The sequence below is a fragment of the Triturus cristatus genome, chromosome 3_2, assembly GCF_964204655.1.
Source record: "Triturus cristatus chromosome 3_2, aTriCri1.1, whole genome shotgun sequence".
Classification (NCBI taxonomy): Eukaryota; Metazoa; Chordata; class Amphibia; order Caudata; family Salamandridae; genus Triturus; species Triturus cristatus.
The window spans coordinates 1,164,018,351-1,164,090,439 of NC_140584.1; the positions used below are offsets into that span (position 1 = coordinate 1,164,018,351).

General features: G+C 43.2%; 1 long non-coding RNA gene across 1 annotated transcript; it reads left to right on the plus strand.

Moving 5' to 3' along the window:
* The first annotated feature begins 31,442 nt into the window (after positions 1-31,442).
* Positions 31,443-44,894, plus strand: LOC146859343 (uncharacterized). Its single transcript, XR_014979763.1, has 3 exons — positions 31,443-31,569; positions 44,461-44,560; positions 44,781-44,894. It is a non-coding gene; the product is annotated as an uncharacterized LOC146859343 (long non-coding RNA).
* Positions 44,895-72,089: the final 27,195 nt, after the last annotated feature.

Here is a 72,089-nt window from a genome sequence, read left to right on the forward strand (position 1 = left end):
GACGATGGAGTGGATGCCCATGCGCACTGTTGTCCAGGGGAGGAGTCACCAACCTCGTGACCAAAGGCTTCTTCCGAAGACAACAACAACCTGCAATCATCCGAGCCCAACACCAGATGGCGATCTTATCCTCAGTGTGTGATCTGCAGCTCATATGCCTCGAACTGACCTTGCCAAAGTGACCCCACCAAGGGCATTGTAGAACCAGGAGGTGGCGCCCCAGCCGCTTGATATCAACAGTTTAGGCCCCAACTGGAGCAGCGCTGCACCTTGTTGCTAATGATGCAGCACAACAAACCTTTAATTGGCAATGACCCTGGGCCAACTCCGTGGATGGATGCAGACTGGAGCCCATCACACTCACACCTTCAGGGTAATTTGGGGGAACTCCCTCGCAGGCCGCTCCAGCACATCTCGCTGACCGCAAGCTGGCTCACCTCACAACATATCAGCGCAGCCTCCCCAGACCTCAGGGAGCTCTCCACTAGTAGTCCCCGGCAGACTCGGCCCTCCTGGGATGGCAGCACAGGGTTGCTGTCAGGCGCCGCCCCTCAGCCCAGCGCAGCGGATCTCTATTTCAGTGATCCCGGGTTGTGCGATCCTGAACCGGGCGCCGTTGAAGCTCGACTCCACCCCACGCCGAGCGTAAAGCAGGCCTCTTCTCCGCAGCACTAAAACTGCTGCCTCTTCAGGGGGAAAAAGTCACCTCTCTCGCTTCAGGGCACCGTCGCGGGACCAATGCAGGTATCTGCCGACCTCCAGCCATCAGATTATTTACGGATAATGAAGGCTTTGTTCTGGGCCCGGGCGGAGCTCACAGACTATGTCGTCATCTTGGCCGGTGCCAAGCCACGCCGTAGGAGCTTTTTTAGACAGCCCTCTTCATCCATTGGTCTGTTTAACTGTCCTTCATATTTTGCTTGCAACCCACGACAGCATACACGAGGCGCAAGGGAGAAGCCCTCTAGACCCATTGCTTCCTTTCTCTGTAATTGACAATATTCTGCAGCAGCACCATCTCGTCCCCATAGACAAAGTAGTCGCTTTCACAGCCATTGCATGTTTCTTTTTAACTTTGAAAGGGCCAGGCAGCTCCACAGACAGAGACTGCTAGCAGGCAATTGGCATGCATACACTGTTTACTGCAACCATGCATTGAAACAGGCTTTCAACCAATTCCAAAATGACTGCTCCTGCGTGTGAATGCATGAGTGGCCATTTTTAGGTCTCACGTGGATAGTTCATGCGCTGTCTCTTTGAGATGTTTTTTAAAGTTAGTGGGCTACAGCCTGCCCACAGTCTTACCATTGATCAGCTTTAGTGTGGCTCACACTTTCTTCTTTTCTATTGGGCATGGCATGCGTGTGTCCTATCATTGTCCCTCCCCTGGAGCATGGACTAAGTACACAGATCCCTGCGTACCAGTCGGCAGCTCTCACCGCTGTGCGATATCCTTTGCTTAGCCATGTTGCAGCGTGCAGTACCATATGTGGCCAAAAGATGTCCCAAAGGATACCTAGTTAGAGTCTGTGGAACTGCACCCTCACAACACTTCTTGTTTCAGTAGTTCTGAGAAACATTCGTTTGAGAGCGATTCATCTGTTTTGTCTTTCTTTTCACAAGGGCTCCTTTAATGAGCGTTATCTAGCTTGTGCTGGATAGCCGAGAGTACCACATATTTGCAGGCTATGGTAAGACTTCCTCGGATGGATCAATGTGTAGATGTAGACTTGTCACGGCTTTCTCCTGCCAGTTCTTGCTCACACATCTCCCGCTCCTCTCCTCTCTTGCACAGTCTTCTGTTCTCCTCTCTCGTATCCTATTGATGTAGCTCAGATTTCATCTGGATTCAGGCATTGCTTTATTTTTGTGTTTCAGAGAGACTGCATTTTAAAATGGCACTTTTGGTGCATGCAAAGTGAAAAACATGATAGAGGCCTGAAAATAAAATCATGTAAAACCATGCTTAATTAATTAATCATGGATGTTTAATGTGTTTAGTTTAGATTTAACCTCACTATAGAATGTTAATTTAATTTAGAGAATGTTTTATTTTAGCTTTTAAAGTAGCACATAATTGTGCTAAATCAACATGTGTTTTTGCAGTGTAGAAAACTCATGATTTCAGTTTCCTTTAGAAGGCTCACTGTGGCCTCTTTAGCTTTGAAGATAAGAATCAAATGCGTGTTCTCTCCTCCCAGCTCCTTTTTCTTGTAATCTACACTCCCTGTTCCCGTCTCAAGAGACTCTGGCTTTGTTGCATATTTAGACAATTCATATTCAGTTCATAACACATCCTTCTTATAATGTGTATTAATTAATCAACTATGCGCCAACACTACATGTGGGGCAAACGCATTTTCCATGAAAAGCTATTTAAAACATTAGAGCATGTTGCTATGAGCATGTATTAACTGTTTGCGCTTTGAAAATTTGCACTAGTGCATGTTTATGCTATGTTGTACATTGTACATTTTGCATGTTGTGCATAAATAATAGAAAAGCTGCTTTAACTTAATAGCTTTTGCTAGGTAATAATTAATACAGGGTATTAGAATGGTGGGAGGTTATCAGAATGGGGTTACTTCATAAATTAATATTCTTTTGTGTTTGTTTTACTATAGTATACATTTTGGGCCCACAATAAAATGGCTGCCTAAGAATCCAGCATGGCTGAGAATTATTAGCAGTGTGCTGAATGAGAGATGCATGCGCAGAAAAATGTGCCAGCTGCATGAACTGCCACATCCCTCAAGTGAAGACACATGGGTCAAGGCCACAATGATCTGTACATCGTGCCAATGTACCAGTGTTTGTGAGAGAGTGTCATCCCAGCGTGCGATGTGAAAGCAAGGCGGAAATAGACTGATACATTTTTGTCGCTTAGATGTTGCAATATTGTATAATTATTTATGGTGGTACATATGACTGTATTACGCCTTAACGATTCCTTTATTAGAACCGGTATGGGTTGGACTTGCACTGAGAACAGGATGATGAGACCCCTATGTCACCTGTGCTAACCAATCACAGTGCGAGTTTCTACTGAAACTGCAACTTTTTTAGTGTAGTCAGCCAAGAATTAGGGTATAAATAATGAACTCTTAGGAGGCGTGTCGGGAGAGGAGAAGAAGATCTAACCAGACATCAGTAGTATGGGTTGTAATCTACTCATCACCATGTATTTTTTGACAGGTGGCCATGCCCCTTTGGCCACACCCCTTTGGTCCATGTGTCTATATTGGAATCGGTCCAAATCTGACTTTAATCGGTCCTTATAATGTATTGATAAGATTATAGCATTTCGCTGTTTTATAGGACGTTATTTTGTAAATGAAGGCTTATAAAATGATACGGCGATGAAATCAAAAGGCGTATAAAACGATAAATTAGAATTTGTGAATCAAGGCTTATAAAATAATGATACGGCGATGAAATAAAAAAGAGTATAAAACGATAAGTTAGGATTTGTGAATCATGGCTTATAAAATGGTACGGCGATGAAATCAAAAGCGTATAAAATGACCAAACATGCCCGGGCATGTCTTGTTTAAGGGTTGTTTATGGGGCTCCGTAATCCGGATATATGGAATGTAGCTACGAATTACAATATTTCATAAATTTCATATCATCACATCATTGAAAAGAATGATAACGTGTTTTAGATAAAATTGCTTTTATTAAATGTGAAATCAAAGCTCAGAAAAGTTTTATTTTGGGGCAACATTTGCAAATTAATTGAAATCACATTTTATGTAATTACAGTTTATGGAATTACATATACTTGACAACATTTTAGTGACAATAGAAAAAAAGAAATTCTAGCTTATGATTATTGAGGTAGCGGTAGTTATCAAATACAATATGCTCCATGGCATATAAATCACAGTATCAACAGCAAACATAAAACCAGAGGCAGTTACATAAAAAAGGAATCACATCTTTTTTTTGGGTACCCATAATAATCATGATAGCTATTTTATAAAATATACACAAAAAAAAGAAATTCCAGCTTATGATTAATGAGATAGCGGTAGTTATCAAATACATTATGCTCTGTGGCATATAAATCACTGTATCAACAGCAAACATAAAATGAGGTGCATAAAAAAATCAAAAAACCATAGCATATTATCAGCAACCAGTAATACGCTGTATGGTCACCAGACATAAAATCATACAAAACTATATGGTGAGATAAAAATGAGGTAGTTACATAAAACAGTATATAGTTACCCACTGAAAATCACAGGTCTCTATTATAAATCACGGGTGTGAAGTAGACAACCTAGGCAACCTCTTGAACGTTTTTCTTTTTTTTGGAGGGAGTGTTTGGCCGGTGGTGGTTATGGGTTCAGGAGGGTTGGCAGCGATAACTCGGCGGTCATGTAAGGATGCTCTTTGAGTGGCATATGAAAATGGTGATGCGGGGGGGAAGGAATAACAAAAGGTGCAACTGCTTTGTTTTTTAATTCTTCTAAGTAGATACGATGACCACCGTGTCCCAGCAGCGATGCCGGAATGTTTAGTTCTGCTAGGCGCTGCATGAAGGCACCCCAACCGATAGGCAGTTTATTATGAGCGAAGGCGTGTGTTTGTGCAGCGCCTCTGACCAAGTCGTGAAGGTTTGAACCGCGTATAACAATACTTTTATAAAGAAGTGCCCCCTTATCATTCCAGAAAGCTATGTCTTTATTCTGATGAATTTTATTAAGAAGTAATTTGGCTTTCTTTTTGGTCCGGGGTTAAGATTGTCAAGGATTTAATTAACTAGATTTACGGCTGGTGATTCTGGTTCTCTGATGGGTGAAACAGGTGGCTCTTGAGTTCCAGGCATGAATAAAGTCAGGCCCTCTTTTTCCATTTTACCATGATGGACAAAGTTCAGGTACCTTTGAAGACTAGAGGTATAAAGCTTAGCTTTTTCGTGCACCAGTAAATCACTACGCTGAAGAATTTCTCGCATCTCAGCGTCCAACGGATCCGGGGCTGATTTTCTAATGTCAGTATCTGCGCTTGGGGGACTTCGCATTCTGTCTAGCTGATGTTTAGGAACGAGATACATTTTTTCAATGTATGCCATCACCGGCGGCGCAGCTGGCCTGAGAGAAGTGGAATAGCAATGCCTAGCGGTGACCCTAAGAAGCCCCCAGACTGCTTGACAAGACTTTTTTTTGTTTTAATAGAGATCCTTTTATTGCTCAGTTTTTTAACATGATTAGTTTTCTTTTTAAGCACTGGGATCTGCTGAGGACTCAAAGGGACATTGCCCTTCAAGGGATTTAGGGCTGTCAGACGCTGAGCATAAAAGAGTTTTCCTTTGTTGTGGGGATGATGAGACCAACAGTCTTAAAAGAGCTAGATTGCGCGCTATCCGGCTGGACATGGTCATGAGAGGGTGATGCCCTAAACTGGGGCGATGCTTTCTATTTATCTTCTTTTTATAGCCGGGTAGGACTTTTTTAAAGTATAAGCAGCAGGAAGATCCGGTGGGAAAAGCCCGGTCCTTAATCTGTAATCCTCCGGCGTGCCGGCGTTTAAATCTACAAAAAGATACCCATAGGAGCTTTGAGTGGCATCCTCAAAGGCTTCTAGAAAGAAACTAGAGCGACCCGGGTACATCTGTCCGGCTAGAGTCGTTATTTGAAGCTTGTCTCTGGGGCTTTTGAAAAGCACTATGTTCTTGGTGTTCAGAGCGATGGTTCGTGAGCTCTTACCTTGGCAGAACACGTTTTGCACAATGTATAAAATGCTAAGATTCCGATGGTGAACATTTTATCTCCGGCAGGAGCAGAGGCCATTAGATCATCTACAATTAACATATTAACACTAGAGGGGGAAAATAAAAAGTCATCATTTAAGGCGGCGGGGAGCCCCTCGACAAATATGAGGTGTGGAAGCTTTTGCGAGAGTTCTTGATAGAGCCGCTGCCAACAGGAATAGGCCCACACTATGCTGGTGGGTGGCTGGGTCATCACATGATGCGCATTTTCCAAAGGTTTTTTACAAAATAACTTTTACCGGAATTGGAAGGACCTGTGAGGATGCATGAGAACGAATGCTGTAATCTAATATCCATACTTTAAACAACCTCTAATAAACGATACACCCCAAAGCAGAAAGCCTTTTCTCACTAGCCCGTGTTTACACAGAGGGTGGATGACTCTTAAAAGCCATAGGGCAGGGTTTCATAGTTATCTTTAAGAAGGCGCTTATCATATACAACCCTCAGGCGCTACTACCTAGGCGAAGCTGCGTTCAACACTCGCCAGGCTGTGTTATCTTTTCTGCTGTGAATATCGCTAATCTAGCTGCTATTTTGTGGATAATCTGAATAACTGTGAATCGTTTTTAAAACTTTTATTGTCTATCTTTTAAAACGTTTTTTATGTGTATAATAGTGTATCCTACCTCTGATGTGGCACTTTGCACTTTAGCTTCATCTTAACCGGCTCTAACAGCACTCGGGTGGGTGCTGGATGCGGAACCGCCATTTTGTCTGTCAGCGGTCTAGTCTTTCGGCCCATAACCCATAAAACCCCACGCTGACGCGACCGCGCAGCGGACGCGCGCAGCGGGCGCGCCGCCGTCGCCCCGAAGGCGCGCCTAAGGCAAGCCCGTCTGCGCCCGTCTGCGCCCGTCCGCGCTCGGCCCGGGCTCAGGGCGCCTCCCCCTGGCCCGTCCGCCCCCCAAGCTACAATGTATACTAGGGAACAGCTGCTGGAATATTCCCGTAAATCTGTAAATTCTTGTCCTAGAATCTCTCTTCACTCTATGAAGACAGCACTGAACACCCCTTGTCCCAACTGTCCGTTCATTCTAACCAATATCTTCGCGCCCTACAGCCCCCTGCAGGCTTCTACGAAGACTTCATCTGCTGCTTCACCATCTATCAACTGCCGTTTGCTGAACGCTAGGTCATTAATCAAACATAATATTGAATGTGCATTATTCATGGAAGACAATAATATTAAATTAGCTTTGATAACTGAATCATGGTCCCATGAAGCCTCAGGACCTGATTTGCTTAAAGCCACTCCCCCCGGTTTTCATTGCTTTACCCAAGATAGATGCTTTGGCAGAGGTGGGGGACTGGCAGTTTTATATCATGACTCCCTTAAACCTAGTTTTACCAATGCCTCTAACTCTACCTGTGAAGCATTGTTGATCAACATTCAAATTTCAGATCATGATACGTTTAACTGCGTCCTTCTCTATCGTCCTCCGGGACCCAGAGCCCTGTTCCTAGACTCCTTGGGTTCTTTTTTAGAGGAGGGATTGTGCAATACAAATTTCACTATCATGGGTGACTTTAATTTTTATCTGGAAGATTTGAACGATCCTGATAATCTAAAACTTCACCAGATATTGAATGGCGCCGAACTTAAACAGTTGGTTAAAGATTCCACGCATACTGCTGGCCATACCCTGGACGGTATTTTTACGAATAATCCCAATCTAGGTTATATTAAATCATTACCTCTCACTTGGACAGATCACACAGCTATTTTATTCGCATTAAAAGTTTCCTGCCCTAAAAATCGCAAACCGATTGATAGAGTCATTCTTAAATCTAGATGTTGGAAAAATATTGATCCCCTTGTTCTTAACAATCTTCTCCAAAATTCTTTTCCCGTTCTTTCAACTGATACTGATGAGGCAGCTACCAGTTATACAGACTGGGTGGATTTGGCCTGCAGGGAATTAGTGCCAGATAAACTCTGCACTAATAAACGGGAGTATCCTACAGCACCGTGGTACTCAGAGAGCTTAAAGAAACAAAAACTGGAATGTAAAAAACTAGAACGACTCTGGAGGAAGGAATATACAAATACAAGTAGGGAGGCCTATAAGAAAGTTTTGGCCAACTACAAGAAATCATTACACGAAACAAAAAAGCACTACTACGGGGAACAGATTAGAGGTGCTAGCTCTTCTTCTAAAGAGCTTTTTAGAACTATCTCCCAACTTACGACTCCGGTTAGTTCTAAAATTGAAAGTACCACTGAACTTTGCGAATCCCTGGCTACCTTCTTCCGACAAAAGGTTGAAAACATTTTCTCGTCTTTCACTTTTTTACCTTCACTATCTGACCAAGATGAGCTGTTGAGCTACCAGGAGCATACTGGTTCATCTCCGAACTTTGACCAATTCATTCCTCCAGAACAGCCTGCAGTTATCAAACTTCTTTCAGAGATTTGTTCTGGATCCCCGCTTGATCCCTGCCCTGCTTCAGTTTTGAGACTGGCTCCCAATATCATTGGGGAGGCATTAACCCCATTATTTCGGGCTATTTTCCATTCTGGCTGTTTCCCCATTCGCTGGAAAACTGCTTCTGTTCTTCCTCTGCTGAAAAAATCTAATTTGGATCCTAAAGACCCTAGTAGCTATAGGCCCATTTCTCGTCTTCCTTTTCCAGGCAAAATGATTGAGAAAAATATGAACACTCAATTAAGTTAGTTTTTACGAATTAGTTCATCCCTGGATCCCACGCAGTTTAGATTTCGTGCAGATCATAGCACGGAACTCGCATTACTGAAGTCTACTGATGAGATCAGAGAGGCCCTGGACCAAGGCGGAGCCGCTATTCTTATTCTTTTGGATCTGTCGGCCGCATTTGATACGGTCCATCACCAAGTTCTGATGGACCGTTTGACAGCGGTAGGGGTCCGAGGTAAGGCATGGGATCTCCTAAAATCCTTTCTGACCGACAGATCACAAACGGTGGACTTAGACAGATACAGGTCCAGGCCCTTTGCTCTTCCTTGTGGGGTCCCTCAGGGGTCCTCACTTAGTCCTACCCTATTTAATCTTTATGTCACCCCTTTGGCCACTTTGGTTAAATCTTTTGATTTCCAGCTGTCATCATATGCTGATGACACACAAATTGTGCTGTCCATCAAAAAAGGGGCAGAAGCTGAAATAGCCTTCAAATGCCATAACTCTATCCAGGCGATTGCCTCTTGGATGAAAGCCAATTGTCTTAAACTTAATGCGGAAAAGACCGAGGTTGTACTTTTCGGAAATACGGCTAATCTTTGGACTCCTGACTGGTGGCCGATATCCATGGGTAAGCTTCCTGTCCCAGTCACTAAGGCTAAAAACCTCGGGGTGATTGTAGACGCAAAGCTGTCCTTTGAAGAACAGGTTAGCAGGACCGTTTCCTCTTGCTCGTTCACTCTCAAACTTCTGCGGAAAATTAAATCCTATCTCCCTGAAGACTGCCTAAGAATCGCAGTGACTGCCCTCATCCTTTCACGGTTGGACTATTGTAATAGTCTTTTTATCAACATACAAAAAAGACTTCTTTCCAGGCTTCAGACTGTGCAGAACGCTGCGGCTAGACTCCTTACCGGTATTCCCAGATTTACCTCTGTAAAGGATGGTATTAGATCCTTACACTGGCTTCCGGTAGCTGCACGAATCCAGTTCAAGGCACTATGTCTGGTCTTTAAAGCCCTCAACGGCACTAGCCCAGACTTCCTAAAACAATCCATTCAATGGTATGTGCCCGGTAGAACTCTGCGATCATCACAGTCTAAACTTGCCATCCTTCCTCGCTACCGCAAACTTAGCTGGGGTGGCAGAAGTTTTTCTCACTGTGCTATTAAGGCCTGGAATGGCCTTCCCCTTCACCTTAGGAATTCATCTGAACTTCTTGCTTTCAGAAGGCGGCTGAAGACCTGGCTTTTCACCTAAACTCTCTCTGTGTTGTATTCAGCTGTTTGGGTAGCTAGTGCGTAGCGCCAGGACACCTCCGGGTAACAGTGCGCTTTAGAAATCTTTATAACATAACATAACATAACATAACAACGTTTTGCGAAGGGGGCGTGTCTCAATATCCCAACATTTTTTAATTCTTAAAATGCAGGGTGTTGCACTACTAAGCTCTCATCTTCTGGAACACATTCACCTCTTTCGGTGTGCTTAGCATATTGAGGGACCAGCTCTTTTAAGTTTTGAAAATTTACTTTTTCACGGTTCTGAACATTGAGGGTGATCCCCTTCACCTTCAAGCAGCTTTTACCGCCTGATAAGCGGTAACCATAAGTTTTGGGGCCAGCGGAAACAAACTCTGTGATGTGTTCATCGGAAGGTGTTTCGCTAGTGAGTTCCCCCAGATAGTCACCCAACGGTTGGTTAACATCGGCCTCTTTGCTCACGAAAATCACAGAGTCTGTGTTGTGGTAAAGACAGCGGTCTTGAAGCAACTCCAGGAGCTTGTACAATTCTAATCTAGCATAAGCGGTGGTGAAACTGGCAATAAAAATGTTAGCGTTGCATGAAGGCGGGTAATGTTCTTTGGTATACCACCAACACACACAAGCGGTATCATCATCTATGAACACGCAAGATGACACCTCGCAGTAGGTAGTAAAAAAGTACTTATCAAATTCATCCGGCTCAGTCACTCGAGTGGTTTCTGAGCGGTCTTCCCTCTGCCCCAGTTTTCCCCATAGAGAATTGAGAAACAGTTTAGCAATCTGTCTTTTAGTGGGGTTCACATGAATTTTATTAGAGCGCATTCGAATACCCTCTTTCTGAAAATATTTCCTCAGGTACTTCAGTTTCTCCTCATTATCGGTACACCACTGGGGATAACCCGAAGCTTCTTGCTTGTCTCTAAGGTGCAAATTCATGTAGTCGGTAAACAGATCATGAGAAACATTTTCACAGTGCCATATCTCAGAAATGCGATCTATCACATAGCCTTTTTTCAGAGCTACATTCACTTCTACAGTGCACTAAGTGCCTGTCAGAGCACGTTCAGCATCAGAGTGATCACACTGGGAGGTCTGTCTGGCTTCTGTGCAGGAGCGGCACAGGGTAAATAGTAGTTTGCACTCAGATCTGTAAGAAAGCATCGGGAAAAAAAGTCCTCTAGGCGGTTGAATTCTACATCTGATTAGACCAAAATACCTTTGGGGGTCGCCAAAATCTTTATAAAGGATCTTAGAATGTCCTACAAGGTAGACGTTTGTCTTATCTACAAAGGGGTATAAGCTGGTAAAATCATAGTAAAAAATCTTTTCGATCACCAGAGGCCTTTCGATAAAGAGTAACGGCTTTGGTTCGTCCTCCGTAGAGCGAATCACGCATTTTCAAGGGCTCGGGTAAGTCACGATCATTGATAAAAGTCTGCAGTTCTAGATTACATGTTAACTGCTCACGCCACGTGTGTTCCCAAATACTTCTGACGTTGAAGCCTCGTCTTTTTAAAAACTCCTGTTTAATAGTTGTGCGGTTAAGCAACTGACCATATGTACAACCGGTCATCTTGTTAAAATCGTTTCCTGCGTAACAAATTGGACAGCCGTGAGAAAAGCAACCATTAAATTCAAAGGCTGTAGGGACCCCGTCAATATTGGCATAACCATCTAAAAAATAGGTCCCAATTTTAAGGTCCCCGCCTCTCAAAGCGTGACGGATGGGGATTTTTTCACTGTATTGCAAATACATCAACCATTGAATAGCGGGTGTTGAGAATCTCTTTTGCTGTCTATGATAATTACCACGAGGTAGCAATGCTAATGTGTAAGGTTTTAAAAAACAAAATCTGAACATCGTCAAGCAGACTGAAGCTATAGTGATGTACTGAAAGGGGTCAATGAAGTCAACATAGGCATACTCATCGGCCTGACCCGGGTTCACCAGGTTTTATTTCCTAGACATGGCGATGTCGCCTTCTCTAAAGTGGATACAGACCTCTCTTAAAATGTTTACATCGTGTTGACAGTAATGAGACAGTTACTTCTGGAAATCAAACACCTGATTTTTTTGTTCGATTCAAACCAGGACATGAATTCTATTTTATCAGAGGGTGGCATAAAGTTTACACCATAAAATCCTGCTGAGGGCATAGCACCAACGTAGTTCTGGTTCTGCAAAGTGTTAAAGTAATGTGGGAAATGCCCTTTGGACTCTTGGAAACCCATAGCCTGAGGAAGTTTACTGAGTTTCATGGGCAGGAAGTTTATAGAGTCTATAAACCTGATATTGAGTACTTTGGTTGTAACTCACATGAGTTTTCCACGCTGAGTGATCAGTGACATTGCCACCTTATCAAGCACTAAAGCGTTCACTACAAAATAACAGTCATATCCTTTAGAGAAATGTACAAGAAAACTATAGTTTTTAAATCGGGGTGTAATGAATGTGTTTATAAAATCATTGACGTATGTAGGACCTGAAAACTCCCAAGTAGGCTCACCATTAATATGTCTGGCAAAAATATAATTTGGCTCGTTAATGATATTTTCCTGACGGCACTCCATATCGTAGAATATATAATCATCTGTTTTGGTTGGCGGTTTGAGTCTGCTCATATAGCAAAATGTGAATCAAATGAAAACACCCGGGCTTTACAGACACCGCATTCAAGGCCTTCACATTCATGACTTTCGGGGCCATAGAGACCGCATGAATCACACAACTTTTTGCTGATACAGTTCACTTTTGCTGCCTCTGCTTATGCCCGATGGCGCTCTAAACACTCCGTAGAACGACAAAACAGTCGACACTGCGGACACCTTTGGAGATCATTGGCAAGGTCATGGCAATCGTTCGTAATGCACGCTTTGCAGAAGCCTGCACACAAGTGATTGTATTTGTGGGTATAGGCCGAATGGCAATATTCGCAGTAATACCTAGCACTGACGATTTTTTTAAATATCTTTCACACCATAAAAATGGTTTTCATGTAAAAGAATAAACAAAATTTTAGATTTGGTGGCGGTTCTGCTGGTGAAATAACGCCAGCCGCCTTCGTGGTATACTACTTTAATTGTCACACCCAATTAATTTTCAAATGATTGTATGTCTTGCAAAGAGACATCCATATCTGGGGGGATGTTTAGGGCGTTGTGCATTAACTGAGCCTGCTCTGTCAAAGTTCTATCCGTAGATTGACCATGAGCCAATAACCCGGCCAAACACCCAGCCAGGCACAAATTTCCAGCTGTGTTCTTTAAATCAATCAACCAGCGACGTTTCTTTTGAATGATCTTACGAAACAATACAGAATTTAGAGTCTGTCTGGCACCGCCACCCCTACTTTTTATCACAGTCACAACAAGTGTTAAACTTTGTGACCCCAGAATCTCCGCATTGCTATTCATCATGTCAACAATTTTGTTTAAGGAATCTGAGGAGTCTAGGTCATGATGTGGTAGCCTGCAAGTGTAAAAATCGTTGGGGCCGATGTCTGGGGCCATTTGGTCAAGCAGTTGTTGGATAGAGTTAATAACTGCTTATAGGGCTAGTCTAATAGAATCTATGATGTGAAGATTGACAAAATGAAATTCTTCATAAAATTCGATAGCTCTAAATTTTTTGATAACTCTTTGATATTGGCGCACGCTTTCTAAAAACACAGGCGCGGGGTTGTTACTGAAGCTGGAATTATCGTGAGCGACAGCAGCTCTCTGAGGTGACGGCTCTAACTGTGTGGGACTCGGTCGTAAATACCCTTTGTTGGTTTGAATATTACGGCGTATATTTCTCAAATGGTTTTTGGCTCTTTTTAGGTTTTTGGCTAAACGATTTCTGACTACTTTAGCAGCTAACCATTTATCTTTACGTTTGCTCTTTGGGGGTCATTATCAGTTTCCCGAGTCGAGACTCAAGGAATCAAGGCTGGCTTGGGCATCTGCTAAAATAGATGCAAGCGAAGTCTGTGTATTTTGGATCACTTCCTCTACAGCTAGTTTGACATCTGTTATGCCGCCGATATGTTCGGAAGCTTCCTGTGCACGTAGAACATAAAAAATGGATGAACTGACCGGTGCAGAGGTCAAACCTAATCCCTCGAGGGTACTTATTAGGGGAAAAATGGCGTAAATCGCCTGAAGTACAGCTGCTTCGCTGGGGAGTGAAGCTTTAACCGCTGCAGCAGCTACCCAAATACAGAGGTCAAGTGATGTCTTTATTTCAACGTTAAGTGATTTTTTGACACTTAGGACATCATCTATGGCGCATGAGGAGACAGAGGTTTTGAGCTGATTTTGAGCAGTTACTAAAGTAGCTGAAAGTGAATTCTCTAAATTTTTTTGTATACGTACGATGCCAGCTTTGATGCTTTCAATGGATTGTATCTGAGCTACTGTATCACGATTACTTAAAGCAAGAATAATAGCTTCGCAGATAGGTGCTGTGTTCAGAGTGCCTCTCCTGAGTGTGGTTATTAAAGGTAAAATATCGTGGCATGCTGATGTCGCAGCGGTAATGTTTAGGGCTGGTGTGGGGGTTTTGTCTAGGAGCCTGTAGCACAGCTGTGGATTCCCCGGTTGCTGCAGCGCTGGGGGGGCAATTTCAGTCTATAATTTATGTTAAATAGCACCTGGGTCAACCCTTACTGGGGGGTTGGTGATGCTGGGTCCTTCTATTGTAACATCCGTGTGACACCTCCTTTGTGAGTGTGGGTTCTTGTAGCGTTCGCTGTGTACAGCCGGCCCTGCTTTTGATCTGTTTTGTTGAACAGGTACATTTGCGTTTCCCCCCCAACTTTCATCATCGTCAAGCAGCGAAATTATATCTAGTTCATCGTGGTGGATGACGGCGTTTGATGGATGATTGTGCAAGTTCTTTGATGGTTGAGAGTGAGACGTAGGGGTAGGAGTAGGAGGGGGGTGCACTAATACAGGAGTTGCGCTGCATGGGTGCGATGTGACAGCTAGAATCTGTTCTGAATTTCGGCAGGGGACAACACAACCAGAGGTAGGCGTGTTTAAATTAGAAACCTGGAAGGTCTGTAGGGTAGCAGAATTGTTATCTGTAGCATTTGCTTTCCTACTTCGCTTTTGAACACCCTTTTCTTTACAGCCAGAGCGTCTCTTTCTCAAACCACCATTTACAGACTCCGGTTGAAACATATGAAATGCAGTCTCCCCATCAGTACTCCCCCCAAAATTCCCCGGCAGTGTTTGCGCTAGCCCTCGCAGCCTCGCTTCTTTACGCTTCTGACCTTTGCTTTTCAGATCATCAGCCGGCAGCCTTGAACTCCTTTCTACAACCGGTCGTTGTGTACTTCAATGCGGCAGGCGTCGGTTGGAGATTGCTGCATCACCGGCATTATCTAAGTAAGAGCAAAAGCACAATTTTAATTCAAGCATTGAACAGTGTGAAGCGTCCTCAATAGTCATCAGCGCTAAAACTAGACTCTGAGAGCGACAGCACACACACACACACTCACACACACACACACAAGCACACACACACACACACACACACACACAAACATTAACACCAGCACTGTCTTTAGTAGAAAATACTACTAGTAGAAAAGAGAATTAATTCTCACCATCCTGTGTACTGAAGCCGCAAATTTGACTGAATGCGATAGGATAAGGGCCTTCAAGCGATGTGTTGAATAAAAGTGCCATTGCCACTGCCTGCGAAGACAAAATGCAGAAAGAGACCCGGACCTCAGTTGTCAAATTAGCTGCTTGACTCGGCACTCTTGACCCAGGATATACAGAGACATTATTTAAGACCTCAGGCGTTATTAAATGATGACCGGTAAATCAAGTAGGCGGACTAGTCCTTGACTTAAAAACACGGATCAATGCGCAGACAGTCTTTGAGGTGAGAGCTAATGCAAATTCTAAACACACCATGTGTCACGTCATTTTTCCTATTGCTTAAAACACCAGCTCCTGTAACATTACTAACAAGCATTGAAAATGCAATAGATCTCGCCTTTGATTAAGTTAAAGCCATTTGCTTTGCTAATGGTATTGTATAGCAAAGCAAATGGCTTTCACTTAATGAAAGGTGAGACCTATTGCATTTTTAAGGAGGCGAGTAGATCCCTTTATTATAGCCAAATCTTCCGCTGGCGTCTCAGACTCTGGGCCCTCGATGGCCCTGAGAGACCAGGGCAAGGAGCCCTAGCCTCTGGGAGCCAAAGCAGAATAGGAAGAATCACCCATTGAGTCTTCTTTGGCTTAGACACTACTGCCAGCAAAGCCTCGTAGAGCACAGTGTTCTTGTAGGTGTCAACGCGGGGGCCTCTGGGACGCAGCGTGATGCACGAAACACAGTGGCTGCAACCGGCACAAGTGTCTCTCACACACAGGGCGATGATGCAATCAACAAACATCATTGGCCACCAAATGCACAGAGTTCTCTCTCTCACTCACTCAAACCCACCTCTTACACACAACAATGACGCACCAAACACAGCAGTAGCTACTCATGGCACACAGTGTTGTCTCACACACACACGCACAAACTCCTTGTATAGCGACGACGCACTCAACAAACACCAGAGTCTAAAAGACACACAGGTTTGTCACACACAGACCCTCACACCGACGCACTCGACAAACACCAGACTCTAAAAGACACACAGACGCACACAGCGATGACTCACTTAACAAACACTAATATCTATCAGCGCCATATAGTGTTGTCCCACACACAGGCACACCGCGCACACATCGATGTCAAATTCAACAGACATCCGTGGCTATGAAAGGCGCACAGGAGGCCTCGTGCAGTCTGGCCTCCGCCCTGAAGGATTAGACAGAACACAATTAGCTTTCAAACACAGATCCCTCTGCTTGCTCCCCCCCCCCCAAATTTGTGTACAGCTGGCTGCAGGGGATTAACCCCTTCAGTGCCACGCCCTTTCCCCCTCCTGTGCCGGGCGTTGCACTAGTGGGTGGGGTTCATGACGAGATAGTCTTGTCATGGGCACAGCGCAACCGTGCTCCATGACGAGACTATCTCGTCATGGGCACTGAAGAGGTTAAACACGCACCGCCCTCTCCCGGCATTGCCGTCTCTAGGCGCTTTCCTGCCAGAGACAAAGCCTCTCCCCCCAGAAATGTCAACAGGGAACCCGCTGAAAGTTGACACAACCACCAGACAAGCACGCTGCCCTCCACGAAGCACTTCAGGGGAAGTAAGCGCTACATAAATGCAATTACAACATGGCACAATACATTCTGCACGCTGCAGCAGCAGAGAGAGACTAAGGGCAGGGCTTTCACTAGTAGCTATTAGTATTGAGGGGGTTATTTGCTATTTAGACAAGCACGGCTGAAGCGGACCACGCTTGTGCAAAGCCTGACGCACGAAACACAGCAGTGGCTGCACACGGCACAAGTGTCTCTCCCACACAGGCCGATGATGCAATCAACAAACATCAGTGGCCACCAAATGCACAGTTTTCTCTCTCACTCTCTCACTCACACACACCTCTTACACACAACAATGACGCACAAAACACAGCAGTAGCTACACATGGGACACAGTGTTGTCTCACACACACGCACAGACACCTTGTATAGTGACGACGCACTCAACAAACACCATAGTCTAAAAGACACCCAGGTTTGTCACACACAGACCCTCACACCGATGCACTCGACAAACACCAGACTCTGAAAGACACACAGACGCACACAGCGATGACGCACTCAACCAACACCAATATCTAACAGCGCCATATAGTGTTGTCCCACACACAGGCACACCGCGCACACAGCGATGTCAAATTCAAATCAGTGGCTATGAAAGGCACACAGTGTTCTCACATGCACACACACTGCACACAGTTTGACACACGAAACAAACATTAGTGTCTACCAATGGCACACAGTGTAGTCACACATGCACACACAGTCCGCACACATTGTGACACACAACACAAATGGCAGTGGCTGCAAATGGTCCAGTATTGTCACACGCACACACACACTTCGCACACATTGTGACACACGAAACAAACGTCAGTGGCTACCAATAGTACACAGTGTTGTCACATGTACACACACACTTCGCACACAATGTGACACACAAAACAAACTTGAGTGGCTACCAATAGCACACAGTGTTGTCACATGCACACACACAGTGTTGTCAGTCAAACACACTACACATTGACACTCAGCGATGCTGCACACAAACACTGAACATATATACAAGAGTGCTGGAGATATGCCAGTGTTGCACACATTAGTGAACAACACAGCGCTACACCACTGTGCCACACAAAGCGCTTCTTGTGACTGACGCACACTGCGCTTGCATCCAGCGCTAGGTGGGGCCAGTGGGGAGGACGAGGCGCTGTAGCAGCCCCAGGAGGCCTCGTGCAGTCTGCCCTCCGCCCTGACGGACTAGACAGAACACAATTAGATTTCACACACAGCCCCCTCTCCTTGCCCCCCGACTTTGTGTGCAGCTGGCTGCAGGGGATTAAACACACATGGCCCTCTCCAGGCACTGCCGTCTCTCGGCGCTTTCTTCCAGAGAGGAAGCTGCTCCCCCCCAGAAATGTCAACAGGGAACCTGCTCAAAGATGACACAACCACCAGACGAGTGCGCTGCCCTCCACAAAGCGCTTCAGGGGTAGTAAGCGCTACATAAATGCAATTACAACACGGCACACTACATTCTGCACACTGCAGCAGCAGAGAAAGACTAAGAACGGGGGTTTCACTAGTAGCTATTAGTATTGGGGGGGTTATTTGTTATTTAGACAAGCGCAGCCGATGCAGACTACGCTTGTGCAATGTAGTAAATAAATAAATAATCAAGCGCGGTTGAAGCGGACCGCGCTTGTGCAATTAAGTAAATAAATAAACAAGCCCGTGGTGTATTGCCCATGTTTTTTACATGAAAGCCGAAGCTGTGCTTGATTCTTAAGCATGGCGTCCTGCCCATGAGGAGCAGAGAGTTGATAAGCAGTCGCCTGCTGAATAAGAGAAAGTCAATAAAAAACAAGACTGTCACGTTCGTCCTCAAAATACCGTCGCTGCATGCTGAGCCCCAAGAAAAAGTCCCCAGTGTGTCACGCTGCCAGTGAAGCATCCAGTCCTCGCGTGCACATCTTCTGTCCGTCCGCGTGCACGCTTTGAAATCTGTATTGATTCCAAAAGGCCCTCGCCTCGCGTTGCTAACACCAGGCGAGACCTAAAAACCTTTTGACGGAGAAGCAAAAGACTTAATTAGAACCACATGTTAGAACATTGCCATGGCTCAAGTCTCATTCGTCCTACTTTGACAGGCTGAGCCAGAAAAGCTGACCTCCCTGCTAAATAGCATTTAACCTTTGAGAGATAATACTATTAGAAGCTCACGTTCAAAAGAGCTAGAGGCTTATATCAAAAAACAAAAAAAAACACTTCTTATCAACAATTCTTGCTCCTCAGACATGTTCATAAATGAAATCGGTGCTCAGTCAGCAGGGGCTGAAATCTTTCAGGGGTTTCAGCTTTTCAAGCACCTGACGTGGTGAAAGAATGAAGGAGTCACCAGTGCCGTTGGTTGGAGCGTCATAGCTTTCCTGAGAGCTCCAGCCAGAATGTTCTTGCATACCACATGTTTTATATCTAAAACCTGACAGAATGAATGAATGAATGAATAGTTTATTGCGTCAATTAATAAAAATTGTTACAAAAAATTCATATAAAATCTCCCCAGGACTTACTTACTTCATTCCAATTGGTACGTACGTAGCGAGTTTTTGGTATATTGTATATACTAAAACAAACGAAAAATTATTTGTACAAATGGCACTTAAAAACAAATAAAATCAGTGAAAAACTGGTATTAAACCAATAAATCAATTCAATACTGAAGGATCCTTCCCCTTATGTGCAAACTTTACGAGTCTTGCAAAGAGGATTGGAGTCTCTGAGTTATAAAATGCATTCATAACAATCTTAAAAATGTTCAAACCATATATTAAGTAAAAGATTCAATGTTATTGTAAAATGTATGTGTCCTGACAATAGCATGTATAAATTGAGTACTAAGTATAATTTGGGTGATTCCATTTCAATAAAGTGCAAAATGTACAATCCTAAACAAAGCATGGCTTCTTCATACCAAGTAATTTCATTTAAAAAAGGTGCGATGTACGTGGTTTTACTTAAGAGTTCTTTAGCCTTATTTGCAAACTTTGCAAACCTTACCAATTCCATTGGAGTCTCTAGATTAAAAAGAAGTTTCATAGCTTCAGTACAGGTCCGCACCCCATGATTTAAAAACAAAGGTTTCAATAAAATGCATTGTGCGTGTAACAAACAATGACATATACAAATCAGATGGACCAAGGATTCCTCGTCTTTGCGGCAGTTTCCCGCCACAATTCACAATACTACGTGCGTCTTCCAGTGTTAAGAATTAAACGGTACAACCCTCTTAACACTCTAGGCTCATATATGGACAATATCCTCTCTAAGCATTTTTGAATGAATGTAAACAGCTGCACATTAACAGCTGTTTGAAGCAGAATAAAAGTCAGACCCTTATGTGAAGTTAGGCCCTTTTTCTTCATTCACTTTTTTGCAACCCCTGACTCTAGGCCCCATATACGTAAGTAGTATAGGTTGTATACTACTCATCACCATGTATTTTTTTACAGGTGGCCACCCCCCTTTGAGCACGCCCCTTTGGTCCGTGTGTCTATATTGGATTCGTTCCAAATCTTAATCTGATTTTAATTGGTCCTTATAATGTATTGATAAGATTATAGCGTTTTATTGTTTTATGGGTCGTTATTTTGTGAATCATGGCTTATAAAATGATACGGCGATGAAATCAAAAAGCGTATAAAACGATAAGTTAGGATTTGTGAATCAAGGCTTATAAAATGATACGGCGATGAAATCAAAAAGCGAATAAAATGATACGTTAGGATTTGTGAATCAAGGCTTATATAATAATACGGCGATGAAATCAAAAAGCGTATAAAACGATAAATTAGGATTTATGAATCAAGGCTTATAAATTGATATGGCGATGAAATCAAAAGCGTATAAAATGACCAAGCATGCTGGAGGGTTGCTAAGAAGTGGGGGTAGTGTGAAATACGAGTCTACAAACATACCGGGGGCGTGTCTAGTATGTTCACAGAGGATCTAAGCCAGCATTCTGAGGACCGTGTGTTAAGAAACCCCTACTTTTTTCCGACAAAGAAAACTCGCGCTTTAAGACAACTTTGAGAATGTCTTGCTCTAGCGTGGAAGTGAGACCCCTTGGAGAAACTATAACAGCGATGGTGAAGGAAGCGGCAAATTCTGCAGACGCCGCTGAAGAACTCGACAATAGTGATAAGGAAAATTGCGCGCCAACAACGCCTGAGGGTACTACGTCGGAGATGTCGTCGGCGCTGCTGAATAAAAAGACCGAGACAGACATCGAGGCATCAGCTACACTGAATATAAAGCCCGAGACCGGCACCTGCGAAGAGGCGGTCGTTGGTGTTGCTAAAATGCCGAATAATACCTCCGGTGCTACAGACTGCAGTGGAAGAGCGGAACAGAGCAAAGATGACTAGGATATTGACCTGCGAGAGCCTGAACCTGAGGACTCTAGCGACTGTACAGAGATGGATTCCAGAGAAGAATCTGTAAACGAACCAGAGAAGTCGAGGGATGCTCAAGAAGAAAAGTGTGAAATTGGAAAACGAAAAGTAAGTACGAACCGCATTTTTCAGCAAAACCTCTGGGGCGTTTAAGAGTGTGATGATGAGGTGTGTAGTTGTGAGGAAGGCTGAGATCGAAAAAAACTTTTTTCTTTTTATCAGCAAAAGAGAGGAGGAGGAGCCCCAGGCGAAAAACCACTAGCACGACTATGGAAGTTACACAGCCATCGCTATGTTTTTCATGTCTCTGCTGCTCAAGACAGAAAAAACTTGCCGTAACGCATAAAAACTGCAGCTGTAAGCGCTTAGACGCATTTGTACAACTTTGTCGTGGTGAAAGTTGGAGCACGGATCGGTATCGCGCACTTTTGACAGCGATAGCCGCGATCATAAAATTGTGCTTAAAGGCGGGGTGGTTCGACAAATGCGAAGGTTGTAAAATTGATGACCCGAGTCAGTTGCATCACGACTGTCTCACGATGGGTGATGAATATGAAGACAGGTTGATATGGAAACTTTGTTACAAGCTGGACCCCTATAAAATTATGGTGGCATTGGGGGCGGTCTATGGCTTGAAAGAAATGTCAGTACCCGACGATTGTATTAAGATGATTGCGAATGTTTTAAAGTATATTAAGAGAGTACAGTCCCCGTCAGAGAATGTGAAAAGTATGTATGAGGCGGGAGATGAAGACATACGTTTGATAATGAAACAGCATTTGAGGAAGAAGATATTTATCGTAGATATTTTAAGATTAAGAGTGGACAGAGTGGCGGCTGCTCTCTGCCACCGTTTCTAGCGTTCTTGCACATTGTTCACTTGGTGCACACCGCTGCTGCTAATCTCTAGTTTTAATCATTGTTTTTAGTAGAATTACTGCTGCTACCTTTCATTTTTAAACTAACGCCGATTTTAGATGTAAATTGCTGCTGTCACCTTTTAAAATATAAATACTGACTCTAGAACTGTGAATTTACAGGAATATCGTTGTTACCTGTGCCGGGGGTTTGAAATTGAAAGTGGTAAAAGAAGGAAACGGGTGCAAACTGTTTTGTGCTTAGACTCGACATCCTTGGTCGCCATTTTGGAGCGGGGTGCGGTCTAGTGTTTCCAAAGCTGGAACGCATAAAGAGGGACGCTGCGCGAGCGCGCTCGACCCTGGACAGAGTGGCGGCTGCTCTCTGCCACCGTTTCTAGCGTTCTTGCACATTGTTCACTTGGTGCACACCGCTGCTGCTAATCTCTAGTTTTAATCATTGTTTTTAGTAGAATTACTGCTACCTTTCATTTTTAAACTAACGCCAATTTTTTATGTAAATCGCTGCTGTCACCTATTAAAATATAAATACTGACTCTAGAACTGTGAATTTATAGGAATATCGTTGTTACCTGTGCAGGGGGTTTGAAATTGAAAGTGGGAAGAGAAGGGAACGGGTGCGAACTGTTTTGTGCTTAGACTCGACACCCTTGGTCGCCATTTTGGAGCGGGGTGCAGTCTAGTGTTTCCAAAGCTGGAACGCATAAAGAGGGACACTGCGCGAGCGCGCCGCTGGCGAGCCAGTGGTGCGCTTAAGGCAAGCCTGTCTGCGCCCGTCCGCGACCTGGAAGCGACCAGCGCCAGCCGAGATGCCGACCTACATCGAGGTAACTCTGAAAACTGCCACCGTACATTAGTTTACAGCAGGATTCAACTATTGAGGCTGGATAGTTACGTATTCCAATTTCCCCGCCACTCTCTATCGGCTGATTCCAGCTTAGTGGTGTGCAGAAGCTATCTCAGTCCAATGGCAGTGATTATCAAGGTAGAAAGGAGTTTGTAGGGAAGTGGACTGAGGGCAGAACAATGAGAGGAAAGCTGAAAGCTATTCTTTTAAACACAAGGTCTATGAAGAATCATGAACTTCAGCTTTATGACCTCCTCTCGGAGACTCAGCCGGATGTATTGTTTCTTACTGAAACATGGTTAAATGAAGGGTCCAACCCTACCATCGCCGGTGCTCTCCCACCAGACTATAGGGTACTCCGGAAGGACAGAGTGGGGGGCAGAGGAGGGGGGGTTGCGATCATTTACAAACATCCTCTGGTCTGCCAACAGATATCAATGACAGAACCAGAAGGAGCCGAGGGTTTGGACTTTTGCCTAACAGTTTCACCCCACCAATCTATTGCTGGAGTCCTGATCTACCGCCCACCTGGGCCGGCCGGAAGGTTCTTGGAATCGGTAGGCCTTGCCATTATGCCTATCATGTCCAAATTTGGACAATGTTTGATATTAGGGGATTTTAATATCCATTTCGACCAAACAACAGACTTAGACACAACTAAACTCTATGAACTATTTAACATTCTTAAGTTGGCTCCTTATGTAACATTCCCTACACATGAAAAAGGTCATATTTTAGATCAGATCTTTTCAACAACGGAATTGGAAGCAATTGTTCCTGTGCCTATTGTTTGGTCGGACCATTTTCTGGTTAATTTCATAATTAATAAGACGCCAATCAAGTCTGAGATTCATTATAAATCTCGGCCAGAAATTTTTAGATCTTTTAACCAAATGACACCTGAAGCCACAACTCATATGTTTAGTCAACATCCCCTAGTAGTCAGTAATAATCTGGAGCAAGATGTACACGCCTTGGAAAACTGGCTCCATGAGTGTAGCATGCAGCTCGCCCCTATTAAAACACGAGTAGCCAAACAAGGCCGAAATTCGGCACCATGGTTTAATGAGTCCCTTAGGAAAAGCAAAAGTGCCTGTAAGAATTTAGAACGGCGCTGGAGAAAGAACTTTGACCCTGCTGAAAAACTAACATATAAAACAGCTTTGAAAGTACATTATGCAAAGGTCCGCGATGAAAAGAAACAATTCTTGGCCAGGAAAATTGAACAAGAAGACAACCGTGCGAAGGAACTGTTTAAGATCGTCAAGGACTTTACTGTTCCTTTAGCCTCAAAAAGCCCCTTTTCTCCTACGGACGAATACTTTTATAAAAAAAATTTAAAATTCAAGACTCTTTTGGGAGTCCTGGTCAGAATGTGACTAGCAGTCTGCATAGTCCCTCTCTCATAAATCTTCCTTGAGTGAACACTCTAACGGAGTTCATGCCTATGCCCAAGGCGACCTCCCTTAAGATTATGAGAGCCCTAAAATCCGGATCGCCATCTGATCCGTGCCCGGCAAAAATACTGGCATCAATTGCTGAAGCAACAAATCCTGCAGTTAACAGAATACTCAATCTTTCTTTGTCCGAAGGTAGGCTGCCCACAATATGGAAGCATGGGAAAATTCTCCCTCTTTTAAAAAAACACATAAGCAGATCCACTGGTAGTTAGTAACTATCGGCCCATATCTCTCCTACCGTTTTTCTCCAAGGTGGTGGAGAAATATGTGAATACAATTACGACAGATTTTATTGAAGGAAATCAGACACTTCATCCGAGTCAATCGGGTTTTAGAGCAAACTATAGTACGGAAACTGCCCTACTAGAAATTGTAGAGACGATCAAGAACACCCTAGATACTGGAGGAAAGGCGGTGCTGATACTATTGGATTTATCAGCGGCTTTTGATACCGTGGCCCATGACCGGCTCCTTCATAGATTGAGGGAGAGCGGCATAGGGGACACGGTGGTTAGATGGTTCACTTCCTTCCTAGAAAATCGCCAACAAACAGTTTGGGTCCCTCCTTTTTCTAGCCCCATTCAATCTCTGAATGTAGGGGTCCCGCAGGGTTCGGTGTTGAGCCATACCCTTTTTAATATATATATATCCCCTCTAGGTTACCTGGCCGAAAAATTTGGGGCAAAAATTATATCTTACGCAGATGATACGCAACTGCTTTTCACCCGTGGTAAGGGAGAGATGTTAGATGGAAATAAAGTCAACATCTGTCTAACCGAGGTGTTCAATTGGTTTAACCAAAACCAGCTACTCTGTAACTCGGATAAATCAGAAATTATCTTTTTCGGGCACACCCCGGACAATGAATGGCGCAAATGGTGGCCTAAGAATCATTCCCCACCAGAGAAGCCTGCCCTCACTGTGAAAAATTTAGGAGTAAAAATTGATTCTGATATGGCCATGAAGACCCAGATTCAATCAACGGCAGGTACATGTTTTGGATTACTAAAAACGATGAGAAATGTTCTCCCCCTTCTCCCGATTGTGCACAGGAAAACTGTGGTCCAGGCTCTGATCATGTCCAGGCTGGACTACGTGAATGTGCTGTATCTGGGCCTCCCGAACTACCTATTAAATCGTCTGCAGGTGGTTCAAAATGCAGCGGCAAGGGCAGTTCTTGCAGTGGGACCAAGAGCCCATATGTCCTCTCATCTGAGCACTTTGCATTGGCTTCCAGTAAGACAGAGGGTCTGTTTTAAATCCCTGGTGTTAACTATTAAGGCTTTGAATAAAATTGGAGCCCCTTATATTAGAAATAAAATCCAACCCTATAAACCCTCCAGAACATCATCCCAACAACTAACAATTGTGCCCAAATTCCACCGTTCTCACAAGGGAGGCCGCTCTTTTCAGGTGGTCGCAGCCAGATTATGGAATAGCCTCCCTCTTATCTTGCGGCAAGAACGTGACCTTCTCAAGTTTCGTAGAGGCTTAAAGACCTGGCTTTTTCAGAAATAGTGTGGCTGTTATTCAGGTTTGCTTCTCTGTTTTGGGGTCAGGCTAGCGCCGGGACACTCTATGGAGTAGCCGTGCGCTTAAGAAATACCCAAATAAAAAACATAACATAACTTAAGTATCTTTGTAGGAGTTTAAAACCGAGGATATGTGATATGTCGTAGCAAGCGATGTGAAATCATTGAAGAGATTGAAAAAGAGCTGGGTCAGAATCCGAGAGGCATTTACAACGTTGAAAAGAGCAAAATCTTCTTGGACGCTGATGACGTGCTCAAAGATTGCATCAACAATCATAACACGCGGACATTTTGTACCCTAGGAACCACTATCTGATTTGTTTTGTCGAGCCTTCTTGAGGGGGCGTGGGGAGGATGTAAGAAGACTGGTACCTTTCAGAGCTAGCAAAATCCACATACTGATTCTACGTCATGAGTTTTTGAGAGCATTGTGTTAAATATCTATGTTTTTGTTGTTATTGTTGTTTATAGCGTTGTTCATTCCTTTATTAGCAGTTTAAATCATACACTGTTTAATTAATGTTTTATTAAATAATCTACTATTGTAGAATAAACCGACTTCTAGTCCTCATTATATGATAAAGAAAAATAATAAAACAAAAGTGAATTAATAGAATAGGGGGGCGGGAGTAGGGGTTGCGGTATTTTAGTTCAAGAAGCGCTACGATGCAGAAGCTTTTCAAAAGAGTTTATTACAACCCCTTGAAGGTTGGTAGTTTTGGCGGTCCAGACGCCTTGTACAAGGAGAGCAAAATCCACAACGATGCCGTTAAAAGGACACAGGTATGTGACTGGATATCGGGTGAAGATGCCTACACGCTACATAAGGGATCGAGAAAGCGCTTTCAAAAGATGGCGTGTTTTAGTCAGCGGCTTAAATCATCAATGGCAAGCTGACCTTCTAGATGTCCGTGAACACGCCGCGGTTAATGATGGTGTAAAATTTATATTAACTTTGATAGAAGTACTGTCAAAGCATGCATTCGCTGTTGGCTTCAAGGAAAAATCAAGGAGCTCGGTCACAAAAGCCTTTGATTACATTTTCAGCAGCAGAAGAATTCCTAAAAAGTTACAAACAGATAGAGGAAAAGAGTTTGAAAACAAGACGCTAAAAGCTCTGCTGAACCAGTATGGTGTAAATCATTTTGTTACAAACAACGAAGTTGAGACGGCGATTGTAGAAAGATTCAACTGAACTCTCAAGGCATGAATTTGGAGGTATTTTACCGCGTATAACACATTTCGTTATAGAGATCGTTTACAAGATTTTATTGAAAGTTACAATCATAGCTACCATAGAACCATTAACACGGCCCCTGTAGAAGTAACCCCGCAAAATGAGTTGAAAATTTGGAGAACTGTGTTCGGGACCGTGTTCAACAACAATCCTGTTTCATAAAGCAAGTTCAAAAAAGGTGATCAGGTTAGGGTACCTAGATGCAAGGGGGTATTTCAAAAGACTTTTACAGATGAGATCTTTGTGATAGACAAGATTTCCAAGCATTCAGGCATTACAGATTTCAACGTAAAAGACTATGCTGGGGAGGAGGTCGAACGATGTTTTTACAAAGAAGAGCTGCAAAAAATAAAACAGGATCAAGATCGTGCGTACCGTATTGAGAACGTTTTGGCAAACAAGGGACGCAGGGCGCAAAGACAGTGCCTAGTTAAATGGAGGGGGTAGCCTGATAAATTTAGTAGTTGGGTTTCTGAGAGTGAATTAAAGGATATACAAAGTCTACAACGGCAGATATAAGCATTTAGGTACCTCGGAAGCGCCATGGAGGTCGGACCTTTTTATCTGACGCTCCCGAGTAAAGCGTCTTTGGACACTTTCCCTAATAACAAAATTTCAAATTTTACGGTGAAACTAGCAAAACCTATTCATCTACAAGGCGATTTGGAGGTAGCCCTAACAGAAATTCAGTACCCGCACACGTGGGACACTTTTGAAACCGAGGATGTTAGATTTATAGTGGTACGCAAGAAGGAAAGCGCCCACGAACTTTCTTTCCCACCGGGGCACTATGACAACATACGAGATATTGTAGAAGTAATGAATAAATCCATTAGGAACACAGCAGAACTTATTGACCTTAGATTAACGTATGAACCACGACTTAGAAAAGTACAGTTGAGGAATGCTCAAGACTACGGTATTTTGGTGCATGAAAAACTGGGGAGAGTGCTGGGGCTGACGCCTAACGTTCACCACTCTATGTCAGCGGGGAAAGCCTACACGGATGTACACGGTGGGTTTTATATGATGTTTGTATACTGCGACGTGATAGAGCATCAGAGAGTGGGAGATAGCTATGTGCCTCTCCTCCGGTGCGTGGAAATCACAGGCAAGAATAATAGCATGATAAACATCATTTACGCCAAAAGAGATTGTGTTGCGATCAGCAAAAAACATTTTCTCACAATAACTTTGGAACTGAAGGACTATTTGAACACTAATATAAGATTTAAAGTGGGTAAAGTCATAGCGAAGCTTCATTTCAGGCCACGATGTGGTGAAGTGTACTAGAATAATGATTTTACCTCAAAATTACAGCGACGCGTCGCTCTATAGGGTTTACTATAGAGCACAAACCGGCTCAGGCCTACCAGGGTTCCACGGGCCTCCTATTATGTATGGGGCGGGTGTTTGTGGTATATTCAGAAGCCTTTTCAGAAAAGGGGTACCGCTTTTAAGAAGAGGGTACCAGATGGTAAAACCGCATGTGAAAACCGCTGCGTCAAATATTGCTCGAGACGTCGTAGGGCACGTTTCGGGGGTGGTAATGAAAAAGTTTAACAAAACGGGTCAAGAAGGCTCGGGTTTAATCTATCTCGAAAGAGGAAGGAAGAGAAAAAGGGGGGTATCAGTAAGGGGGCTGCCCGCGCTCCTTCAAAGTGGTTTGAAGCGCCGGCGGCCGGCTCAAAAGAGTTCGCTTAAGACCCAGGGAAGACGCGGAAAAAACGGGTCTCTAAGGGCAACATATCTTAAATCGGACCATGGTCTCCATCCCCTGCGGTTCCCAGGAAAGTCAGAGTTCGACCTATTCCAAGTACCACCAACGCAAACAAGCAGTGAAAGTTCTCTAAACGTCGAAGTACCGCCACTTTCAGCCCTGTCAGACACTGCCCCCTTAGAGTTCTTCATAGCACGGTCGGATGACTACCTGGACCTTTCAGCTACTCTGATTTATCTGTTGTGCAAAATTATTAACGAAGATGGATCCGATTTGGAAGCCGCAGCCCGAGTGGCGTTTTCTCCATACCCCATAGCCTCATTTTTTAACCAACTGGATGTGAGCCTCGGTGACAGACTCATCAGCCAGTCAAACAACACGTATCCATACAGGTCTTAACTAGAGACGGTACGTAATGATGGGGACCCCACTTTAAAACGCCAACTTTCTGCAGGTCTCTTCTACAGAGACATCGCTGGAGAGCAGGAGGACACAACTTTAAATGGCGCTAATGCGGAATTTAAGAGCAGAGCTAGCTTTACAGCCCGAAGTCGTAAAGTGGAACTGGTTGGGCAATTACACAGCGATTTATTTTTCCAAGACAAATTAATGCTTAACGGTCTAGATGTGAAGATTAAACTGTTTCGAAATAAAGACACTTTTTTCTTAATGAGCGGCGACGCTGAAAATTACAAAGTGCATATCTTATCGGCGTCACTTTTTGTGAAACGCGTCAAAGTGAGCCCAGTGGTGTGTTTAGCTCACGCTGAGACTCTGTTAACCAGTAATGCCAAGTACCCCATCGAAAGAGTGGAGCTCAAAGTTTCCAGCATCCCAGCCGGTGTGCTACTACTATCGAATACTGAGAATATTTTTTTAGGATTTTTGCCAAGAACTGTAATTGTAGCGCTGGTCGATAAAGCTGCATTTTGCGGTGAATATGGCAGAAACCCCTTTAATTTTAAGCATTATAATATATCTCACAGCAGCCTCTCCGTAGACGGCAAAGCTATATCAGCAAAACCATACATGCCGTCATTTGAAACTGGGGGTGTGGCTAGAGAATGTTTGTGTGTGCTGCAGGTTGCTGGGAAGTACGCATCGGACCGACCCTTCTTTGTGGATCATGTAGAGTGTTCGAAATGCTATTCTATGCTGGCTTTCGATCTATGCCCTGACAACGACGTGGGATGCGGCCATTTTTCGATACAAAAATCAGGCAATGTACGTCTGGAACTCCGCTTTAGCGCCGCTCTACCATCTACTATAAACCTTCTGATTTACGCTGTCTTTCAGAATGTTATACAGATTAACCATAGGCGGGAGGTGCTAATTGACTATATGTGATGAATACATGGCAACTGGAATGTTTTCTCGCCAAAGACGACATGGCAAAACATTCATTTTTAGGTGCATTTGCAGCTGACACTCTACCAATGTATCTGGGTAATCGCCAGCGACCGCTTCATTTAATAGTCAATACAGACGGTAAAGATCAAAGGGGTAGACACTGGTTAGCAATATTTCTAACGGATAAGGACTCAGAGTTTTTTTACTCCTATAGCGTGCCACCAAACAGTTATCTGTACCCCAATACCATATGGCAATTTTTAAAAGAAACACTTCAGGCCTAATAACATTTCATGAAAACCAGATTCTGGATGATGTATCATTTACCTGTGGGGCACATTGTTTGTTTTATTTATTTCATAGATGCCGTGGTGTAGACCTTGAAAGCATTTTAAAAATGTATTCAGCTGATTTGAAGGCAAATGATGCTCTTGTAACAAGGTTTGTGTTGAGGCAATTACGCAGATTGAAAAGAGGCGGCGTAAATAACAGACCAATGCAAAATTGTATTTCATTCACTGATAATATACGTGTTTGTAGTGTTTATGATAATAGCAGGACTCTGCATGGTCTATTTTATGCGTACATGGGTCTTTTAAAATCACAATGTACCGAACATTTTACCCAGTGATATAAAATGTATCATAAATAAAATGCATGAAAAAAAGGACTTAACTTTACGTGTCAGTCTGACTTTTTTCAGCACATCGCTGCCACGTTAACGCACAGCTGTTTATATTCATCTTGAAATGCTTAGAGGCTTAGAGAGGCTATTGTACGCATATGGTGCCTAGTGTCCCATCGGGGGTTTGCAAAAAAAATGAATGAATAAAAAAAAGGGGGGCCTAACTTTTCGTGTCGGTCTGACTTTTTTCAGCACCTCGCTGCCACGTTAACGCTTCTAATACCTGTTAATGCACAGCTGTTTATATTCATCCAGAAATGCTTAGAGGTTTGTACCGTTTAATTCTTGACACATGAAGACGCACGTGGTATTGTGAATTGTGGCGGGAAACTGTCGGGTTTTAGATATAAAATGTGAGGTCTGCAAGAACATTCTGGCTGGAGCACTCAGGAAAGCTACGATGCTCCAACCAACGGCGCTGGTGACACCTTCATTCTTTCACCACGTCAGGCACTTGAAAAGCTGAAACCCCTGAAAGATTTCACCTCCTGCTAACTCAGCACCGATTTCATTTATAAACATGTATGAGGAGCAAGAATTGTTGGTAAGAAGTGTGTTTTTTGTTTTTATATAAGCCTCCAGCTCTTTTGAACCTGCGCTTCTATTAGTGTCATCTCCCAAAGGTTCAATGCTTTTTATCAGGGATGTTAGCTTTTTTCCGGCTCAGACTGTCAAACTAAGATGAATGAGACTCAAGCCCCGGGCAATGTTCTAACATGTGGTTCTAATTAAGTTTTTTGCTTCTCCGTCATAAGGTTTTAAGCAATAGATAAAATTAAGTGAAACTCGGGGTGTTTTGAATTAACTTTAACTGCTAGTCAGGAACCGTGAAAGATGCATAAAAAAGTGCGTGTGTGTTTTTTTTTTTTGTGCTGGACCTGTCTGAAATGTTCTAACATGTGGTTCTAATTCAGTCTTTCGCACCGTTGTCAAAATATTTTTAGTAATGTTACAGCAGCTGGGCTTTTAAGCAATAGGAAATATGGCGTGACACTCGGTGTGTTTAGATTTTGCGCTAGGACTTACCTCAAAGACTATCTGCTCATTGATCCGTGTTTTTAAGTCAAGGACTAGTCCGCCCACTTGTTTTACCGATCATCATTTAATAACGCCCGAGGTCATAAATAATGTCACTGTATATCCTGGGGCATGAGTGCCGGGGTCGAGCTGAGGCTTGAAAAGCAGCTAATTTGACAACTAAGGTCTGGGTCTCTTTCTGCTGGGGAGAGGAGGGTGTGTGTATGTGTGTGTGTGTGTGTGTGTGTGTGTGCGTGTGTGCGTGCGTGCATGGGTTTGTGTTACTATCTTTGTGGGGACTTGGGTGTGATAACACACTCACGCTGTGGGGACTTGATTGCACTGTGGGGGCCTGAACCCAGGTCCCCACAAGGCAATGTCCTTTAAATGATAGAAAATGGCTTCAGGAACATCTGTGTCAATTTTTACAACATTGCCTTGTGGGGACCTGTATTTCATAAAGTGTGTTTACATTTCTGCTCAGCTCTGCCCCTGTAGACAGGAGGCGGTACTGCAGTCTTAAACACACTTTGCATTTAAACACACTTTGTTCACCAGGAACACAAGTTAGCAGCAGAAAGCACAAATATTTCAAAGGTAAAGCTGCAAAATCCTGTGTTAAAAAATATTTTTCATGCAAAGTAACATTTTCCCCATTTAATAAAGTAAAACTTTATTTACATGAAAATTTTGAATTTAAACTATTTGAGTTTAAAAATTGTTAGTGGTTGTATAAACTTTGCTAAAAGCAATTTGGGTACGTTTTAAATCCCAGATTACGTCACTATTGCAGTTTGATCCTTATCTGCAATTAAAGAATGATGGTGCATTAAAACATGATACAATATAAACTGATCTGATCATTTTTTGCAAATTTGATTACATATTAATATTCACTTTGGAATATGTTCTTCAGATGATGGTTAGATGAGTGAGTTCCTAGAGTTGCATTGTGCTAACAGCTGCGCTCTCTCAGACGCCGAACTGTAGTAATGTCATGCCCACAGCATGGGGAAGTTTAATTTTAATAGAAAAAGCATGTTCTTAGAACATTAGCTACATTCTTCGAAAATATATTCAAATGTTGCCATAAGATGAAGTTACATTTAAATCCTTTGAATTGCTTAATTTCCAAACTATTCCCAATGCTTTACAAATTAAAGCAGCTTCATTCCCAAAGATGGGTGAAGAACAGTCATATAACAAGCATTGGCAAAGCCAACAGGTGTCACCTACGAGACAGCTTCTGGCTTTGACAGAGTTTTTTTGACCTGCTGTACAGCAGCGTCCCTGCTCTGCCGCATGGGTGCAATTGAAATGAAAACAAATTAAAAGCACTATGATGCAGCTAAAACAGACCACATCATGACACTTATTTTTATTGCTGGCAGGAGGGTGGGGTGTGTGAGGGGTCAACACTGTCAACAGAGGAGGTGGGGAAAAGAAAAATCCACTATTTCACCTTTACAATGTGTCAGTCATTCATTCTTTCATCCGTCATTCATTCTTCCCCATTCCATCCATCAAGCCATCCATCTATCCAGTCTGCCATCCATCCATCCACTTTGCTATCCATCCACTCTGCCATGCATCCTTCCATCCATCCATCCACCCACTCTGTCATCTCTCTCTCCATTCTACCATCCATCCATCATCCACTCTGCCATCCATCCATTATCCACTCTACCATCCATCCATTCACTCACTCTTCCATGTATCCTCTCTGCCATCCACCCATCCACTCTACCATCTATATACTCACTCAGCCATCCATCTAGCCATCCATCATCATCCATCCATCCACTGTGCCATTCATCTACCCACTCAACCATTCATCATCCATCCATCTATCTATCCACTCTGCCATCCATCCACTCTGTCATCCATTCACTCATTCATCCACTCTGCCTTACATTAACTAATTTCATCCACTCAGCGATCAATCTATCCATCCATCCATCCATCACTTTAATCTGTCATCCTTTCACCTGCCCATCCACCTATTCATTCATCCATCCAGCAATACCTTTACTCTGCCATCATTTCACCTGTTCATTCACCTATCCATTGCTCTACGCTGCCATCCATCCATGTCTTACCTCTGCCATCCTTTCAGATGTTCATCCACCTATCCATTCACTTTCTCATCCATCCAGCTATTTACTCTGCCATTCTTTCACCTATCCTTCCATTTATCTATCCATCCATCACTTTGTCATCCATCCATGTCTTACCGCTGCCATCCTTTCACATGTTCATCCACCTATTAATGTGCTCTCTCATCCATCCAGCCATTTACTCTGCCATCCTTTCACCTGTCCATCCAACTATCCATTCATTTCATGCATCCTTTCACCCACTCATCCATCAACCCACTCATTCATCCACCTACTCATACACCCATCTTCCTTCCTTTCACCCATCCTTCCTTTAAATATTCCTTCTTTCTTTCCTTTTCCTCTTTTACTCATCTTTTGTTCTTCCTTTCTCCTGTTTGCTTTTCTGTTGAGGCAGAATTCCTTTATTGCATTAATTACGACATTTAGTCTGCTCAGGTGCAGAATAGGAGCAAAAGAACTACAGCTCCCGCTGTAGCTGCTGAAGCAACACAACACCCCTGTTTCTGAGCTGTGCTAGCTCCAGCTTATTCACTAACTTGTACTTATCAAGTTATTGCATGCCACCACATAGACATTCTGGGTTAATTCAAAACAGGTATACTGCTCCCTTCAGCATGATATGCTTTCTGGACTCTTTAAGCATGCAACTTGAGTAAGAAGAGTCTTAGACTGTCCACTGAACTGTGATCAGCCACAACAGGTGTGTTTGTGGATTTGCAGCCAGTCAGGGAAGACTTCTCAAGAGTGGCTGAACTTCCCAATAACTACACCTTATCTCTGTGGGGACTTGAACATATTAGTAACTACACATTATTTATGGGGAGATTTGAACATTATATTCACACACTTTCTTTGTGGGGACTTGAATAAGACACAATCTGTGTGAGCTCTTGAACAGTCCTATAATCACACACTATTTGTGTGGGTACTTAAACATCATAATCTTCACACACAATCGTTGAGGTGACTCGAACATGATTACCTTCACACACAATCGCTTTGAGATCTTAAACATTCCTATAATCACACACTATCCTCATTACGATGTCGGTTTGAAATCGTCTCACTAACAGTCGGATTCACCTAGACCGTGTTGGGACCCATCCGTTCAGCTCAGTCAGAAACAATTCTGACGGACCGTTTATGATTGTCGCGGTCGGAAGGTGACTCCTGAAACTGTTCCGACCAGCATTTGGAGAATCCGAGTCGGTCGGAACTGATTCTTACAGTTCAACTGTCAGCGTTTCTGCCTGACCAATTATGATGTCAGATTCCAACAGCCTTTCTGACTAGGTCTGTCCGACCCAAAAAGGCTGTTGGAAACTGACTTTGGGGGCCCCTAGCACGCCTCCCTTTATCCTGAGTCCTCCGGTTTGGGCTAGAGGGGATATCCAAGGGACCCCCTGAGAAACCATGCACAGTGTGGCAGGCACCACGGGGTGCCCGCGACAGGGAGCAAGGTCTTCCACAGACACCCATTTTCCCAATAGGAGCCTGTGTTGTCAGTCGGAACACAGGCTCTCATTGAAGCCAATGGGATTCCTTCCGAACGGTGTCTGGAAGCATCGTAATTGGTCGGGCAGAACCACCGACCACGAGTTAGTTAAAACCGAATCCGACAAGGAGTCGGGTAGTGTAGTTTCCGACCAACATCGTAATGAGGCCCTAAGTATGTGCGGGGTTGAACATGTCTATAATGCATGTTTGAACATGAACAATTGTACCTTCACATGCTATCTATGTAAGGACATGAAGATCATCTATAAACACTGTCACTGTGGGGACACGAAGACTACTATTGTTGCACACTATCTCTGTAGGGACTTGAACATAATGATAAACACACACTATCTGTGTGGCTGCTTGAACACCCAGTAACCACATACTATCTCTGTGGGGAGATTTGACTATTATATTCACACACTATCTTTGTGGGGACTTGAATATGATTAACTTCACACACAATCTGTGGGAGGCCTTGAACATTCCTATAATCACACATGTCCTGATTCACAAAGGTAAACTTACGTTTTCTTCTGTATGTTTATAACATTTTGCAATTCACAAAGCAATTTTACAAGTAGTATCTTTACAACTCCTTATCTTTTTATGTGCAGAGTCCCTGCCACGAGTTTAGAGGCTCTGCAGACGTAAAGATACTACTCGTAAAATGCATTTGTGGATTGCAAAAATTTGTAAGCTTAAACAAAAGTTTAATTTGACCTTTATGAATCAGGACCACAGTATCTCAATGACACTAGAACAGCATTTTAGTGGAGACTTGAGCATGATCATCAACCACTATCTTTGTGGCGACTTGAACATGATTACCTTCACACACAATGGCTGTGAGGTCTTGAACTTTCATGTAATGGCATCATTTCTTTGGGGACTTAAACATCATTTTCTACACACAGTATTTTCATGCTCTTTTTTTGTGGGAATTTGATCATCATTACCTTCTCACACCATCTCTTTGAGGTCTTGATCGTACCTATAAGCACACACAATCTTTGGAAAATTTGAACATCCCTATAATCACACACTATGTATATGCAGATTTGAGGTTCACTGATGAAATATCGATGTACAAAATATCGATATACAAAAATATCGATGCAAAAATATAGGGGCCAATTAGGATGGCGGGTGGATCGCCCCCGCCGGGCCTGTCATCTATACCTGAAAGACCCCCCGCCATATCAGACCTGTGGAAAAGGAGCATACCATGGTGGCCGTGTCTGCAAGACACTGCCATCCCTATTACGATGCTGGCAGAGAGCAGCCTTTCCGCCATCGTAATAGGCCCCATAGAGCACAAAAATATCGACTCCCTATATTTAAACAGGTAAGTACAAGAATATCAAAGAAAAAATATTGAAGTAAAAAATATAGATGTACAAAATATCGACTTAAATATATATATTACATAAAATAAAAATATCAAATATTTTTAACAAAATTAATTTAATATACATTTTAACTAAATATAACAAATAAACTTAATTAAAAATATATAAACACACAAACATAAAAATGTCTACATATACACATATTTACTTAAATATAATTTATTAACTATTATCTTTATTTCATTTTTTTACTTTTAAATATAAAAAAAATATACATATATCAATAATTTAAAATAAAAAAATAACCATTTTACAATGAATTCAAACAGTTAACTAAAAATTACTATTCCCACTCCAGTGAGTGCAACAGTTAGGAAAGTGCTGGATAGCGGATGAGTAAAAATTACTATTCCCAGTCCAGTGAGTGCAACAGTAAGGAAAGTGCTGTATAGCAGAGGGGTAAAAATTACTATTCCCACACCAGTGAGTGCAACAGTAGGGAAATAGCTGGCTAGCAGATGAGTGAAAATTACTATCCCCACTCCAGTGAGTGCAACAGTAAGGAAAGTACTGGATGGCGGAGGGGTAAAAATTACTATTCCCACTCCAGTGAGTGCAACAGTAGGGAAAGAGCTGGCTAGCGGATGAGTGAAAATTATTGGTCCCACTCCAGTGAGTGCAACAGTAGGAAAAGTGCTGGATGACGGAGGGTTAAAAATTAATACTCCCACTCCAGTGAGTGCAACAGTAGGGAAAGTGCTGGATAGCGGAGGGGTAAAAATTACTATTCCCACTCCAGTGAGTGCAACAGTAGAGAAAGAGCTGGATAGCGTATGAGTAAAAACTACTATTCCCACTCCAGTGAGTGCAACAGTAGGGTAAGTGCTGGATGGCGGAGGGGTAAAAATTACTATTCCCACTCCATTGAGTCCAACAGTAGGGAAAGTACTGGATAGCGAATGAGTAAAAATTACTATTCCCACTCTGGTAAATGCAACAGTAGGGAAAGTGCTGAATGGCGGAGGAGTAAAAATTACTATTCCCACTCCAGTGAGTGCAACAGTAGGAAAAGAGCTGGATAGCGTATGAGTAAAAATTACTGTTCCCACTCCAGTGAGTGCAACAGTAGAGAAAGTGCTGGATAGCGGAGGAGTAAAAATTACTATTCCCACTCCAGTAAGTGCAACAGTAAGGAAAGTGTTGGATAGCAGAGAAACAAATTAATAATATTTAAATATTTTAAAAAATGTAAATATAAAAAATAAACAATATTTAAAAAACTGATTAAATATATTTAACATTAACTTTAAATATATTCATTACAGATATCAAAAAGGTAGAACTATTTTCTAAAATAAATACAATTATAAACAATACTTATTTAAAATAAGCAAATATGGAACATACCAAATGATTTTGATTGCGGATTCGCTAAGACTTTTACATTTGACCATTTAATTGGACTTTATTGACTTTTGTGCTCAAATCACTTGATGAACTTTCATTGAAACATTTCTCATGTGCATAGGACTCCAGTTCACAGCATTGTGCAGGATTCTTTCCTTCACATACTCAGGGGTTATAGGGTGTTTCCCCTACCTTTTTACACCCTACTTATTAGATATCCAGCACACTACACGCAGAAGCAGCTAGGCGCCATCACTTCCTATACCACTAACACCCAACATTAGAGAAGTAATGTGAATAGTTTGTACATACACAATGATTATTTTTTTCAAAATGAACCGACATATCAAAATTGAAGATAAATTGTAAATAAAAAGGAATTGTGGTTGACATAATAACAGAGGAAATTAAATATTATGAGACGTGAAATGCATAACCTCTAAAACTGTGCAAAGATGGCTGTCATATGTTTACCATTAGTAAAAGAATGATCCGTTTCCTATTTTGCTAATATACATTGCCAACCAATTGAAATGGCGAGTATAGGTTGAGTATGTTATGAATGCCGGTTCACCCGACAATGACAAAGGCTTATAGCCGAAACATGTTTGTCGGAGCGATTTTCATCAAGTTGCTTATTAAAGAATATTGCAATGATTTCCCTTGATTGTGTGATTCTATTAAGGTTAAACGAAGATAGCATGAAACTCCGCCTTCACGAATCACGGTACCATCCGTGTCAAGTGGTATATATGTATCTCAAGCTGTGGAGGATCTGTGGATCCAACAGGTAAAAAGATATGTCCTGATTGGCTGCCACCACATCAACAAAGTCTCCCAAGGCCTGGTTGTGGGGTCCCAGAGGGACCAATCTGGGACCAAGAGCTTAAATTATTAGTGTGAATTTGTGGATGATCCGTGGTAGCTTTTGTTTAAAAAAGGGCTGACTTTTTGAGAAAAAAACCCACCGGGATGGGCTAGGGCACATTTTTCAAAATAGTTAAGAGCATGCGACTTCCCTCTCCGAGCTGCTTTATGCCCCTGAGCCCGAGGAGCCTGACATTTATTTGGATGGCGAAGCATTGGGGGGGCGCTGTCCTGGACCGCTGTGTGTAGGTGACCTTTCATGTTTAATAAATGAGATGTGTGTGACCAAGCCCCTACAGTGCACAGCCTTCACTTTGTACAGAAGTCTTCATGGATTGCCAACTCCCTCCAGACACTCTAGTCCCATTTGGTGTCCAAAACACTACTAATCACAGTCTTTGCCCTGTACCAGACCCTTTTTACGTAGACAATCTCTTGTTCATAATCAATGAGACATGGCTGGCCAACCCTCGCTACAACACACAGCCTTTGCTTTTTGTGCGTAGGGGATTTTTCATGCGCAATCTATGAGATGTGGTTTGCCTAGCCCGTAGAACGTAAAACCTTTGCTTTGTTCAAAGGTCTTCACAGAGTCCACTCTCTCCAGACACCCAGACCCCATTAGGTGGCAAGTTCCAAATAGGCCCTGTCTTCACCCTAAAGTGAACCATTTGTAGGTAGATGACCTCAATGAGAAGTAAGTGGTCATGCCCCTACAAAACTGGCTCCCCACTGAAAAAATATACTTTTGTAAGCTGTGTTGCATCACTCACAGAGCAATAAAAAGCAAAGAAATGAAATTCCTCTGATCAAAATACACCAAATATTTCCATCCAGGGAGCTTACATCATAAGCTGGTAATGTGTTTAATAATGCCTGCCCAGAAGAAAAGTGTAGGTGATACTACCTTCTCCATTCAAGCCACCAAACTATGGAACTCCCTTCATGAAATGATTAGAGCTGCTGAGAATCACATAGACTTCCAAAGAGTGGTTAAGATTGAGGTTTTCCCAACATAATAAATCAGAGAAACTATATGATCTCTTTCACAACGAGTACTCTCATACATTCTGACCACTCTGCCTATAAACAGACGACACTGCAAGACCCTTTAAGATCAAGGGAGAACTAAAGCACAATACCTTTATAAACACCCCCCCCTTAGTAACATCAGGGGAGAACTAGATCACCCTACAAATATATCAGTCATGTGTCCGTCTCAAAAATACAACCACAAAACACTGGAGGAAACGCATGCAAGAGTTTCTTGAGAGCACAACACTAGCCCCACTAATCAAAAATAACTAACAATCCCTAATGACCACCAGACTAACCACAGACCTTGAGTACTGAAATAGTGTGCTACCTGCACAAAACACTTAAATATCTCGTCAGTGGTAGTAAGAGCTATATAAAGCAATTGAAATACAATAAGCTGGCTCCTTTATGGTGTGCTAAATTCCATACTACAGATTTCGTTGCAATACATCATGTTTGCAAGCAGATTATCTTTTATTTGAAAGAGCAAGATAACGAGAATTTAAGTGGTTTGTGAGACGAGTGATGGTGTGACCATGTATTATAAGCCATAAAGTCCTCTCTGCTGTATGTTAAAAGGATATTGCAAATCACCTAGAAATTTGAATGGCCTACAAAGGAATTTGGATTTTAGCCATATTCTGCTAAACAGGATCACGGAACTCCTTACTGGTTTCCAATATCCTCTCCATGTACAGCAGCAGTGACTTTAACCCATTTAAAAACATTTTTGGTGTTCCCGCCCGACCAAATAAAATACTATCTCCTTCTATATTTCATTGCTTATCTTATGTATTTCTGTTCTATTTATATACCAGTTAAATAAAGTCCTTTTCTTTTAACAACATAAAGTACAGACTGGCTATTGATGTTAAGTGCTGTTCACTGCTACATACTATGGGGCCGATTCCTATCCGGGCCGGAAGGGCACCGAACGCGATCCGGACAGAAAAACTACGAGCCGTACGCATGTTTTCCGTCCGACTCATAAAGCTGTATGAGCGAGCAAGTACGATGCGAGCTACATGAAATTCACCGACCGAGTCGTTTCCGGGTCAGAACCACTCCGTACATCTCGGTCGGAAGCTAACCGTGGCGTGCAATGGATGCGATTCATGACTGAGCCAGTACGATGCACGCGTCGGACAGCCTGTGTGAGCCGGAGTGTCCGGCTCGCAAATTGTCCGGGTGGTTGCCTTTGAGGGGTCCGCGTTGGACCCCCTGTCACCCGCAGCCCTACGACTCGGACACAGGGGGAGACCCATGGGTCTCCCCAACACAGGCATGTACGGTGCGGATGGCACTGACGCGTACCCACTGTAGGGGGCGCACTTGTCTGCGACGTACCCATTCAGTCAATGGGAGCCCATGTACGCGTCGTAAGACCGGCTCCCATTGACTTCTATGGGAGTCCGACCGAACCGAGTCCAGCAGCATACGGCTGCATCGTACTCGCTCGGTCGGACTGCAGGACTCCGGCTCGGCAGGAAAACACTCTGGATCCGGATCAGTTGGATTGCTTTCTGACCCGGATCAGAATCGGCCCAAGAGTCTAAATTATAAAAAATGGAAAGTCCATCTCCAGTGGTAAGACTTAATTCGATTCACAAATGAGCCTCTAGATTTACCCTGAGGTAAATTGAGAGAAGGTGCCCTGTGCCCTCTTTTGAATGAAACATATGTGACAGCCCTTCAGGCATTTTATTTTATAGCAATATCTATTTAAATCTCTCTAGGTGGTGTCCCAAAGCCATTTTTGGTATATCAACAGTTCCTACATATCCCTTCCAAAAGGCTTTTCAGTGCTGTCTGCTCTGAGGGTATTGGAGCACTTTACATGAGCACCTGTTACATTATACAAATTTGTGGGTCCCATACACACTGCATCACTGGAACCAAGCTATACCTGTCTGATGAGCCCTTACTAGAGCGAAAACCGGTCCTGGGTTGCTTGTGTTGCGGGTCAGGAAGGGTCTGGGCCTAGCAGTTTGGGATAGACTGTTCCCATTGGAGCAGGGTCAAGACTGATTTGCATATGGATATGTCCAAGGTGGCATAGTGTACAAAAAATCAATAGACTGGGATGCAGCCAGAGTCATTACCAGTGGCTGAGATGAATTCAAATATTCCATTCATAATATTTTTGTATACGCTAGTGTGTTGCCCTAAAACTAGTCATAGTATGGAATATGGGATTATTTTCATTTGGCAACTTTCATGCAACAGATTCTTGGAAAACTCTATACATATCAAGTCAGTAACTGAGCCTTAAGTTAGTCAAATAATACCCATTACGGGAAAATATACATCATTCCCCCACCTCTACCCTCTTCCCACCCAGAGAAATGCAAATTGAATCGTATCTTGTCTTGATAGTTTTCATTTGTTTGTGCTACTTTAAGGGCCTCATGTACAAAAAGTAATTTTTCCAGTATTTAGAAATAGCAAAATGTTATGTACTATGGGTCCAGAGTCTTAAATAGAAACTTTTATGATTCGTTATTTAAGAAAACTTGGGGGTATATTTACTAAGACTTAGAGCTGTGTTTGCATCTCAAAAGTATAATCGTATATGGACTCCATCACGTTTGTTCCAAGCTAAACTTCTCCCCTCTCCTGATTGTTGGCATTGTAAATCACACCCTGGCTCATTACAACACATGCTTTTTGATTGTCCTTTGGTTTTTAAATTTTGGTCTGAAGTCTGGGATATCATTAAGATTTTTAAATTTCAACTTGATCTTTCCTATCAGTTAATAATCTGTAAATCTGCCATTCTTCCACAAAACATACATGATTTAGAGAGTAAACTTTTTGATTTTCTTATTTCGGCTGCTTTAAAATCCATTACTTTTTGTTGGAAAGATGTCTCTGTATTATCTGTTCATGCTTGGTGGTCATGGGTTATTCTTTCCAGAAGAGGTGCTCAATTATCTATGAAGGGGATCACTCATAATTATTTTTCTTATCAATCTTTTTGGTTACCTGTTGATGAATATTTATCCATTTAATGCTGTATGAATAATTTTAATTCAAATTTGTACTTAATTTGATCAGTTTTATAATGGCATATAGTAGCTCTGTTTGCATTTTCTACGTCAATTGGTATATTTGTACCTTCCCTTCACCTCCTTCTATTCTCCCTTTTGGTATTTTTTGATTATGTATTTTCTCATTACCTAAGATAATTTTTTCTATGATTTTGCTTACGATATATAATGTTATTTAGGTATTATTGCTTAATCATAATATTTTATGTGCTGTCTATCTTTTTAGTTGTATTTGAACAAAATTCAATAAAATATTTTGAACATAAAAGTGATGCAAATCAATGCTAAATCTTTTTTTTTACTAATTTACTTTCCAGGGCAAATCTTGTTTTGCACTGGAAAATCACTTTAAATTAGTGCAAAGCAGCTTATTTATTGGCAAGGGAGCGTTCCATTGGTGGTGCATGGGTGTTCCCATGCAACCACCCAAGGTTTCTGACAGAAAACCCTATTTACTTAAAAAAGTAGAGAGGGTTTTGCGTCAAAAAATAGTGGCCACTTCAACCAGGTGCTATCACTGAGAAATGCTTTTATTTCTTTTTTTCCCGACTTTGCATGTTTGCTGCACTGTACAGCAAACATACAAGGTGGAAAAAGTTTTAAAGTTAGTCTAAGCATAGTATTTTGTACTAAAAGGGTATCTTTCTAGTACAAAACCTATGCTAGACTCACGCAGACACCCTTGCACTATGGTGCAAAGGTGTATGCATGGTGCACAGAAGCATATTTCTGCGCTGGTGCTAGGGAGAGTACCATATTTCTGTAAATGTGGTGCTCTCCTACTCGCTCCTGCTCGCTCCTTCTCAGGCAATGCAGCATTTGCAGCTGCTGCACTGTGCGGCTTGATAATGTATTAAATCTGGTAAAAGGGGTTGCAGTTTGCACATTGAATTTCACCGAATGCATCTGTATTTTGCGAACCAACCAATGTACTCATAGGTCAGTTCACATCATACAGAATCACAGTGGGTTGGAATCTGACCTACCTTATTAGTATGCATGAGCTAGGTCGCAAATTGCAACCCATTTAATTTAAAACAATATAGTAAATGTGTTACAGCTGTTTGCATTTTTGTCTTCGCAGGCAGTGGCCGAGGCGGCAGAGGCACTTTTATTCAATACAGCGATTGAAGACCCTAAACCTATCGCATCCAGTCAAATTTGCGACTTCAGCACACATGCTGGTAAGAATTAATTCTCTTTTCTACTGGTAGTATGTTCTACCATAGACCGTGCTGATGTGGATGTGTGTGTGTGTGTGCGTGCGTGTGTGTGTGCGTGTGTGTGTGCATGTGTGTGTGTGTGTGCGCTGCCGCTCTCAGTCTAGTTTTAGCGCTGATGACTATTGATGAAGCTTCAGACTGTTCATTGCTTGAATTAAAATTGTGTTTTTTCTCTTATTAGATAAAACTGATGATGCAGGAATCTCCATCCGACGCCTGCCGCATTGAAGTACACAACGACAGTTTGTACAAAGGAGTTCAAGGCTGCCGGCTGACGATCTAAAAATCAAAGGTCAGAAGCGTAAAGAAGCGGGGCGGCGAGGGCTACCGCAAACATTGCCGGGGGGGTTTTTGAGGGAGTACTGGCGGGGGGCCTGCATTTCATAAGTTTCCACCGGTGTCTCTAAATGGTGGTGGTTTGAGAAAGACGCTCTAGCTGTTAAGAAAAGGGTGATCAAAAGCGCAATAGGAAAGCGAATGCTACTGATAACAATTCTGCTACCCTACAGACCTTCCAGGTTTCGAATTCATACACTACTACCTCTGGTTACGTTCACCCCTGCCGAAATTCAGAACAGATTCTAGGTGTCACATCGCACTCTTGCAGCACTACTCCAGTATTATTGCACCACCCAACCTACTCTTACCCCTAAGTCTCACTCTCAACCATAAAAGAAATTGCACGCTCAACCAGCAAACGCCATTATTCCCCCGATGAACTAGATATAATTTTGCTCCTTGACTGTTGGGGGGAAAACGCAAATGTACCTGTTCAACAAAACAGATCAAAAGCAGGGCCAGTTGTACACAGCGAACGCTCCAAGAACCCACACTCACAAGGGGGTGTCACACAGATGTTACAATAGGAGGATGACCAGGCATCACCAGCCCCCCAGTGAGAGTTACCCCAGGTGCTATTCACTATAATTTAAAGACTGAAATTACCCACCGTGCTGCAGCAACTGGGGAGTCCACAGTGGCGCTACAAGCTCCTAGACATAACCCTCACACCACCCCTAAACTAAACATTACCGCAGCAACATCAGCATGCCACGATATTTTACCTTTAATAAACGCCCTCAGGAGAAACACTATTATTCTTGCTTTAAGTAATCGTGATACAGTAGCTCAGATACAATCCATTGAAAGCATCAAAGCTGGCATCGTACGTATACAACAAAATTTTGAGAAATCACTTTCAGCTACTTTAGTAACTGCTCAAAATCAGCTCGAAACCTCTGTCTCCTCATGCGCCATAGATGATGTCCTAAGTGTCAAAAAATCACTTAACGTTGAGATAAAGACACCACTTGACCCCGTATTTGGGTAGCTGCTGCTGCTGTTAAAGCTTCACTCCCCAGTGAAGCAGCTCAACTTCAGGCGATTTACGTTGTTTTTCCCCTAATAGATAACCTAGAGGGATTAGGCTTGAACTCTGCACCGGTCAGTTCATGCATTTTTAATGTTCTACGTGCACAGGAAGCTTCTGGACATATCGGCGGCATAACAGATGTCAAACTAGCTGTAGAGGACGTGATCCAAAATACTCAGACTTCGCTCGCATCTATTTTAGCAGATGCCCAAGCCAGCCTTGATTCCTTGAGTCTCGACTCGGGAAACTGATAATGACCCCCAAAGAGCATAGGTCACCGAGAAGGTCTGAAACTACAAGCGCCAAACGTAAAGAGAAATGGTTAGCTGCTAAAGTAGTCAGAAATCGTTTAGCCAAAAACCTAAAAAGAGCCAAAAAGCATTTGAGAAATATACGCCGTAATATTCAAACCAACAACGGGTATTTACCACTGAGCCCCACGCAGTTAGAGCAGCCACCTCAGAGAGCAGCTGTCGCTCGAGATAATTCCAGCGTCAGTAACAACCCTGTGCCTGTATTTTAGAAAGCGTGCGCCAATATCAAAGAGTTATCAAAAAATTTAGAGCTATAGAACTTTATGAAGAATTTCGTTTTGTCAATCTTCATCTCATAGATTCTATTAGACTAGCCCTAGAAGTGGTTATTAACTCTATCCAACGACTGCTCAACCAAATGGGCCCAGACATCGGCCCCAACGATTATGTACAAATTCGCCTGAGCGGCGGCGGTCTGGCTAACTCTTTTTACACTCGCAGGCTACCGCATCATGACCTAGACGCCTCAGATTTCTTAAACAAAATTGTTGACATGATGAATAGCAATGCTGAGATTCTGGGGTCACAAAGTTTAACATGTGTTGTGACTGTGATAAAAAGTAGAGACGGCGGTGCCAGACGGCCTCTAAATTCTGTATTGTTTAGTAAGATCATTCAAAAGAAACGTCGATGGTTGAGTGATTTAAACAACACAGCTGGAAATTTGTGCCTGGCGGGGTGTTTGGCCGAGTTATTGGATCATGGTCAATCTACGGATAGAACGTTGACAGAGCAGGCTCAGTTAATGCACGATGCCCTAAACATCCCCCCAGATGTCTCTTTGCAAGACATACAAGCATTACTTGGGTGTGACGATTAAAGTATTATACCACGAAGGCGGCTGGCGTTATTTCACCAGCGGGACCGCCAACAAATCTAAAATTCTGTTTGTTCTTTTACATGAAAACCATTTTTACGGTGTGAAAGATATAAAAAAATCCTCGGCGCTAGGTATTACTGCGAATATTGCCTTTCGGCCTATACCCACAAATACAATCACTCGTGCGCAGACTTCTGCAAAGCGTACATTATGAACAATTGCCATGACCTTGCCGATGATCTCCAAAGGTGTCCGCAGTATCAACTGTTTTGTCGTGCTACGGAGTGTTTACAGCGTCATCGGGCATTAGCCGGGGCGGGGAAACTGAGCTGTCTCAGCAAAAAGTTGTGTGATTCATGTGGTCTCCATGGCCCCGAAAGTCATGAATGTGAAGGCCTTGAATGCGGTGTCTGTAAAGCCCGGGTGTTTTCGTTTGAATCACATCTCTGCTTTATGAGTAGACTCAAACCGCCAACCAAAACACATGATTATATATTCTACGATATGGAGTGCCATCAGGAAAATATCATTAACGAGCCAAATTATATTTTTGCCAGACATATTAATGGTGAGCCCACTTGGGAGTTTTCAGGTCCTACATGTGTCAATGATTTTATAAACACATTCATTACACCCCGATTTAAAAACTATAGTTTTCTTGCACATTTCTCTAAAGGATATGACTGTTATTTTGTAGTGAAAGCTCTAGTGCTTGAAAAGGTGGCAATGTCACTGATCACTCAGGGAGGAAAACTCATGTGCGTTACAACCAAAGTACTCGATATCAGGATTATAGACTCTATAAACTTCCTGCCCATGAAACTCAGTAAACTTCCTCAGGCTATGGGTTTCCAAGAGTCCAAAGGGCATTTCCCACATTACTTTAACACTTTGCAGAACCAGAACTACGTTGGTGCTATGCCCTCAGCAGAATGTCATGGTGTAAACTATATGTCACCCTCTGAAAAAACAGGATTTGTGTCCTGGTATGAATCGAACAAAGATCAGGTGTTTGATTTCCAGAAGGAGCTGTCTCATTACTGCCAACAAGATGTGAACATTTTAAGAGAGGTATGTATCCACTTTGGAGAAGGCGTCATTGCCATGTCTAGCAAGCAAATCTTGGTGAACCCGGGTCAGGTTGATGAGTATACCTATGTTGACTTCATCGACCCCTTTCAGTACATCACTTTAGCTTCAGTCTACTTGGCGATGTTTGTTTTCTAAAACCTTACACATTAGCGTTGCTACCTCGTGATAATTATCACAGACAGCAAAAGAGATTCCCAACACCCGCTATTTAATGGTTGATGTATTTGGAATACAGTGTAAAACTCACCGTCCGTCACGCTTTGAGAGGAGGGGAGCTTAAAATTGGGTCCTATTTTTTAGATGGTTATGTCAATATTGACGGGGTCCCTACTGCCTTTGAATTTAATGGATGCTTTTTTTATGGCTGTCCAATTTGTAATGCAGGAAACGATTTTAACAAGATGACCGGTTGTACAAATGGTCAGTTGGTTAACCGCACAACTATTAAACAGGAGTTTTTAAAAAGACGAGGCTTCAACGTCAGTAGTATTTGGGAACACGAGTGGCGTGAGCAGTTATCATATAATCTAGATCTGCAGACTTTTATCAAGGATCGTTACTTACCCGAGCCCTTGAAACCGCATGATTCGCTCTACGGAGGACGAACCAACGCTGTTACTCTTTATCGAAAGGCCTCTGGTGATAAAAAGTTTTTTTACTATAATTTTACCAGCTTATACCCCTTTGTAAATAAGACAAAAGTCTACCCTGTATGACATCCTAAGATCCTTTATAAAGATTTTGGCGCCCCCCAAAGGTATTTCTTTCTAATCAGATGTAGAATTCATCCGCCTAGAGGACTTTTTTTCCCGGTGCTTCCTTACAGATTTGAGGGCAAACTATTACTTACCCTGTGCTCCTGCACAGAAGCCAGACAGACCTCCCGGTGTGATCACTCTGATGCTGAACGTGCTCTGACCGGCACCTGGTGCACTGTAGAAGTGAATGTAGCTCTGAAAAAAGGCTATGTGATAGATTGCATTTATGAGATATGGCATTTTGAAAATGTTTCTCATGATCTGTTTACCGACTACATCAATTTGCACCGTAGAGACAAGCAAGAAGCTTTGGGTTTCCCCCAGTGGTGTACCGATAATGCGGAGAAACAGAAGTACCGGTGGGAGTATTTTCAGAAAGAGGGTATTCGATTGCGCTCTAATAAATCCATGTGAACCCCACTAAAACACAGATTGCTAAACTGTTTCTCAACTCTCTATGGGGTAATCTGGTGCAGAGAGAAGATCGCTCAGAAACTACTCTAGTGACTGAGACGGATGATGAATTTGATAAGTACTTTTCTACTTCCTACTGCGAGGTGTCATCTTGCGAGATCATAGATGATTTTACCGCTTGTGTGTGTTGGCGGTATACCAAAGAACATTACCCACCTTCATGCAATGCTAACATTTTTATTACCAGTTTCACCACCGCTTATGCTAGATTAGAGTTGTACAAGCTCCTGGAGTTGCTTCAAGACCGCTGCCTTTACCACGACACAGACTCTGTGATTTTCGTGAGCAAAGAGGGCGATGTTAACCCCCTGATGGGTGACTATCTGGGGGAACTCACTAGCGAAACACCTTCCGATGAACAAATCACAGAGTTTGTTTCTGCCGGCCCCAAAACCTACGGTTACCGCTTATCAGGCGGTAAAATCTGCTTGAAGGTGAAGGGGATCACCCTCAATGTTCAGAACCGCGAAAAAGTAAATTTTCAAAACTTAAAAGAGCTGGTCACTCAATATGCTAAGCACACCGAAAGAGGTGAATGTATTCCAGAAGATGAGAGCTTAGTAGTGCAACACCCTGCATTGTAAGAATTAAAAAACGTTGGGATATTGAGACACGCCCTCTTCGCAAAACGTTGAGGGTTGTATATGACAAGAGCATTCTTAAAGATGACTATAAAACTCTGCCCTATGGCTTTTAAGAGTCATCCAGCCTCTGTGTAAACACAGGGCTAGCGAGAAAAGGGCTTTCTGCTTTGGTGTGTATAGTTTATTAGAGATTGTTTAAAGTATGGATATTAGATTGCAACATCCATTCTCATGCATCCTCACAGGTTCTTCCAATTCTGGCAAAAGTTACTTTGTAAAAAAACTTTTGGAAAATGCGCATCAAATGATGACCCAGCCACCCACCAACAAAGTGTGGGCCTATTCCTGTTGGCAGCGACTCTATCAAGAACTCTCGCAAAAGCTTCCACACCTCAAATTTGTCGAGGGGCTCCCCGCCGCCTTAAATGATGACATTTTATTTCCACCCTCTAGTGTTAATATGTTAATTGTAGATGATCTAATGGCCTCTGCTTGTGACAGCGGTGAAATTGAAAAAGCTTTTACGCAGTATGTTCACCATTGTAGTCTTAGCATTTTATACATTGTGCAAAACGTGTTCTGCCAAGGTAAGAGCTCACGAACCATCGCTCTGAACACCAAGTACATGGTGCTTTTCAAAAACCCTCGAGACAAGCTTCAAATAACTACTATAGACAGACAGATGTACCCGGGTCGCTCTAGTTTTTTTTCTAGAAGCCTTTGAGGATGCCACTCAGAGCCCCTATGGGTATCTTTTTGTAGATTTAAACTCCGGCACGCCGGAGGATTACAGATTAAGGACCAGGCTTTTCCCACCGGATCTTCCTGTTGCTTATACTCTAAAAAAGTCCTACACAGCTATAAAAAGAAGATAAATAGAAAGAATCGCCCCAGTTTAGAGCTCCAACACCCTCATGACCATGTCCAGCCGAATAGTGCGCAATCTAGCTCTTTTAAGACTGTTGGTCTCATCATCCCCACAACAAAGGAAAGCTCTTCTATGCTCTGTGTCTGACGATTTAGTAGCAGCGATATCAGAGATAGCCCTAAATACCTTGAAGGGCAATGTCCCTTTGAGTCCTCAGCAGATCGGAGTGCTTAAAAAGAAAAGTAATCTCGTTAAAAAAAAGGATCTCGATTAAAACTAAAAAAAAGTCTTGTCAAGCAGTCTGCGGGCTTCATAGGGTCGCTGCTAAGCTTTGCTATTCCGCTTCTCTCGGGCCTGCTGCGCCGCCAGTGATGGCGCACATTGAAAAAATGTATCTCGTTCCTAAACAATAGCTAGACAGAATGCGGAGTCCCCCAAGCGCAGATACCGACATTAGAAAATCAGCCACGTATCTGTTGGACGCTGAGATGCGTGAAATTCTTCAGTGTAGTGATTTACCGGTGCACGAAAAAGCTCAGCTTTATACCTCCATCCTTCAAAGGTACCTGAACTTTGTCCATCATGGTAAAATGGAACAAGAGGGCCTGACTTTATTCATGCCTGAAAGTCAAGAGCCACCCGTTTCACCAGTCAGAGCCAGAATCACCAGCCGCTAATCTAGTTAATTAAATCCTTGACAACGTTAACCCCCGGCACAAAAAGAAGACCGAATTACTTCTTAATAAAATTCATCAAAATAAAGACACCGCTTTCTGGAATGATAAGGGGGGATCTTCTTTATAAAGGTAATGTTATACGCGGTTCAAAACTGCACAATTTGGTCAGAGGCACCACCCAAACACACTCTTTCGCAAATAAGAAAGTGCCTGTCGGTTGGGACGCCTTCATGCAGAGCCTAGCAGAACTGAACATTCCGACATCGGTGCTAGGAAATGGTGGTCATCGTCTCTACTTAGAAGATTTAAAGAACAACGCCATTGCACCTTTTGTTATTCCTTCTCCCCAGCATCACTATTTTCACAGGCCCCTCGAAGAGCACCAGTGCATGCCCTCCGTGATACCACTGACAATGCTCACGAACCCATAACCACACCCGGCCAAGCACTCCCGCCAAAAAAAAGAAAACACTTCACGAGATTGCCATGGCTGTCTGTTTATCACCCGTGATATATAATAGAGACCTACGCTTTTTACTGGGTAACTAAATATTGTTTTATGTAAATACCTCATTTGTATCACAACATATAGTTTTGTATGATTTCATTCCTGGTGACCATACAGTGTATGATTGGTTGCTGCTAATATGCTTTGGTTCTTGATTTTTATGTACCAAATTTTATTTTCGTGGTTGATACTGTGATTTTTATGCCCCAGTACATAATGTATTTGATAACTACCGCTACCTCATCATTCACTATAAACCTAAATATGTAATTTTCTATATTTTATAAATGTATTATCGTTATCCGTGATTATTACCTGGTACCAAAAAAAGATGTGATTCTTTTTTATGTAACTTCGGCTGATTTGATATCTGTCGTTGATACTGTGATTTATATGCCCTGGTACATAATGTATTCATTATAAGCTTAAATATGTAATTTTCTATATTTTATAAATGTATTATCGTTATTCGTGATTATTACCGGTTACCAAAAAAAAAGATGTGATTCTTTTTTATGTTAACTTCCGCAGATTTGCCGTTCGTACTGTGATTTATATATCTTGAGGAAAAATTTATTTAAGAACTACCGCTGTTGTCAGGTATATGTAATTCCATATAATGAAACTTTAATTACATAAAATGTGATTTTCTGTTATGTAAAACATGATTTCAATTAAATTGTAAATATTGCCCCAAAATAAAACTTCTCTGAGCTTTGATTTTACAATTAATAAAAGCAATTTTATCTGAAACGAGTTATTATTCTCTTCAATAATGTGATGATATGAAATGTAAAAAATATCATTGTAATTCGTAGCTACAATCCATATATCCGATTGCTGAGCCCCCATAAACAAGCCTATAACAAGACATGCCCGGGCATGCTTGGTCGTTTTATGCACTTTTGATTTCATCGCCGTATCAATTTATAAGCCTTGATTCACAAATCCTAAATTATCGTTTTATACGCTTTTTGATTTCATCGCCGTATCATTTTATAAGCCTTGATTCACAAATTCAAACTTATCGTTTTATACGCTTTTTGATTTCATCGCCGTATCATTTTATAAGCCTTGATTCACAAGTCCTAACTTATCGTTATATACGCTTTTTGATTAAAACGCCGTATCATTTTATAAACCATGATTCACAAAATAACGACCTATAAAACAATAAAACGCTGTAATCTTATCAATACATTATAAGGACCAATTAAAATCAGATTAAAATCAGATTTGAAACAAGTCCAATATAGACACACGGACCAAAGGGGCGTGGTCAAAAGGGCGTGGCCACCTGTCTAAAAATACATGGTGATGAGTAGTATACAACCTATACTACTTACGTACAATATCCTCTCTAAGCATTTCTGGATGAATATAAACAGCTGTGCATTAACAGCTGTTAGAAGCAGAAGAAAAGTCAGACCCTTACGTGAAATTAGGCCCTTTTTTTCATTCATTTTTTTTGCAACCCCCTGACTCGAGGCCCCATATACATACAATATCCTCCCTAAGCATTTCTAGATTAATATAAACAGCAGCGCATTAACATAGCTGCGAGGATCTGAAAAAAGTCAGACCGACACAAAAAGTTAAGACCTTTTTTCATTCATATTTTTTGCAACCCCTGACTCTAGGACCCAGATATGTACAATATTCTCTCTAAGCATTTCTAGATGAATATAAACAGCTGCGCATTAACATAGTTGCGAGGTGCTGAAAAAAGTCAGACCAACACGAAAATTTAAGGCCTTTTTTCATGCATTTTATTTAGATACATTTTATATCACAGGGTAAAATGTTGGTACAAATGTGATTTTAAAAAGACCTTGCAGCGGCCTGCTAGTTATCATAAATACAGCGAACACATATTATGAGTGAAAGAAATACAATTTTGCAATGGTCTCTTATTTACACCGCCTCTTTTCAATCTGCGTAATTCTCTCATCACAAACCTCGTTACAAGAGCATCATTTGCCTTTAAATCTGCTGAATACATTTTTAAAATGCTTTCAAACTCTACACCACGACATCTATGATATAAATAAAACAAACAATGTGCTCCACAGTTATATGACACATCATCCTGAATCTGCTTTACGCAAAATATTATTCGGTCTGCAGAGTTTCTTTTTAAAAACTTCCATGTGGTATCGGGGTACAGATAACTTATCCGTTAGAAATATTGCTAACCAATGCCGACCCCTTTGATCTTTACCGTCTGTATTGACTAGTAAATGAAGCAGGCGTTGATGTTTACTCAGATCCGGTGGTAGATTGTCAGCTGCAAATACACCTAAAAATGAATGTTTAGCAGTCTCGTCTTTGGCGCAAAAACGTTCCAGTTGCGCCGTGTTCATTACATATAGTCGATTAGCACCTCCCTCCTATGGTTGATCTGTATAACATTCTGAAAGACTGCGTAAATCAGGAGGTTTATGGTAGACGGTAGGGCGGCGCTGAAGCGGAGCTCCAGACGCATGTTGCCTGATTTTTGTATTGAAAAATTGCCGCCTCCAGCGTCATTGTCAGGGCAGAGAACAACAAAAAATCCAGCATAGAATACCCTTTCGCATACTTTAAGCTATCCACAAAGAAGGGTCTGTCTGCTGCATACTTTCCAGCAACCTGCAGCACACCCAAATATTCTCTAGCCACACCCCCAGTTTGTTACGATGGCATGTATAGTTTTGCAGGTATAGCTTGGCCGTCTACAGAGAGACTGCTGTAAGATATACTATAATGCTTAAAATTAAAAGGGTTTCTGCCATATTCACCGCTAAATGCTGTGTTATTGACCAGCGCTACAATTACAGTTCTTGGTAAAAATCAGAAGAAAATATTCTCTGTATTCCTTAGTAGAGCTCCGGCCGGGATGCTGAACACCTTAAGCTCCACTCTTTCAATGGGGTACTTGGCATTACTGGTTCACAAAGTCTTGGCGTGCGCTAAACGCACCACAGGGCTCACTTTGACGCGTTTCACAAATAGCGACGCCGATAAGATATTCACTTTGTCATTTTCAGCGTCTCCGCTCATCAAGCAAAAAGTGTCTTTATTTCGAATAAGTTTAATCTTCAGATCTAGACCGTTAAGCATTAAATTGTCTTGAAAAAATAAATCGCTGTGTAATTGACCAATCAGTTCCATTTTAAGACTTCGGGCTGTAAAGCTAGCTCTACTCTTAAACCTCACATTAGCGCAATTTAAAGTCGTGTCTTCGTGCTCTCCAGCGGTGTCTCGGTAAAAGAGACCTGCAGAAAGTTGGCTTTTCAAAGCGGGGTCCCCATAATTAAGTACAGTGTCTAAATAAGCCCTGTATGGATATGAGTTGTTTGACTGGCGTTAAAAATTATTAATAATGGGCTTGATAATATGCCCTTGTGAATTCCAATAGAAGCCCATGTTCTGGTGTGAACATGGGCTACTATTGGAATTCTCCAGGGCATATTATCAAGCCCATTATCGCCGCTTTAGCGGCAGTTTTCTGCCGCTAAACCGGTGATAATTTTAACGCCATCCTTGATAATATGCCCCCCAGTTGGTTAAAGAGTGATGCTATGGGGTATGAAGAAAACGCCACATGGGCAGCGGCGTCCAGATCTGAACCGTCTTTGTTAGTAATTTGCACAAAAGATAAATCAGCGTAGCTGAAAAGTCCAGGTAGTCCGACCGTGCTATGAAGAACTGTAAGGGGGCAGTGTCTGACAGGGCTGAAAGTGGCGGTACTCCGACGTATAGAGAACTTTCAATGCTGGTTTGCATTGGTGGTACTTGAAATAGCTCCAACTCGAACTTTGTGCATTCCTGGGAACCTCAGGGGACGGAGGTCATGGTCCAATTTAAAATATGTTGCACTAAGAGACTCGTTTTTTTCCGTGCCTTCTCTGGGTCTTAAGCGATCTCTTTTGAGCCGGTCGCCGGCACTTCACACTGCTTTGAAGGAATGCAGGCGGGCCCCTTAGTGATACCCCTCTTTATCTCTTCCTTCCTCTTTCGAGATAGATTAAACCAGAGCCTTCTTGATCTGTTATTTTGAACTTTTTCATTACCGCTCCCGAAACGCGCCCTACAACGTCTCGGGCAATATTTGATGTAGCGGTTTTCACATGCGGTTTTACCAGTTGGAACCCTCTTCTTAAAAGCAGTGCCGCTTTTCTGAAAAGACTTCTGAATATACCACCAACACCCGCCCCATACATAATAGGAGCCCTGTGGAACCCCAGGAGCCACGAGAAGGGGGAACAACCTTTACAACGCAACTTTTACAACGCACTACACTTACAACGCAATTTTTACAACGCAACATCCACTACAACGCATTCCATTACATCGCATGACACTACAACGCATTTTTAAAAACTACCTTTACAACGCATTCCATTACATCGCATACTACCTTTACAACGCATACCATTACAACGCATAATATTACACTACACTATCCAACACTTACCCTACTGTTGCACCCCCTGGAGTTAGAATAGTAATTTTTACCCCTATACTATCCAACACTTACCCTACTGTTGCCCTCCCTGGAGTTAGTATAGTAATTTTTACCCCTATACTATCCAACACTTACCCTACTGTTGCACCCCCTGGAGTTAGAATAGTAATTGTTACCCCTATACTATCCAACACTTACCCTACTGTTGCACCCCCTGGAGTTAGAATAGTAATTTTTACCCCTATACTATCCAACACTTACCCTACTGTTGCACCCCCTGGAGTTAGAATAGTAATTTTTACCCCTATACTATCCAACACTTACCCTACTGTTGCACCCCCTGGAGTTAGAATAGTAATTTTTACCCCTATACTATCCAACACTTACCCTACTGTTGCACCCCCTGGAGTTAGAATAGTAATTTTTACCCCTATACTATCCAACACTTACCCTACTGTTGCACCCCCTGGAGTTAGAATAGTAATTTTTACCCCTATACTATCTAACACTTACCCTACTGTTGCACCCCCTGGAGTTAGAATAGTAATTTTTACCCCTATACTATCCAACACTTACCCTACTGTTGCACCCCCTGGAGTTAGAATAGTAATTTTTACCCCTATACTATCCAAAACTTACCTTAAATGCAATGTAATATTATGCGCTGTAATTGTATGCGTTGTAAAGGTAGTATGCGATGTAATGGAATGCGTTGTAAAGGTAGTTTTTAAAAATGCGTTGTAGTGTCATGCGATGTAATGGAATGCATTGTAGTGGATGTTGCGTTGTAAAAATTGCGTTGTAAGTGCATGCGTTGTAAAAGTATGCGTTGTAACGTCATACATCCCACGAGAAGGCTTGTGCTCTATAGTAATCCCTATAGAGTGATACATCGCTGTAATTTTCAGGTAAAATCATTATTCTAGTACACTTCACTGCGTCGCGGTCGAAAATTAAGCTTCGCTATTGTAGGAGAGTAGGATCTGCTTCTTATGGTTACCCCACTTTTTGCTGATGTTTCACTGTTTTTCGACTTTAGTCTGGCTGGGGCCCTGCTATCCAGGACCCCAGCCTAGCTGCTTCCTCTCTAAATTGATTCCCTGTGCCTTAGGTACAATCCAGATTGGATTCTAGGGTGCCCTTATAAGTCCCTAGTATATGGTATACTATGTATCCAGGGCATAGGTACCCCAGAGGCCTACCAGGGGCTGCAGCATGTATTATACCACCCCTGGGAAGCCTTCCAAAATGACACCACAGGACTGCTACAGCAGCCTGAGTGAGGTGGTGCATGCACCCCTTACTGAGATATAGGTTCACTATATCTCACCCTATCACTGCACATATAAACCTATCAGTCACCCCTATGGCAGGCCTTAGCAATCCTGAAGGCAGGGTGCTTGGTTTTATGTGAGAGGGTGCCCATGCATGAGCTGAGCCCCTCTGCAGCCTTCGGAATCTATTCTCCGGGGTTGTCTGTGATGCAGCCTGATCATATACTCTAAAGTGCATTATAACCTTGCGGTAAATGCTAACTTTGGGATGGCTGCTCGGAAACATGTCATGTTTGCTATTAAACACCTTGGAATCATACTCCCAGTAGCTGGTGCGGGAGTATAATCCCACCATTCTAGAGGGAGAGACATGACAGCACCGATATACCCGGTACCAGCTAACAGAGCCATGGCATCACAAAGTGGATGCTGCCAGCCACAGACACAAATCTGGCCTCCTGCTGCTGACCGAAACTCCTGCAGGGGAGGCCTGGACAATAGGTTTCCTGTCACAGGGAGGTGTTACCACCTTCCAGACAGGCCTTAGTGGATTGGGGCTGGGTGGGTGCACTCCAAGAGTGCTTTGAAGTCCTGCACTGGGGGCACATTTGGTGTCCCTGTGCATAGTCCAGTTCAAACCGGTTGCAGGGGCTACCAGCCCCTGTTCTGGCAAGAAACTTGACAAAGGAATTGGGTGTAGCCACCCCTCTTTCCAAACCCTCCCATAGGTGGGTCCCCTGAGTTAGTCCAACCCCTTCCTTGGGTATAAAGAAGGAACCTCGGCAAACAGAACTTTAGATATCCCTGGACGAAACTCTGAAACTGAATCCTGGACCTTCGACGATCTGCACGACGCCAGATGACTGAAGTATCTCCCTTGGAGTAAAGAAGTTACTCCCCTGCTTGGCGGGCACCAAAGACGCATCTGACCGGTTTGCATCTTCGAAACTCCCGCCAGACTCCAAAGTATTTGCAACACAGGAGGTGGGTTTCCAGACTTACCCAAGGCTGAGACCCATAGCCATGGTGTGTACCGTGGAACCGGAACCCCTGGACACCGTGCACCTTTGCGAGTGCATTAGCTTCTCGACGTCCCTTGAGGCTGTGCATTGGATTACTTGTAGCCCACACCTCGAGCACCTTTTCCACTGAAGATTGCTGGTCTACACTCCACGAGTATTCCGTGAGCTGGCTCTTTGTGTTCTTGCTCGAGGTACCTTCGCGATCCCTGGTCCGTCGACTGGTGGGTACCTGAGAAGGGAACTTTGACTTTACTTGGGCTTGCCTGGTTCCTCCAGACATGCCCTAACTCTCCATTGCTTGGGGAGTCCCCTAAACCTTGCTGGTCCGCGCCGAAGCATCTTTTCTCTTTCTGCGTGGGTTGCTGTTGTCAAGGCTTGTTTTGTCCAATCCGGGCACCGACGCTGCAGCACTCAACATCCTTCGTGGGACAGCTCAAATCCAGCTCCTGGTCATCGTCGACACCTTCTGGTCCTCGTGGCTGAAGAGTCAAGCTTCCCCTCTTCTCACCTGAAGCACCCGACATCGGTGGGAATTCGTCTATCGTTCCCCTGGTCACTGGCAAGTGACCCAGACTCTGTCCCCTCTGCTTTCAGGTTCTTCACATCTTTGATCCAGGCTAGGATCCCTTCGGACACGTCTCTTCTTCCCAGCAGCAGCACTTTGCAGCAGGTCGCCAATGAAAACGACGACGCAACCCGATACCATCTGACACCTATGCACCCCGCTCCCCTGGGTGAGGTAACTCGAGTACTCCAGTGCTCCCGTGGGTGCTGGCCCTAGAACCCCCTAAGTCTAAAGGGGTTTGCTCAAAGTCCTCTCCTAAGTGTCCTTAAACTTTAAAACTCCATCTGCCCCTTTCCCCATAGAAGCTAACGGAGCTCGTGGCTGTGTTCTCACACTGCACACGTCCCCCGTGGGTCCCCTGTGTCACTACCTTGGGTGGTTCCTTGGGGTCCCAGCGATTCTACAGGCTCTAGGCTGTGTGTCGAGTCAAGTTGTGGTTCTTATACCACTTTCTTAATATATGGTTTGGTTCGCCCCTAGGGACTAACGTATATTGTGCTAATTTACTGTGATATATTAAGTGTAACATATGTGCTTTGACCTTTAGCCGCATAAAGAGACTAGCAGGGTGTGTTTAGTAATAAATACATATATTTTATATATATACTGGGTGTGATTCTCCTTTCATTTGATCACTCAAGAGATTACAGACTGGTAAAATAAGCTGCTTTTCACTCCTTCAAGACTTAGCCTGAAGGCTGCTCTCCATAGCTACCACTAGGATAGCTTTCAAATAAGGTTGTCTTTAACCTATCATCAATAAGGGGTTGTTTGGACTGGTGCAAGGTACCCACTATAACTGGTGGACAGCATATACCAGGCCAACTTCTCACAGCTATGGCTTTACCCACTTTAAATCTTATATTAGCGTTCACATCGTCCTTCAGTTCCAAAGTTATTGTGTGGAAATGTTTTTGGCTGATCGCAACATAGTCTCTTTTGTTGTAAATTATCTGTATCATGCTATTATTTCTGCCGGTGATTTCCACACACCGGAGGAGCGGCACGTAGCTATCCCCCACTCTCTGATGCTTCATCACATCGCAGTATACAAACATCATGTTAAACCTCCGTGTACAACCGTGTAGGCTCTGTCTGCTGATGAAGCGTTGTAAACGTTAGCCATCAGCCCCAGCACCCGCCCCAGTTTTTCACGCACCAAAATACCGTAGTCTTGCACATTCCTGGACTGTACTTTTCTACGTTGCGGCTCATACGTTATTCTATGGTCTATAAGTTCTGCGATGTTACCAATGGACTTATTCATTACTTCTGCAATGTCTCGTATGTTTTCATAGTGACACGGCAGGAAAGAAAGTTCATGGGCGCTTTTCTTCTTGCGTACCACTGTAAATCTAACATCCTCGGTTTCAAAAGTGTCCCACATGTGCGGGTACTGAATTTCTGTTAGGGCTACCTCCCAGTCGCCTTGTAGATGTAAAGGTTTTGCAAGCTTCACTGTAAAATTTGACATTTAGTTTTTAGGGAAACTGTCCATAGACGCGTTACTTGGGAGCATCAGATAACAAGCATTTGCAATGCAATAGGTCTCGCAGTTGTGAGAGTTTGAGCTATTGGCATTGTAAATGGCAATGCCTTTTATTTACGTGTTGGTTTTTAAAACATAAATAAAAGGCATTGGCATACTACCACACAGACACACTGAAGCTTTTGTATACTGACACCCAACAGAGCCACCTTTGTCACTACTTCCCCAAAACCAACAAGCACTCCCCAAACTGCTTCCTACACACTATACATGTATGGCCCTAAACTGGCTCCATCTTATAGGACTGTGTTCTTGAAGGTCTTGGTTTTTAAGCCAACAGCTGCAGACAGGCTCACCACGCCCATTGGGCTCAAAGGGCTTCCAGCCCACCAGTGTAAACAAAATGGTAAAAAATAGTTTGTGCTGGATTGTTTTTGTGGGTATGGCATTTAAGAGATTCACTGATCATTAGAAACAAACAGGGAGGATCAGGTTGAGGTAGCTGGCCAAAGGGCACCTAGGTCTTCCTTTTCCCTCGTGGTGCGACTGGGTAAAGCTGCCCAATAAAAAGGCAAGTCATGTGGCTGAGGAGATTGCTTTTTACGGAACCTGTATGCCAGACAACTACTACCTCATCACCAGGGTAGTGTAAGCGTGAGACAGCCTGGTGAGCAGCAGAGCACCTGGTTCGTAAATATGGCACGAAAACTATGGCCAGCAAAGATCACTCCCAGTGAGTTCAAGCAGAAAATCAACAGATAAAGTGCTGACCTGTTGGACAACCCCAGGACAAAAAAGCAAAGTGTGAGGTAGCATGGCAAGGAAGGGTGTGGACAACCTGCAGTACATATATACAGAGAGGTAGCTGTGTGTACAGGTGCAGTGCAGGGGAGGGTTAAGAGGTGGCAAGTACGCAGCGGACGGTTTTAATTTCCTGCAGATGGTGCAGAGCAAATCTTTTCGGTTTGTCAAATAAATGGTCTGGCCTGCTGATTCAGGGGGCTGCCGGTGATGTGGTTGTCTTGGCTTTACCTGTTCTTGGTGGCTGCAGTTGATGACGGCTGCGCTACTCTCCCGCTCCTCCCGGTGCAGCTCCAGTGGCGCTTCCACGTCCAACTGCTCAACGTGGCATCCAAACCCAACCCCCGCCGCACTGCCACCAAGGACAGAAGACAGCGATGAAGGACTAACCTTATCAAACATCACGGCCATGATAAAATGGTTGTTACCTGGCCGCTATATGACCGACAAGACCGGTATTTTGATGGTAAGGTAAACTAAAAAAAAATAAACCAAGAAACAGAACAACAACAATAACAACAATAACAACAACAATAGTTTCCCAATGGAAAACACAAAGTAGTTTCCCAATGGAAATAATATTCTAAGGCACCAAATGTGAGAAAGAATCACATTATCCATAAATGATTTTATATATATATATATATATATATATATATTCACTGAAAAAACCATAGGTTTCAAACACGTTATAGTTAGGCATTAGCATTTAAAAAACCTTAGAAATTCACTGGAAAAAACATAGGTTTCAGGGGCGTTATAGTTATCTGGACTTTTCACTCGTAGAAAACCATTGAAATTCCCCCGTTATAGTTAGTTCAGCTAACTATAACTCACGCGCCCGCAATGCACTGCTGATGACGTTTACATATTACATCACTCATGACATGGTCGGTGACATCACTCATGACATCACTGATGACATCTCAAATGACATCACTGATGACATCACTGATGACATCATCCAGTGAATGTGTGTTTTTCTGAAAATTACATATGTTTTATATATGTATATCTCAAGGTCGATGGAAGAATATATGGGTATATAAGTGTCTAAATGGATGATTTGTTTTTGAAAAATTGATTGTATAACTGACTGATTAAGTGTATCTTAGTGAATACATGGCTTAGTGAGTAATGTTTAAATATGTAAATATCTGTATCAGTCTCTCACTTTGTGTATAAGTGGCTGCATGGGTTGGTGAGTAGCTACATGAGTGTCTATATAGGTTATTAGTTGGTTTTTTGAGTATCAGTATGAGTGTCTGAGTGTCTGTATGGTTCGGTAGGGGGTATTACGTAGTGCATAGGTGCATGAATGAGTGACTCACTGTTTGTATGTGTTGAAGACAGCATGTGTGCAGGACTGTATGGGTGGATGAGTGTGTGCATGGGTGTGTTAGTGAGTGAATGACTGTCTCAATAGTGTCTTTATGAGTAACTACATATGTTTTAAACTAGTATATGTGACTATTGGTGTATATAAGTGAGTATATGTGAGAGTGAGAGATTGAAAGAGTTCCTGTATGAATAAGTATGTGTTTCTATAAGTGATTGTGGAGTGGTGTGGCTCCCTGGTTAGAGGCAGCAGACCCGGAAGCAGAGGACGGCCCGGGACCAGGGTTCAATTCCCGACGCGGCAGGGTCGTGGACCAGGGTCAGCGGACTCGATAATTCTCGCTTCAGTGCCTACTCTAACCAGGGATCACACTCGGCAACTCTGGGCATTAGCTTGCCTCATCTCCACAACGGCCCCCCACATTCGCCGGGGATGCCTGGTTTCACCATGGAGATACCCTGGAGGGACCATCTCACAGGGATAACCAGGACGGGTTCCCCAGCGGTCTACAGCGCCACGACACCTCAGGGCAGCAGTGCGCTTTACAAGACACATACATTTACATTGTTTAAAAGACTAAGTATGTGTAAGTTTCTGTAGAAGTAAGTGTGGTAGTGTGTGTATAACTGTATATGCAAGTAAATGGATATTTGATTCTTTATTAGCATGAGTGACTATGTGTGTGAGTAACTCTATGGATGAGTGGCGTTGTGTAACAGGATGTATAGGTGTATGAGTACATATGATGAGAGAGTACATGTATGAGTGACTGTATAGGACTGTTGGTGAATGAGTGGATGTGTATGTGGATCTTAGAATTACTGAAAAGGTTGTTGTAATTGGTATTGGTATGTCCATTGTTTTGAAAATTTTAGTTTCTATTTTTGAATGTGTGTATCAAAGGTTATATTAGGAAGAGAGGAGGTCTGCCACTCTATTACAAGGATGATGTCATCAGTGATGTCATCAGTGATGTCATTTGAGATGTCATGAGTGATGTCACTGACCATGTCATGAGTGATGTAATATGTGACGTCATCAGCAGTGCATTGCGGGCGCGTGAGTTATAGTTAGCTGAACTAACTATAATGGGGGAATTTCAATGGTTTTGTACGAGTGAAAAGTCCAGCTAACTATAACGCCCCTGAAACCTATGGTTTTTTCAGTGAATTTCTAAGGTTTTTTAAATGCTAATTCCTAACTATAACGTGCCTGAAACCTATGGTTTTTTCAGTGAATTTCAAAGGTTTTTTAAATGCTAATTTCCAACTATGCCTACAGAGATAGGACATGTGAAGAAAGAAGAAAAAATGCACACAAAGAAAAAAAAGAAATGCAGAAAGAAGCAACAGAAGTCCTCAAAGACGAAGAAAAGTGCAGGAAGAAGGATAAAGTGGAGAAAGAACAAACAGAAGAGCTTAAAGAAGCCTTGTTGCAAAATCATCCTGTACCCTCAACTTTTTCAGACGGATACTGATGGTAACTGAGTCTGACTAACCAGTCCTAGAGCCAGTGCTATGTTAAAAGACACTCAGAATACAGTGAAAACACCTACATACACTAGGGAACACTATGCGTTGGGGTCCCCCTGTGATTAGCATGACCTCCTCTGTAAGCCCCTAGTATATAATAGGGCAGGGGATTAAAACTACCTCTTAAAACACGCCACAGGGGGTGTTTGCACACGTCACCTCAGGCCCCGTCCCCTTCCTTCCCAACTGTGTAAACACGCCCTGTGGCCATTTTAAGTTGGGAGATTAAGTCTCCTTGAATCCTGAGGGTCCCTAGGGTCCAACTAGACCACTAGGTACCTCCAGTAAGCGCCACAGAGCCGTGTTGCAGAGAGATGTAAAAAGGGGCACGGCCTAGACCACCTCTCTGCAGCGCAGCGCAGTGGCGCTTACTGGAAGCACCTGGTGGGCTAGTTGGCCCCCAGGGTCCCTCAAAATTGAAGGGGAATTATTTCCCCAACTTAAAACGTGCCACAGAGCTTGTTTGCACACGTTAACTCAGGCTCCGTCCCCTCCCTTCACCACTGTGTAAACACGCCCTGTGGCCGTTTTTAGTTGGGAGATTAAGTTCATTTGAATCCTGAGGGTCCCTAGGGTCCAACTAGCGCACTAGGTACCGCCAGTAAGTGCCACAGAGCTGCGTTGCAGAGAGGTGTAAAAAGTGGCACGGCCTGGACCACCTCTCTGCAACGCAGCTCAGTGGCGCTTACTGGAAGCACTTGGTGAGCTAGTTAGCCCCCAGGGGCCCTCAGGATTGAAGGGGAATTATTTCCCCAACTTAAAACGCGCCATAGGGCGTGTTTGCACATGTCACCTCAGGCCCCGTCCCCTCCCTTCCCCACTGTGTAAACACGCCCTGTGGCCGTTTTTTAAGTTGGGAGATTAGGTCCCCTTGAATTTTGAGGGTCCCTAGGCGCAAAATAGCCAACTAGGTATGTCCAGTAAGCGCCATTGCAGAGAGGTGTAAAAAGGGGCACGGCCTGCACCACCTCTCTGCAACACAGAGCAGTGGCGCTTACTGGAAGCACCTTGTGGGCTAGTTGGCCCCCAGGGTCCCTCAGGATTGAAAGGGAATTATTTCCCCAACTTAAAACGCGCCACAGGGCATGTTTGCACACGTCACCACAGGTCCCGTCCCCTCCCTTCACCACTGTGTAAACACACCCTGTGGCCGTTCTATGTTGAGAGATTAAGTCCCCTTGAATCCTAAGGGTCCCTAGGGTCAAAGTAGCCCACTAGGTACCTCCAGTAAGCACCACAGAGCTGCGTTGCATAGAGGTGTAAAAAGGGGCGTGGCCTCAGAACACCTGTCTGCAACGCAGCTCCCTGGCGCATACTGGAGATACTTGTTGGGCTAGTTGGCCCTCAGGGACCCTCAGTATTGAAGGGGAATTAATTCCCCAACTTACCACTGGCCAGGGGGCGCTTTTGCAGAGAGCTGCAAGGAGGGGGCGTGGCCTCCAGCGCAATGCCGGTCTTTTATTTTTTTTTATTTTTTTAAGAAGGAGGGCTGTGTGGCCCCCCTTCTTTTTCTAATTTATTGGCCCTGGGGACCCCATCCCCCAGGGCCTGCAACCTAATTTTTTTGTTGAAAAAAATTAATTTGGCCCTCCCAATGCCTTTACAGGCCCCGGGGACCCCAACCCCCGGGTCATGGCCTTTTTTTTTTTTAATTCTTTAGGAGGGGGGCTGCGTTGCCCCCCTCCTCAGGCCACTTATGGCCACGGGGACCCCATCCCCTGGGGCCGGCCTTTGTTTTTTATTATTTGTTTTTAAATATATTTACAAAAACACCTAGGACATGCTGGACAAACTGTATGTACCTATCACCATGACGATTTGCGTGATAGTCATTAAAAGGCGACTATGCATACAATGAATCCACGTGGAATGTATTTCCACTGCTAGTGAAGCTCTGACGTGTCTGACACCCTACCGTGCCTAATCCCGGCGCCCCCGCCAGTGGGTACTCTCCAAGTAGACACCCTTGTTGTTTATTTATACAAACATGGGTAGCTATTGACAGGCACATTTAATACACACGCACACCAAGCCATTCAAAGGGGATTCGAAAACAATTCGACCAAACTATGCAAGAAACCCCCCTCACGGTTAATAAAACACACATCCACCGCCGGATGTGTAATACTTTTTATTATACTCTCTGGAAAGGAGACAAACCTCACTTGAGAGTCACAGCGTGCTCCTGGCTGAGCCCAATGCTGTGTTACACCCACCAGTGCCCACCGAGTGCCACACACCTCTATGTTGTATTCCACCAGCTAGTGCGTATGCTATGACACTCTCTAGCCCATGTGCACTGTAACACCACCCCGTGAATACGTCATGCCACACTTGCCTTCGCAAGGGTTATATTGCCCCATCTAACGTGCCTTCCTCAATGCCTATGTTATAACGCACAGCGCTATGCCATACATATTACAATGTGGGATCCATATCTTTGTCACAGTGCATATGTAACGTTACACTCCCCAGCACATATTTTATATTACAACTTTAGAGACTAGTCAGGTTACACAACACTGCCCTGTGCATATTACACTCTAAGGCGCATATCGCATAGCACGCGCTAGTGCCTGTGCTATCTCGCACTCTCCAATGAATCTGTCATTGCACACAATGTATTGCATATTATATTTCACGCCCCGGTTCATCTTATATCACACTTTTTGGTGCATAGTTTATACCATATACTATATCTAGTTTTCATTTTCAATCGTGCTCTCGGGACTATGTTTTATATAACACTGCGTCCACCTACCCTTTTCACAGGCATTATATTTTGCGATGGGGGGTGGAGGGTCAGGGGGTGTTTCTGCCAAGTGAGGGCAGAGTCACAGTCACAAACGTCCTCTTCTTCATGAATAAAAGTGAGATTATTCTGCATACTTGTTCATATTTTAAGTAGTTCGCACAGACACACATTTTAAAAACAATAAAGTTCCTAATACCCACCTTCTCTGAACACCTCCTCCCTATCATCTGTTGTCTGAATCCATGGACTAGCCTCCTCCCTCCTGCCATGTATGGTCTGATGTGCTACCACTGCCCTCCATTTAGCATGATGTACCAGTCCACTCCTCCTGCCCTCCATTGCCCAATTCTATGGCCCATCATTGACCTCCTGCTTAGCCTCCTGCCCTCCGATGTCTTTGTGCCTGCCCCTGCTCCATCCTTTTTGCCCACCATGTTCCATGGACCTGCCACTCCTGTCTACTCTGAGTGTTCTGTTGAGCTGCCACTCCCCTCCCACCTGCCTAGCATTGTCAGATGACTGTAACCTGTCCCTGCCACCTCCACCCTGCCTGTCCACATGCCATGCCCCTATCCCCTTCCTCCTGTCCTCCATGGTCCATTTTACTGCCACACCCTTCTGCCCCCCCTGGTCTGTTGTGCTGCAACTGCTCCTCCTGCCTGCCCCGTGCAGTCTGTTGTGAGGCCCCTTCCCCTGAACTCTCTTGTCTGTGCCCAGGTCCTGACCCTCCCTTCTATCCTCCATGGTCCTTTGTGCATGCCCCTGCACCCTCCTTCTTGCCCATCATAGCCATTGTGCTGCCACTAACCCTCCCGCTTGCCATGCATGGTCTTCTGTGCTGCTATGGCCCCTCCCACCTTCCCTGTGTGGTCTGCTAGCTGCCCCTGACACCTTCCCACCTTCCCTCCATGGTCTGTGTGTATGCCATCATAGTCTCATTGTTGCTCTCCATGGTGTGTCTTGTTTCTAGTGCCCATCCTGCCTGACCTCCATGGTCATCTTGCTGCTCCTGCCCTGCCCCCTTGCCCCCAGCCCTCTGTTTCCATGTGCAGACCCCTATTCCCTCCCTCCTGGCTTATCTGTTCCATTGTAATGCCCCTGATCCGTCCCTCCTGCCCTTTATGGTCTGTTATGCTGCAGCTTTCTCTCCTGTCTGTCCATTATGGTCAGCTAGCTACCATTGCCTCTTTCCCCTCTGTTCTCTGTTGTCCATGTGCATGGTCCTATCCCCTCCCTATTGCTTTATATGGATTGTTGTGCTGCACTACTGTCCCACAAGCCCTGTGTGGTGTATTGTGCTGCTGCAAACCCTGATGCCTGCCCTGTAGGGTCAGTTTGGTGCACCTCTCCATATCCCTCCTGTCCTCTGTTATCCGAGTCCATGTCCATACCCCAATTCCTCCTGACTACCATGATCCAATGTACCATACTTGCGAACATTTTGAACTTGGTAAGAGGGAGATTTTGAAAATACTAGGGTATTGATTTTCCACTTTGAGTTACATTGAAAAAGAGGAGATTGTAGACAGGAGACAGATCAAATAAAGCCCATTTGAGCTTAAAAACATTGGACGTTTCCTGGCTGAATCAGGTCTGTTGGCATGTATGGTTGTACTACCATTGCCTCTTCCTTCTGCCCACAATGGTCTATTACATTGCCACAGCCTCTCTTGCCAGTCCTGTATTATTGGTTTGTTGCCCCAGCCCCCCTTTCCACTGCCCTCCATAGTCTGTTGTGCTGCCACTGCCCTTCCTGCCTGCCCAGTGTGGTCAAATTGTTGCCTCTGCACTCTCCTACCTGCCTTCAATTTTCAGAGTCCGTGCCCCTGGCCTCTGCCTCTCAACAGTATCCCAATGAACAACTAGATTGCTAACATTCTATGTTTATTACAAAAGTGTGGAAAGCCTGACGTCATCTTGATGTAATCAAAACTGTAATAGCTAGAGCATTTACTTTAGAAATTACATATATGAGAGGGTCTTATTTGCATCAAACTTATGGTTAGTGCTCTAAAAAACTAAAATGAGGACATATTTTCTGAGTTTTCAAATAGCGACAAAGAACTTTTAAATTATTTGTAATCTTTATGTTTTTTATCCAGTTGACCACTTGATTAAATGTTGCACCTAGGGGAGAGGATGTGGTGTTACTTCCAGAGCTGCAGACTTTGCAACTGGGGAACCAGGTTGGAGTTTCTGCTTCAGCTCAACATTCTGTGATTCTGGTCAAATCACATAATCTCCCCATGTCTACAACCAAAATGAATTTGATCTTGTGTGATGTAACCAATGCTCATGTAAAGCACTCCAATACCTGACAAGTCTGCACTATATAACACTGCAAATACAAAAAAATAAGTGTTTTGCACACTTCTGTCATTGGGCTACATGTGGGCTACATCTGGGTGATATTTGGGCTACATTTAGGCTCTTTTGTCTCTGGTGCCAACTTAGGAGATTTATTTGTTATGAAGTTTCCTAATTTCCTCATTTACTGCAGTCTCCTCAGTAGGAAATACTTTCAGTTTTTTACTTTGGTTCCATCAAGAAGGCATTCAGATGTGTCACACATTTGCCATAAATTCTTAATGTTAGCACTCTAGTTGCTCATTAGATCACTGTAGTAAAGCTACTGCTCACCAGGGAAGTCTGCTGCTGGTATTCAAAGTGCATGTCTCAGTCTGCATGTCAGAAGTTTTTTATGAAATAGAAGAGGATTTGAGAAGTCAAAATGTGCCCTAATTTTTCTTTCTGCAGCACTAATCATAATTTCTATGGCAAAATGAACCCCCTCATTGTGTTCCTCTGTAAATTAAATGTTTTAAGTGTTACCAGTTTATTCCAATCAAGATGGCTTCAGGTGTGCCATACTTTTGTCATAAGTAAGACTGTTAGCGCTCTAGTTGTTCGCTAGAACACTCTGGGACATTCTGTCATTGGGCTATACTTGGGCTACATCTGGGTGATATTTGGGCTACATTTGGGCTCTTTTGTCTCTGGTGGCCATCTTGGGAGATTTATTTGTTATGAAGTTTCCTTATTTCCTCATTTACTGCAGTCTCCTCAGTAGGAAATACTTTCAGTTTTTTACTTTGATTCCATCAAGAAGGCATTCAGATGTGTCACACATTTGCCATAAATTCAGAATGTTAGCACTCTAGTTGCTTATTAGATCACTGTAGTAAAGCTACTGCTCACCAGGGAAGTCTGCTGCTGGTATTGAAAGTGCATGTTTCAATCTGCATGTCAGAATTTTTTTATGAAATGGAAGAGGATTTGAGAAGTCACTCAAAATGTGCCCTAATTTTTCTTTCTGCAGCACTAATCATACTTTCTATGGCAAAATGAACCCCCTCATTTTGTTCCTTTTTAAATTAAATGTTTTAAGAGTTACCACTTTATTTCAATCAGGTGTGCAATACGTTTGTCATAAGTAGGACTGTTAGCGCTCTAGTTGTTCTTTAGAACACTCTGGGAAGCTGCAGTAGAACACAAAGGAATCAACTGACAGTCTCTGCCCTTGTTGGATGTACATGTTTTACTGAGAATGTCAGACTTCATTCTCACATGACTGAGAAAGATAATGTGAATTTACAGAAAATATGCTCTCAGTTTAGCTTATAGATCACCTTCCAAACTTCTGTGGGAAAAACATGAGAAAATAGTTTTCTCTCAAACATGATTAATGATATCACAGCAGAAGGATTTTTCACATGGTAAAATCACCTTAGAACACACCACAATTCCTAAAATGAGTATGGTACCATCAACAAATGATTTATAAGTCTTAAAACCTTCTATTAAATCCAATGCTTTTTAATGAGGTGCTATCATGTATGTTGGTCCCAAGATGGCTGCCAACACTTCTTGGATGAAGTACTGACAGCCAATCAGATCTCACAATGAGATGTGTGGTTAGGCTCCGCCCAGATATATCTATCTTTTTAACTCTAATTTTCTCAGGAACTACTGAACGGATTTACACCATTTAAGCAAAAGGGCACGAGTATGAACTGAGGACTACCTCTTTGCCACATTTGGTGTAATTCCGTTCAGCAGTTCGGGCTGTAGCTGCGTCAACAGGTCCTATGGGAAAATGCATGGGGAAAACGTGTTTTGGGACCCCCCTTTTTTCTCGGCCCCCGCTTGACGAATCACCGTGAAATTTTCAGGAAAGGAGTGGACCAGAGCTGGCCAAAAGTTTGGAAAATTGTGCGAAGATTCGTCGAGCAGCGCCAACGTTATTCTAAATAGAATGTTGCGGATTTCCTATGGAAAATAGGTCCTAACTATAAATACCTACTGGCGACTGTATATATATATATATATTACCTACTTACAGTTGTCAGTAGGTAGTTATGGTTAGGACCTTGCTTCTATTCAAAAAGCGTTTTTTCTTTTGCCAATATCTTTGGCACAGTTTGACGAATCTTCGCGACATTTCCAGGAGGCGTGTTTGCAGAGAGGTGGAGTGGCCTGAGACCGCCTCTCAGCAATCCCACTGTGTGAGGTTTACTGGAGTTAACGGGTAGGCTAGTTGGCACCTAAGGACCCCCAGCAGCGAAAGGGACTTCATCCCCAAGCAAGAGCAAGCGTGTTTGCAGAGTGGTGGACAAAGTGGGTGTGGCCTGCAATCAGAACTCAGCAATCCTGCTGTGTGGGACTTACTAGGAGTAATAGGGGGGCAGTTGGCCCCCAAGGACGTCTTTAGGGGCCAACTACCCCTTCTGTTACCTCTAATAAGTCCCACACAGTGCGATTGCTAAGAGGTCCTCGGAGGCCATGCCCCTTTTGTC